Here is a 70,012-nt window from a genome sequence, read left to right on the forward strand (position 1 = left end):
TTCCCAGAACGTTAATCTTCAAACAGAGGCAAGAATTCTCCGAAATGGAGAAGGTGGGGCCTACTCAGCCACCCGAGGGCTGAGTGCACAGGTGATTGGCCCAGAAAGCCACTGGTCTCAGGGAAAGGGGCACCGCTGCCCTCACCTGATAGTGCTGAGATTCCTCTGAACCCTAAGTTGGGGTGCAGGTGGAGGCAGGGGAGAGACAGATGGCGGCAGGACACGGAAGGGACAGAGTCCACACTGAGTACTAAGACAGCATTGAAACTGGAGCGGAAAGAATTGTTCCAGATCTCAGAAAGAACCTCCAACTGAGGAAAACCTAAAAATCACATTGACCTTGCCGTCACACGCCTCCATCAGGCATGGACCAAGGGCATTAGCTGAGCACGTCCTTTGTCCCAGGCGCTATTGTGGGCAGTGGAAGAGGGGCCCAGCCGAGAGGACAGAGCCAAAAGTCCTAGAGGCAAAGGAGACAGGCAGGAGTTGAAAGGATGGCTGCAATGACAGAACCGTAGGGGAGGGGCAGCTGGGTGTTTGATTTATGTCTGTTCCAGCAGTCCTAGGCTGTCTTCCCTGCCTCAAGCTGGGATTTTCCCAGATGTGCATCTGCTTGAGGGAAAGAAGGGCGGGTGCAGGGGAGGGTCTCCATGTCCTTGCATCTGGTCCCAAGAGCAGTCCCTTCCCCTTTCTCCCCGTGCTATTCACTGCCTGCTGGGGAGAGAGGGTGGGAGGCTGGGGGAAATGCCAGGGCCCCCAGATAATCACCAGGTAATGAAAAGAACTGGCCCAGGGCTGGGGGGAATGCAGAGGACGCAGAGTTGGGGCCATAAATCTCTCCTGGAGGAGGGGGTACAGAAGGGGGGACCTGGCAGTTGGAGCCCATCCAGGTGATTTCACACGAAGTATCTGAACCTTGAGGGGTGGGAGGAGGGAGGTGGAGAGGAGGCAGGGGTGTGAGACAGAGAGACAGGGGAAGAGGCTGGAAGAGCCAGGGGATAAGAGAAGCAAGGAAGAGAGGTGGGGAGGGGGTGGCAAGAGAGGGAGCGGGATGGGGGAGGCAGCTAAGGGAGACAGGCCGGAGCTGCGGATGGAGAAGCTAAGAGGCGCACACGGTGAACCTCATAAAGAGGTGATGGGAAGAGAGACCCTCAGAGATGGAGGGAGGGATGCGGGGAGGGAGACGGGGAGAAGGAAGAGCTGATGGCAGTCACAGCCCTGGAAAGAACTCAGACCAAAATATATCTGGAGGCAGACAGACCGACAGACAGACCGACAGACGGACAGATCTGCCCGACAAAGATGAAGGTGAAGGAGGCAAAGTAGGAACAAAGAAAACAGGGATGCGGCGAGGAGGGGGGAGCGAGCGAGACAAAGAGAGAGAAGGAGGCAAGTGTGGAGCAGGAGGAGGGAGCGAGGCCGGGGAGGGGGATATATATTTTCTTTATGATCCTCTTCAATCTCACTCGGCTGCTGCTGAGCCGGTTCCCCTCTCAGGTGCTGCTTGGTGGTGGATGTGCCCAGAAAGCTGATAGGGCGCGGCTGCTGCCGGAGCTGCCCCCAGGCTCCCTCCCAGTGCCAACCTGGGGAGCTCAGGGACCCCTGCATGGACATAAAAACCACCTCCCTTGCCCCCTCCCCCAAAATGCTGCAATCGAAGAGGCCTGAGGCTCGGCCCTAAATTTTCCAGAGTTAATGCAGCCTGGCACAGCCGGCGCAAGGGGGAGAGAGAAAGAGAAACAGAGGTGGGCAGACCAGAGAGGAGGACAAGCTCTGGAGAAAGTGTTGGGGACAGACTTTGGGCAGGGATCACGGTGACAAGAGTGAGGAGGCCTTAAGGACCGGGGGGATGTCTGCACTGGGAGCTACAGAGGCACCATAAGTATAAGCAAAATTAGGTGTTGGTGACTGTCCTTTAATCTGGAATCGACAATATAGACGCCTTCTGAGCAGTCACGATCAGTGCCTTCAAGCAACCTCCACTCAAGGGCCCCCACAGATATCCTATGAAACCCACAGAAGGAGAAACTGAGGCAGAGAACAGCGCCTCGAGGCCAATGTCCACGTGTGAACCCAGGCTTTGAGGGACCAGCGATGAAGCACCCAGTCAAGTTTCTGAAGACCTAAGACAGCATGGCAAGCTGGCTCCTGCCCTTTCCCCAGCTTTCTTGGGGCTCTGCAAAGGCCAGCTCCCCAGCTCCTCTCAGGGCCAGGGGAGACCCTAAGAACATTAATTCAAGCAATCTTTTTTTTTAAGATTTATTTTTTTATTCATGAGACACACAGAGAGACACAAGCAAAGGGAGAAGCAGGCTCCCTGCGGGGAGCCCGATGTAGGACTCGAATCCACACCCCAGGATCACGCCCTGAGCTGAAGGCAGCGCTCAACCGCTGAGCCCCCAGGCGTCCCTAATTCAAGCAATCTAGAGGGGAGATTTGCCCACCCCTTCCCGGCCACCCACATATTAAGGTCCCGGAGGCCAGATGCCTGGTTATAGCTAGAGCCCAAGGAGTCTGTAGCAGCAGGAAGCTTATCAGGGCAGCTGGTGGCTCATTCGGTTAAGGGGCTGACTCTTGATTTCGGCTCAGGTCATGATCTCAGGGACCTGGGATAGGGCCCTACGTCAGCACGGAGTTGTCTCTCCTCTCGTACACCACGCTCTCTCTCAAATAAATTTAAAAAAAAATTTTTAAAGGAAGAACCTTATCACGGCTGGTTTGGGCCTCCGAGAGCTAAGTTCAGAGGCTGCGGGACAAGGACGGGGTCACTACCTCTTCCTGCGCACTCTGCGAAGGGGTAGGTGGGCGGCCACCAGGGAACCAAGGCAGAGGACCCCACAAACCAGGGAGAAGGAGGCCTCGCTCCCCGGAGTCCCTGACAGCAGCGAGGTAGGTCAAGGTGTCTGGAAGAGCCACCAAAGTTGGGCAGCGCGGGCTGCGGGCCAGCCCAAGGAGCCCCTGCGTGCCCAGGGTGGCCGGGCCCAGTAGGCCGTGGAGGCTCCGCAGCAGGGGGGGCGCTCGCCCAGCCAGCTCGGGAGGCAGGAGCCGCGACTTAGGAGCCCGGAAGGCCATCGATCAGAGTCGCCCTGGCAACCGGGCTGAGCCCGAGACAGACAGCACGTCGATAATGAAATCATCGTTAAATGACTTCAAGCCCTAATTAATAATCCGGGCCAACCGAGGCCATGCCTGACTGGGGTCGGGGGGGAGGGGATGTCATTGTTGGGGGAGCATTGGAAGCTTCTGGACAATTAATCAATTAATCCACTCACTCAATAATTGGCTCCTTTGTCCTCTGCCGTGCCCCCTCCCCCACCCCATCCACCTCTGACTGTGGGGAGGGTTAGATGAGATGGGGGGCTAATCGGTTCCAAGGGCCACAGGGCCTCCCTCTCTCCTCTTTATCCACCTGTCTGTTTCCTCCACCAACTCACAAAAGGCGTCCACGAGGTTGGACTTCCCTGTGCTCTTCTACAAGACCCACCGAAGAGTGAATTTTTTAGAATCTGGAACCCTACCTGCCCAGATACCTCCCCATACCCCCCACTCCTTATCCTAGTTCACCCCCACCCACGTGCTCACGCACACAGAGACACCAGGCAACCCACAGCCACCCTGAGTGAAGAGCACTGAACTGAGAGTCATGGGAGTCACGAAAACACCAGTCACACCAGCCCACCATTAGGTGACTGTGGGGTGGGTTATGCGCCCTCTCCAAGGCCTCAGTTTCCCTGTCTAGTACCCGAGGAGATCCTTCCCATCCTGTTATCTATTATTCTAATCGCAGGACCTGGATCAACTCCCAGTCCTCTCTACTCAGTTTCTTTACCTCCGAGAGGGAAGAGGGGGATTGGAAGGAGTGCCAGGTGCTGATTTATCAAGTGCCTCATCCCGAAGGAACTCACCTTGAGACCTGGAAAGGGGGTACGGCTGAAGAGTGATGGAGGGACCTTCCCCCAGCCCATCCCCCAGCGCCCTGGCAGTCGCCTGCCCACCCACCTTGCTTATTGCTCTCCACAACCCCCAGCAGGAAATGAAAAAGGTACAGGAAATTGCACTTTAAATCCCCCAGCTCCTGGCTCCCTCCATCAAGCCAGGGAGCTTGGGGGGGACTAACCTCACAGGCCAGGCTTTCTGTTTGTAATTAGTAAGCAGCCGCGAGGAGCCGAGGAGGAGCCGAGGTGCCCTGCAGAAAGAGCCCCTCCCTCCAGAACGGCTCAGTGGGTTATCAGAAAACGTGGTGTTAGGGGAGAGCATTTGCGTTTGGGGAGAAGGAATCAGAGGATCTTGAGAAATATAAAGAGAGTCCGTGAGACACCCAGGCTGGACAGGGCGGTTAGAGCGCCACCGGTGGCAGGGCGAAAGGTGTGTAGCCCAAGGCTGGGACCGGGAGGGCGTGTAGGACCAGAACCCTCCAGAGAAGTCCTGCAGGCAAGACCAGGGAGCAAAACCCACCAGATCCATCCCGCCCCCACGGACACTCAGAAGTTTAATAAAGTGCAGAACATCCAGGGCTTACATGTAATTAAAGCCAGGAGCCGGGTCATTCCACTTCTCCAAGTTCTACCCTCTAGTCTCCTCCTCCCCCTGGACACACGCCTTTTATGAAAGACACTGAACCACCTACTGGACTTTGAAAAGTGCACTGCCTCCACTAAAGATGGGCTTAATTTCAGCAAAAGAAATTTAGAATCCACTCTGGAAAGGATTCCTCAGAGCCAGGGTTGGTAAAGGCTGGAAGAAGATAACATACGCATGCGAACACACGCAGGCACACACGTGACCCAAACAGGAAAAGGAAAGCCCTCCCTTGACTGCTCTTCCTTTTCATGTGGGATTGACCTCCAGATGATGTGCCCCACATCAGGCCACAAAATACAGTCGCTCTAAACCTTAGGAAAACAATTCCCCTCTAACCCTTAGCCCCAGGAGGGAGAGGACTGTTTCCCTCCCCCAGTCAAGGCAAATACTCCGAAGAAGGATGACACAGCCTGTAGGTAAGAGCCCCACAGGCAGACACCTAGTTTGCTGCTGTCCTATCCCCCAATGCCTCTCCTGCTTGGACCTCTCACTGTCCATTCTTTGGACTCACCCTATGAACCCGGCCCTAGGGGGAAGGAAGGCATCCCCAGGAAGGACAAGACAGGGCCCTGTTCTCTGGGGTGTGAGAAGAGAGACACACGAGACAAGAAACCCTGGCAGAGGGGATCCCTGGGTGGCTCAGCGGTTTAGCTCTGCCTTGGGCCCAGGGCGTGATCCTGGAGTCCCGGGATCGAGTCCCACGTCGGGCTCCCTGCATGGAGCCTGCTTCTCCCTCTGCCTGTGTCTCTGCCTCTCTCTGTGTGTGTGTGTGTGTGTGTGTGTGTGTGTGTGTGTGTCATGAATAAGTAAATAAAATCTAAAAAAAAAAAAGAAACCCTGGCAGAGAAAAAAAATGCATATAAGTTAATAAAGTGTCGCCAGATCCTTCAAGCGCTGAGGGACCTATGGAAATAGAGATTGAGAATATAAAGCAAGATCAGAGGGAAGGAAATGCCAGATTCAGAGGCTGGGGGTTACACAGGGCTTGGGAGACAGGAGGCTGATGTGCTCAGCAGGTCTGGAGAGAAGCTGAGAAGGTATCAAAGATGAGGATGAAGATGGTTTGAGAGGCCTAACATATGCGGATTTATAAAGCTTTACAACTATTCACAGTTCTTTCACTTAGGTCTCATTGCATCCTCGGTAACAAACTACAGAAGCAGGTGTTAGGACCAAGCAGGTGTTAGGACCGCTATTTTACAACTAATGGAACTAAGGCACAGAGAGGGTCAGTAACCGCTTCAAGTCACAGAGCTGGTAAGGGGCAGAGCAAAGAATCAAACGACTGCATTCGTGCCCCCTCCTGCAGGTTCTGCCCTGGGAAGCAGCCAGGCTTGGGGTTCCGTTGTAGAAGGGAGAAATCACCCCCCAGAGGGCGAAGACATGCCTGCTGGCACCCTTTCCAGCATATTCAGCCCAGGAGCGCTTTGCCAAGTTTAGGCCTCATCTGCACACTGGGGATATAATGCCCCTACTCTCTGAAGATGAAAGGCTAAGCCAGATCATTTACTGAAGATTGTTTAGCTTTAAAACACATAATTCAATCTACGGAAAGGCCACGTAAAGGGGAGAGCCAGGATAAAAGTCTCAAAGCCTTCAGTCTTCCCTCGACCCCCCCCCATCCCCATCCCTGCCTCCCTCTCCCTCCTTCTGTCTACTGACCCCCAGAGGCCTCTTCCCCACATTTCACGGCCTGAGCAGCTGTCTCCACCCAGCCATGGCTCACTAGCCTATGAAATCCAGGCTCATCCATCCTCACAGCGTATGAGGACACATCAAGGCCAGGGAAGTCGGCCTAGCTTCCCAGCATCCTGCCAGCCCAGGCCCCGGTGGCCGTGGAGCTACAAGCTACCCCCGTGGCACATTTCTGCATCGCCGCCCCACATCCCCCACCACTGCCACCCCATCACACCGCACCCCTGCGGGGACGGCCCTCCAGGCCATCTCAGCCCCAGCTCTGCCCCTCTCTCCGGCTCCCTGCCTCCTCTAGCCTTCTGCCTCCAACACACACACACACACACACACACACACACACACGCACGCACACTTCCTCCTCATCTGTCTCCAAGGTTTATATTCCTTTCCCGCAAGATAATGCGCTTACTGAGAGCTCTGACTTATGCGATGGTCTCCTCTCAATTTTCCTGCTCCTTGTAACTAATTGAGTATCATTCTCCTTGTCTCCTAGGAAACCTGCGAGCCCTCTGTGTCTTCTTCCATGTTCCCTCCTTTGGTCATTGCCAGTCTCCCGTCAGCCGAGTCATGGGGCCTGGTCCAGTTGCCCTTGACCAACTCGGCTCACGAACACTTGCTGGGGGAGCGCCCAGGGCTCCGGGCCTCTACCTCTCTGTCCGGTGGCGTCAGAAGCTCCCCCAGGGCAGGGCCCCTGCTCCTCCCTCTGGATCTCCCCTAGGTGCCAGGACACACAGACAGGGTGGAGTGTGGGACTCACGGATTCTGCTCCCTAGGAGAAAGAAGGGAACAGAGGGGGAAAAAACCCCAAGCAGGAGCAGCATTCTGAGCCTCCACTGCCTTGTGGGTTTAGTGTCAGGGAATGGCAGGTGCAGGGAATAATCCATCTCTAGGGGGTAGTGTTTCCCCTTAGAAGCCCCGGGGCACCTGTGTGCATGCATGTGCGTGTGTGTGTGTGTGTGTGCTTATGTGCATGTGGGTGTGTCACATGCATGGAAGAGACAGGAGGATGTAGGTCTAAGGCTCTCGGAGTCCAGGTCCTGTCTGGAGGTGAGAGTTTGGGGGAATCTAGACTCCCAGACCCACTGCAGCCTCGCAGCAGACACAGCCCCACGACCGCTCGCAGAGGGCGGCCAGTGCAGGCGTCCGGGCCTCCGTCCTGCCTCCGTGCCAATCTGCTGCGTGCGGGGCACCAATTCACAGGGTTGCCCGTGTTCTGGGTTCAGTGCAGTCCCCATCCTCCCTTCTTGTCCACACTCACAGGCATTTCCTGTGTTCAGACCGTAGAGCACGGTTAGGCCGAGCCGTGTGAAATGCCTGTTATTTGAGCGGCTCTGGCTTATACGCTCGATTGCTTTGGTTCTTCTCTCTCCTCTAAACATTTTTTTAATTCCACGCTAAGGACAGAGGGGAGCAGACTGAGGAAGGGCAAATCATGAGAGTCAGTGTTTATGGAGCACCTACTACGTGCCAGGTGTGTTACATTCCTCCCGTGGTGCCGATTCTCACTGCAATCCCACCGAGCCCCTAAAATGATTTCCCCTATTTTACAGGTGAGCGAGTAGGTCCAGGTTAGGAGCCTGCATGGCGAGGAACAGGGTCAGGATCCGGACTCAGCCCAAGAGCACCTTCACCCGCGCCACCCAAACAGGGCCAAGTCCTGGCAGAGACTGAAAGGCAGCAAGCAAGGCCTGCAGCTTCACAAAAGGAAGGGAGGGGACGAAACGGGCGCAACTGGAGCCCCGGCTGGGCCCCCAGGGCCCTGGGAGAGGGCAAGGCCCAAGCCCAGGGTCCAGAAAACACACGGAGGCGCGAACCTGCAGAGCGCGCGCGGGGAGGGGACGGGGGTTCCAGGAAGGACCCGGCGGGTGTGGACGGGCCCGGGGCAGGGACCCGAGGAGAGGAGCGAGAAGCAGCTACGGGTCAGCGGCGGCCTGGGGGGCAGACAACGTGGAGGCTCAAGGCCGACCGCGGGGGAGGGAGGGAGAGCCCCGGGGAAGAGATGCGGGGACTGCGGCAAAGGGAGGGGCGAGGCCTGGAGGCTGCGGCCGCGCGGGGGAAGGGGAGCCGGTCCGCAGCGCAGAGGGCGGGAGAGGGGGGCCCCCGAAGCAAGCCCGGAGACCCCCACCCCCGGGCGGCTGGCGTGGGGGGGGCCTTCATCTCAAGGACAGCGAGAAAGGCAGGGGGACGGGGAGGGGGGACGGGGAGGGGGGCGGGCACCGGGGTGGCCTGCCCCGCCTGCAGGCCCCGAGCGCGCCACCGCGGATCCCCGAGCGCGCCCCCCTGCAGACCTCCCCGAGCGCGCCCCCGCGGACCCCCGAGCGCGCCCCCGCCCCGGCCCTGGCGGCGCTCGGCTGCGGCCTGAAATTGGCTGCGGCCGTAATGAGTGGGCGCGGCGCGGGGAGGCCGGGCCGCGGGGAGCCCTGCGCGCCTCGTTTAGCTTGTTTATTGTTCAGGCCTAATTAAAACGTTCCGGCGCGCTGCGCTTACAGCCGCCCCCCGCTAATGAATTCTCGCCGCCGGGCGGTTTCGGAAGCTGCCGCGGGCGGAAGGGGGCGGAGGCGGCGCGCGGGGAGGGAGGGAGCAGCGGCCCCACGCGCGGCCCCACGCACACGCGCGCACCCTCCCGCGGCCGAAGGAGCCCGAGCCCCGAGGGAGCGCCCCGGGCCGCGGCTCTGGAGGGACGGGAGGGGGGACGCAGGGCCGGAGGGGGGCGGGCCCGCGGGTGCACCTGCTGGGGGAGGCCCGGGCGTGCGGGCCCTGCAGCCCCCTCCTCGGGCGGGTTTCTCCCCCGGGGAGGGCCCGCGGTGCCGGGCAGCGAGTCCGGCCCGCGGGGCGCAGCAGTTTGCAGTCTGCTGTTTGCCTCCTTGTCACGACCTCGGCGAGGGCAGATGGAGCCAGGGGAGGGGGAGAGACAGACGCGATGCTTGGGCAGCCGGGGCCCCCGCCGCCCGCTCCTCCTGCACACGCACACGCGCGCGCACGCACACACAGGCTCGCACTCCCGCCGCACTGCCCCGCACGCGGCCAAGGAAAATACACAAAAAGCAACCGAGATGCCGTCCTTACGGGACCACATGGAAACACACCAATGAACAAACACACACAGTCAGACGTAGCAACATGCCCATCACGCACAGGTGGAGGGATAAGAGCCTGGGGCACAAAGCCACCTGGATGCCTGGATGCGCGCGCGCACACACACACACACACACACACACACACGCGTGCGACATGCAAACCTCAGTGCTCTCTTCTCCAGAAACTGTGCGCACACACATCACCGCCTAACACATGTCGGGGCACCCTCCCCTGGGCACCCTCTCCAAATTCAGATCCCCCAGCCTGGCCACCAAGATCTGCCCCTCCCCATCCCCTGCATGCTGCTTCCCCAGCCCCATGACGTTTTCCAGGCCAGCAGAGCTCCTGCCTGGCTTATGGGCTGCTCATCCTGCTTCCGAAGCAACAGGGAGAGGTTCTCTTGTTCCTTTCCCACCCCACTCCGGCCCGGTGGGTTTCCCCTCCCTCACAGCACACACTCTCCTCCTCCAGGCAGCCTTCCCTGAACTAACTGCCCCTGACTCTGATAGCCCTGGTCCTTTGCACTTGTAGATGGAGCTGGGTGAGTGTCTCCACGTTACTTTGCGTAGTAGTTGGCAGGGAGGGGGACTGTAAGCTCCCCAAGGGCAGGACCCTTGGACCAAGTATTTCATGCGAATGCCAGACCCTGCTCCTCCAGTAACAGGCCTTGGATGATCCCCGGAGCACTACTGCGGTTCTAACAAACAGGCAGAAAAATTAAGCTGGGGCTCCGGCAGCCACCAGGAATGTCTCGTGTCACATGCTGCAAGCTTCTCCTTCAGAATGACCTTTCAGAGCTCTGGAGGAGGGCGCATCCTCCACTCTGCCTTCCCACGTTCACTTTGTTTTTAACTGAAAATACTGCTTCCCAGCTGGGTCCTCACCTTATTCTCCAGCCTCGGAGAAAATGGCAATTTTCAAAAATTAGATCCCTCCTAAAGGATAAAAATTGGCCTCTGGTGAGGATGCTCAGAGCTGTACCGCAGGCTGTAAAGGCGATCCCCAAGGAGGAATGCCAGGAGTGACCCGGGCACCTGCAGCAGCCGTTAGAAGCGCTGCCTTGAAGCAGACGCAGGCCTTGGAATAGGTTCATTGTGTTTAAAAAACAGAGACAAGGTCGTCCTAAGAAGCACTCATGGACCTACCCTACCTCACCACAGGGTTGTTGTACCCTGGGCTGGATGACCTGGCCGTCCCCAAAGAGGGGAGACAGGCACCCTGCTTGCTTCCCGCCCCCCTCACCATGCCCACTCCCTGCCCCTCTCTCCCTCCCTGTCTCTCACCCACACACCCCCACCTACCCCACCCCCACCCCCGTCATGGTTCTTTCTCCACCACTGCCCTTCTGTGTCTTCTGTCCCTTTCTCTACTCTCTTTTCCACTGTCAGTCTCTCTCCCTCTGACCCCGGTCGGGCCCTGTCATGTCTTTCTCTAGCCTCCACCTTTCTGCTGTTCCCCCCCACCGCCCCACCCCTGCTCATCTTCTGCAGTCGCTGCAGAGGGAGGGTGTGTGGAAGTCCCAGCACCTGATGACTCTGGCACTTTGAATAGAGCCCTGAATGGCCGTGTCCACACACGCACCCCTAGGGGCCTCTCTTCCCGCCGAGTCCCAGGTCCGGGAGGCCAGCTGAGCTCCCATGGGCAGCCTGCCGCGCCCTTTGCCACCTCCACCTGCCCTTGTCCCCGCTCAGCCTCTGCGCCCCCTTCCCTCTCTGTGCGCTCTGCTCCTGCGTCCTCCAGCCCTGGGCCGGGGGCCGGGGGCCAGCTCCTGTCTCGGGGTCCCCGGCCTCTGGGGGGCCTCTGTGCCCCTCCCCGGCCTTCTCTGCTCTCGGGATGCTCCTGCTCCCGCCCGGCCTGCCTCCGCCTCTCCCCGCCTCTCGGAGACCGTCTCTGCCCCTCCAGGGTGCTCCGCCGGGCTCTGCCCCCGGGTCCCTCCCCGGCCCTGTCCGTGTGTCCGTCCGGGCCGCGCGGGGGGCGCCGGCGGGGCGGCGGCGGGCGGCCCTTTGTGTGGGAGATTGACGGGCGGCCTCGCGGCCTCCGCAGCGCTGATTAGGATGCAGCGCGGGCTCCGACTGCAGCAGCGTCCCCGTCCCCGCCGAGCGCTCCCGCCGCGCCGTACCGACCCCCCCGCGACGCTGGCCCCAGGCGAGGCGACCCTCCGCGTCCCCAGGTGGTGCACCCGGCGCCCCTGGAGGATGGGGGAGTGCGGCCGGGGTCCCTGCGGCCCGGGCCTTCGGGGAGCAGGGGGGAGGCGGAGGGGCGGCCGCAGGGGCAGGTGCAGGCGGGACGTGAGCGGGCCCAGAGGCGCCCAGCAGCGCAGCGGCCCTCGCACGAGCACGCGTGAAGCAACAAGTCCACGGGGGACACGCGTGCGCCTCTTGCCCGCGCACAGCCTGCAACCCTTCCTGGCGCAGAGGAAGCTCTCCAGCGTCCTGGGCTCCTCTTCCACCCGTTCTCCCCAAATGAGCGCCCACATCAGTGCAGCCCAACTCCTTTAGGGACCCCTCCCACTCGCCCCCCAACTGGGCGTCTGCCCCCCGGGGGCAGCCTCCCCCGCCAAGCCTTCCAAGCACCCCAGGGATGGTCGGGGCCCAGCTCGAGTCCCGCCTGCCCACCACTCCTGCTCCACGCTCACCTGCCGCCCCTCCCGCCTCCCCCCTCCGCCCGCCCCACTGCAGCTTGGCCGCCTGGGTTGCTCCCCAAAGACAGCCAGACGCTAATGAGCACCGAGCGCTAGAAGGGGAGGGCCAAGGGCAGCCTGGTGGGTGGGAGGGGATTCCGAGCCTAGCAAATAACGAGTCCTGTCAGCATCTGTCAAATATGCCATCTCCGTCCATCATCCTGTCTCCTGCCTCCCGGCGCCTGCCAATCCATCTCCCTGCTGACGGCTGAGCTCAGGTGCAGGTTCGCGGAGGCCGGGCGCAGAGGGCCCGCTCGGCTCCAGACCCAGGCCCCTTCCCCAGGAATGTCAGCCGCCCCTGCCGTCCGTGAGAGCGCGCTGACCCTGGGAGGCTGGGTGGGGTGTAGACGGATCCCAAGGACGAAGAGCTGCAGCTCTCCGCGCAGTTACTCGGGCTCAGCCCCAGGTCTCCACTGCACGCCCCCAAAAGCAGAACTTAAACCCGCAAGCAATGGCAACGAGGGCGAAATCTCGGGAAGGCTTCCCCAGCCTCAAGGAGGTCCTGAGCGCCTCCGAAAACCAGGGGAGCCCTTGGGGGCGGCCGACCCGAGATCGCTTCTTGTAATGCGCGCAGCTTCCACCAGGGGGCGGGCGCGCGGGCCTGCGGCCTCGAGCGGGAGCGTCTCCGCGGGACGTGCGGAGGGCTCGGCGGCCACCAGAGGGCGCCAGAGACGGCTGTCCCCGCCGGGCGGCCCAGGCGGGCCTGGATCCAGCAAGAACCCAGGGGGCTCAGGTGGGGGACACCCGCCCGCAGGCCTTTCCACTGGCATCCCTTGTTCCCTTCGGCCCCTGAATGCCATCCCCTGCCCCAGCCCCTTTCCCTCTTCTGGTCCCCTGCACTGGGGCTGCTGGCACAGAAGGGTCACACGGCTTTTCCTTCTGCGGTTGGACAGCAGATGACATCCCAGCACAAAGAGGGTGATGCTTCACAGGATCCCAGTGGGAAGCCAGCTCACAACCCTAGGTTTAAAAATCTGATGTCAGGGGCGCCTGGGTGGCTCAGTGATTGAGCGCCGGCCCTCGGCTCGGGGCCTGACCCCCGGATCCTGAGATCGAGTCCTGCATCGAGCTCCCGGCAGGGAGCCTGCTTCTTCCTCTGCCTGGGCCTCTGTCTTTCATGAGTAAATAAAATCTTAAAAATAAAAAGCTGATGTCAAAGCTACCCCCTTCCCCACGTGATACATGTTCACGTACCTAACGGGTACACAGAGGACTCCTAACCACAGAGCACCCAGGGGTCCGCCACAAATCCCCGTTGTGCAACACACACTCACCCGGGCCTCGGCACACACACCCCTCTGGTCCCCAGAGGCCCACAGCCCCTGCCCCTCTCTTGCTACTCCCTGAACTGCTAGAGGAACTTCATTCATCGTTGGCTCCTTTCCCTGTGTTTACAGAGGCTCCTTGAAGCTGCAGACGGGGCGCATCTTCCCAGTTCTAGTCTCGGTCCCTCCTACCACAGTCCTGTACACATGGAGACGAGGAGCCACCAGGGGGGCCACCCAGCGTCCCCCAACTCTCTCTCTTGGGCCCTTCACTGCTCCTTGCCTCTGCCGTCCCTCTGCAGACCCGCCTACTCCGCCTCCAGATCCTTCTTGCTGCTACTGGTTCTCCTCTAACCTCAAACGCTGGGTCACTTAGGGAGGTGAGCACAGAACAGAGAGAAAAGGAAAGATAAGAGGGACGGGGAAGAAAAGCTAACTGCAGAGCAGGGGAGGGCTCTGTGCTGTTCTCTTTATCCTCAGCTGGGCAGCTCTGCTGTGGGTAGGACTCCGGTCTTCGGTCTAGCCCTTACTTCTTGCCCTGTCCTCGGAGCGAAAGGCCTGATGACAGTGATAGTAACTGGACTGAAGCATGGACTCAGTGGAATGGAGCGGGGTGGGGTGGGGGGAACCTGTGCAAACTCGTGAGCTGATGGACTGAGTGTGTCCACACAGGCCCACCCCACCCTTTCCGCACAGCACCCCTACATGCACATGAACTCCATGCTCTTCCCCAATCCGGACTCCTTCCTTATAAAACAAGATGAAGAGAAAAAAAAAAAAGAACCCACATGTCAGCCTCTCAAACCCCTTATTCTAACTTTCATCCGACAGGGAAAACCGGAAAAGACAAAACCCTCTCCTTTTCTTTACCTCTCCCCATGTGCCCCCCCTTCCATGTTGGCTTTTGCAATTCCCCCCTCGACCCTCTGGGTGCAGCCCCCACACAGCTTCCCCAGGAATGGAAGAGGCCCCAGACAGAGCCTTCTCCCTGCAAAGGACTGAGACAAACGCCAATCAGGCTGGGGCCTCTCACGGTGCCCATTGTGCTATGAATTCCCAAGGTCAAAACCATTCTGGTGTTATTAAAAACATAAATGTTGCATACCAGGCAGCAGGGGAAAAAATTATAAGGCAGCCAGACGAGAGGGAGACGGAGGGGCCGGTAATTGTCTTCGTCTTCCCAGAGTCAAGCTCCACGGGGCTGGAGCCGCACACAGAACATTGCTTTTTAATTTAACTCAGTAAGGTCAGCGGCAGCAAATGAGGCAGAGGAGGAATGGCACCTCCGAGGGAGGGCGGCGGGCCGCGGCCCCCACCCTGGGCCCTCAGAGCCAGGGCTGCGGGCCAGGATCTCCGAGCAGTGATGGAGAAACGGGCGGGGGGGATTCGAGGACCCTCAGCCCCTTGACTGCTGCTAGAGGGGGCGCGGGGTGGAGGAAGAGGAGGAGGCATCGCGGTGAGGGCTCCTGGGGGACGGGGATGTGGGTGCCAGGGAAGAAAACGTTTTCAAAGGGACCCTGGGTGAGACCAGAGGGACTCAGGCCCCCAGCCCCCTCCCCGAGATGCCCTCTGCAGGAGACAGCAATGAGGGTCGGGACTGGAACTCAGAGCTTCCCGCTGCCCCGGCACCTGTGAATCCTGAAGCCCAAGCAGAGCGGGTCCCGGGTGAAGGGTCCCAATCCGTCCCACCTCCTCCATCCCCAGGGATCCGATGGGCAGGGGAGGAGGCTGTGAGGGAAACCGAGGCAGCACCGCCCTCCCTCAGCCCTCACCTGCCGTCTGCAGGCCTTCGGCTATGTGGGGGTCCCTCTGCGTCCTGCGCCACGGGAAGGACCGCAGCTAGAGCAGAGAAGGGACTGCCCAGGCCGCAGCCACACGCCGGCTGCGGGGGCCAAGCGGGCTGAGCAGAGGTCAGGGGGCCTGGGGAGTGCGGGACAGCTCAGTGGGAATGGGGGGGGGGGGGGTCTTTGCAAAAGCTGCGCGGCTGTCAGAAGCAGCGGCATCCGGGTACAATTTGGGATTTACTGGGAGGTTCTCCTGCAGGCCAGGTATCAACTCCGGCTGTGGTTTCAGACCCTCTCCCTGTCAGGGCTCTTTTGGGGAGGGGGGTTGAGCGGCCGGGGTCTCAGTCCTCTCTCCGGCTGGGTGTCCTCGTCCCTGGCCTTCCTCCCAGGGCCCTGCTCCCGTCGGTCAGGAATCCCAAGGCTCCCGGGAAACCTCCACGGTCAGTTAGGAATTCTAAGGCCCGCAGCCCTGGAACGCCCCCCCCACCCCCACCCCCGCATCCCCCGCATCACCCCTGCGCGGGGACCCCACCCTGCAGTTCTCGATATGGCCACAGGGTGGCGGCCAGGGCCTCGCGCGGTCGCAGCCGGGACCCTGTCCTGCACCCAGGCCTCTGCTATTCCCACAACACAGAAAAGGGCCCGGTCAATTGTCCTGCAGTCCTAATCCTCTCGGTGCAAGGTGGGGGGGGGGACCCAGCCCTGCCTGTGGGGGAGGCACAGGCCCTGGGGGCCTGGGGACGTGGAGGGGGTGTCAGAGGAGGGAATAGGGACAAGGAACACAGCCAGGAAAGAGAAGAGAGAACAAGGTAAGGCCCGCAGGCACCTTGGCAGTTGTCTGGAAAGAAAAGATTTGGGATCCAGAACGGGAGAAATAATCAAGGAAGACTTCCGGAGGAGGAGGAGAATAGGGGGTTATACTGCAAAGGGCCGAGAGGCTGGTCCGCAGGAAGAGGAGGAGAATAGATGGTCCACACCAGACACCAGGCTTGCGGCGCAGGTGCAGCTGAGAGGCCAGATCCAGGGAGGGCAGGGAGGGAGGGCAGCAGGGAGGGCAGGGAGGGAGGGCCAGAGGCCCTGACGCCCAGTGCAGGAGTCACTAGGATCTTAAGCAGGGTCCTCCGGATGGGACGCAGAGAGGACTCTGGGACCAGCAGTCGCGGCAGACGCGGGTGCTCCCACGTGGAGGGCCTCGGCTCCCATCCGGCAGGCAGGCTGCTGCGGCCCCGCTTCTGAGCTCCCGCGCCCGACACCGCCCTGCGGACCGCTGCCCTCCCACCCAGGAACGGCCTGACCCACCCGGGACCCAGCAGGCCTTGGCCCCCGTCCTCCTGGGAGCCCTGTACTCCAGATCCACTTTCCTATCCAAGGGAAATGTCCTCCATCCTTGGTGCTGGGTTCCAACCTCTTCACAAACTCAGCCTGGGCTTATTTGGCACGAAATGCAGCAAGGGGGTTTCAGGTTAGACTCAGCAAGAACTTCCCAGAACAAGGGGTCTGACCGCTTGCGTGACCTTCAGGAGGAACGCATACGTGGCCTCACCAGAGGCCTCCAGGAGACGAGGACCCGTCTCCGACCTGTCTGGGTAGTTCTGACTCCAGAGAGAGGTTTTCACTGGGCTTCTGGCCGTCCCAGTGTCAGAGACAGAATATGGGGACTTCTGGGGACCCTGCTGCCCTCAGGCAGGACGGGGGACCCTTCAGTTAGGAATCACAGCCTCCTTAGAGCATTTCCCAAAACCTGGTGGCAGGGAGAGCGGGCCTGGACCCTCCACGGTCTGGCCGTCCCACCCTAGCCCCCCTCCCTATGCCCCCCGCCCCCCATCAGCGGCAGCCTCTGAGCACTTCCAGTGCAAGCCGCGAGGGCAGGCTCGGGACCCAGTGTCCACCCAGCCTCACACGCAGGGCCCTGACACCGTGCCCCCGTGCCTGGCAGGGCAGGGGTCCCCGCTGCTCAGGCTCCCAGTACCCCACGTCCCAGCGCACATGGCCTTCCTCTGCTGGCCTCCCACCGCGTCCCAGCACATACCACAGCCTCAAACCTGCTAGACATTTGGGCAAATCAAATCAAGGACATCTTCAGCTCGGAGTCCCAGGCCCCCCTGGACATCGCACACATGTACACACACGCCTGACACATGCAGACACACACACATGCTTACACTCATACATATATACACACTCTCAAAATACGTACATATACACACCCAGAGGTCACAAGCGTTCTCATGTGTGCAACACACATACTCACAAGCTCATACATTTACAGGCAGCCACAAGCAAAATTACAGACACTCAGACACAAACAGCCTCGTGCACATACACACATGCAACGCCGCTCCTTGATTCTAAGGGTCCAGAGCCCCGTCCTGTAGATTCTAGGGGTCTGGGATCCGGGAGAAAGCAGGGAAACCCACAGGAAACCTATTTCCAGTTTCCTGACCCCCCCCCCCCCCCCCCCCCCCCCCGTTGGAACGCTTTTGCTCTATTCCTCTTCCTGCGACCAGAGTCTGTAGGACCCTGGGCCACGCCATGGAAGTGAAACCTGCAAAGATAATTTATTCCTTCATGCAGTGAGCATCTGTGGGCACCTGTCTGCTTCCCCCACACAACCCATCTCACCCCCCACCCCCAGGCCTGAAGCTGAGGCAGACACATGGGAGAGTGAGGCTTTCTGCCCTCCTTCTGGAAAGAGGAGTTAAGAACCTGAGTTCATATCCTGCCTCTGCCTCTTAATAAGCTGTGTTACTGTGGGCACTCTATGCGACCTCTCTGAACCTCAGTCTTGTCACCTGTAAAGTGGGGTTCCTAAAGTTGACCCAATCATTCTGCGAGGATTAAAAGACAGGGAAAGCTTCCATCAGCATCCTGTCGGCCTTGAAAGCCACCCCATTCCCTTCCCCAGCCCCCTGCTGAGGTCTCCCCAACACCTTCCCAGCCTACTCCCAGGTCCTCCAGCCTCAGACCCCCAGGTGCGCACAGCTCGGGCAACCTGATCTCCGCCTCGGCCGGCTCCCAGACCCCTGCCCCCGGCCCAGCCCCCGCCCCTGCTGGTCCATCATGCCTCTCGCCCGTTTGCAGGTCGCGTTTTCCGTAATAACCTTTAATGCGGCTGGCCGCGGCCCAAATGTTCGCGGTGGAGCGCCGGGCCCCGCGCATCAGATGGACGATGAAGTGTTAATCATCCCCCAGGGAGCCGTCCCGCGGAAAGTCGTCATTAATTTCTCTGAATTACACCAATTCCGAGACATTCTTTATGGACAGACAGTGCGGGAGACAGTTATATGACAGGACTTGCTGTGCTAAGCAGATGTGGGAGAGATTGCGTCGCCCCATGAATACTAAACAATCGCTCGGAAGAAACCCCACCAGCTCCTGCGCTCCGAGCTGGGAGGCGGCCGGCCTGCAACCCCCCCCCCCCCCCGCACACCCTGCAGGTGCCTTGGGCTGGGGGGGACTCGCACCCCTACCCCTGCGTCTCAGGCGCCTGCTCAGCTCCCCCAGAGTCAGGCCTCCACCCACCCGAGCGGGCAGTGGCAGTGGAGGTCTCACCCTCACCTTCCTGGGACCCTCCGAGGACCCAGACACCCCTGCCTTCCCGGCCGCGGCCTGAACGCCCCCCTGGACCCCTCCCGGGCTCTGACCCGCCCGGAGCTGCGGCCTCCCCTTGTCCCGCTCAGGTCCTCCCCACCCTCCCGCCTCCGAGTCCCGTCTGGTGTCGCCGGGTGCTGGTCCCCGCACCCCACCCCGCCCGATAGCCCCCCTCCACACACCCCCGCCTCCTGCCCCTGCTCCTTCTCCTCGCCCACAGCCCCACCTCCCGGGGGGCGCCGCCTTCCCGCTGCCTCCACCTCCCCAACCTGCTGCATCCCCCCATTTTGCCCCATTTCAGGTCATTTCTACATCCGCGGCCACACCTCTCCGCCCTCCCGCACCTGGGGAGGAAGAGCGGGGTTCAGGGCCGAATGAAAAGAAGGAGGGGGCCCCCTTCTCTCTCCGCTCCCCCCGCCCACCCCCCTGCCCCTTCCTTCCGACGGCCCCGGACGGCCCCAACGGGAGCTAAAGAGACCTCTCCCCGCGGCGGGTACCGGCCGGGCGCGCGGAGGGACGCGGTGACCCGGGCACACCCGCGGGGCCGCCCCCTTCCCGAGGCCGCGCCCCGGGCCCCAGGGGACCCTCGCAGCCCGGGGACCTCGGGGCGGCCCGGTGACCCGGCCACTGCAAAGCCACTCGCTCTGGGGGAGGCCGCCCATGGGGCCGTCGGGCTGGAGGGGCTCCGGGCGCGGGCTTGGGGGGTTGGGGGCGCGAGGGCAGCGCGCAGCCTCGGCGGCTCCTCTCCTCGCGGATAATTTATGTCTGCGGCCGAGCAGATGGCGGGTAATTTAGCAATTACCGTGCGCAGGAACGGGCCGCGCGCCTCCCTCGGAAGCCCAAGATCCCGCCGCAGGCTCGTCGCCCTCCGCCCCTGGCTCTGCTTGTCTCCTCCCCCCGCACCTTGCTGAATCCCAGCACCCAAGGGGAGAGGACCTCCCTCCACGGGTCCCCTCTCATCCCGAGCCTTCCCTGCATGAGGCGAAGGGTTTCTGCTCCAGAAGCCGAGTGGCGCCGGCAGATGCTGGAAGTCCTTCCTCTGCTCTCACTTTGACCTTTCTTGCTGCCAAAAGTAATGATACTGTCGGGGAAATGCGGGGCCCTCTCCCAACCTTCCCCTTCCTCCCCCCACCCCACCCCCGCTTCTTCGGGTTCTCCAGGGGATGTCCCGAGTGTCTAGGTTCCAGATTCCAGGCTTTAGAGGAGGCCTCTGGGCCCCCAGATCAACCCCAGGATCTGCGAGGGCAGCAAGGGGATGAGGGGGCAGGGGACGGTGGGGGTTACTGAGGTGGGAAGGGCCAAAGGGGAGCTCTGCGTGGCAGTGAGTGTGAAAGGCCTGCTGGGAAGGGGGGGTGCAGAGGCGCCAGGGTGAGTGGGTTCTCTCATCCCATCCCATCCCCCCCCACCTGGAGAGAATGTGCCAGAACACAGGCCCAAGCGGAGCCTTCCTTAGGCCGACGGGGTGCCCTCCCCCTGCGCCCACCTCCACCAAGAGCCCAGGCCACACTGTCCCCCCTGGCGTGCACACGCCCCCTCCAGCCAGGGCTCCAGGACACCAACCTGAACGCCCCCATTCTGCCGGAGTCCTAGGTGACCCCTGGCCTCTGAAGAGCCGGACTCTGGGGCCTTGAGACACCCCCGCCCCTCCTCCCCCATCCTCCTCACTCCCGACACCAGAGGAGCACTAATTAATTAGCGTGTGCAACCAGCCATAGGCACCATCTCGTTACTCACCACGGGGACCCGCTGTTAACACGCCAGACCCCCGGGACGCGGGCACACACCAATTACACAGCCAGCAGCTCGGCTAATCACCGCTCCCGGGGACACTGGGGCTCACGAGGAATCCCCAGCTTCCCCGGCGGGCCCCCGCCCAGCCGCTGCCTCCCAGGCCCGGGATGCCGACCCGGAGGAGGCGCAATCGGCTGGGCAGGTTGACACTTGCGGGGGACAGGGGGCAGCCGCAGGGTAGCTGGGGGGCCCTGGGAGGGGAGCTCCAGAGGAGCATGTTGCCACCGACCCCTTGGGCTGTGAAGGGCCCTCTGAAGTCCGGTCACTCGGGCAAGAGGACTGCTGGTTAGACTGTGAGAAGGACTTCCTGCGCGGTGCCAGCGTGGGATGCGGCTGGGCAGGGGCCGCCTTCCTCCTTAGGAGCAGGAGGCTGGGGCGGCAGGTGTCCAGCCCCGCGGCCGCCGCGCTTCCAGGGTCCCAGAGCAGGCCCCGCACCGCACCCCCACGCACGCGGCCGCGCCCCCACGCACGTCCCATTGACTTTGCCGCTCCGCTGTCACTCCACGGCTTCTCCGAGATTTAGCATATTGACTCTCCGAGCTGCAGAAAATTGAATTTTCTTCATTACGACTGTCTCCCGACAAAAGCAGCTCATAAATTCTCCATCTTTTTCAGCCTTCCCGCCCCCTCGCCGCCGGCATCTCGGGGGGTCGCACACGTGAACACCCCGCTCCCCGGGGCCGCCCTCGCCGCGCTTGCGGGGCGCGGTCTACACCCGCCCAGGCCTCCACAGCCGGGGTCCCCGTGGGTGGTGGCCGTGGGCCCCACGGAGCAGGTACAGCGGGTGCCTCTCCTGGGGCTGAGGGCCCCACGCCCGAGCCTGTGCTTCCGCCCCTGTAGCCTCAGCTGTCACCCCCACACGGGGCAGACTGGGGCGCCCCGACCTGCGGTATTCACTCCAGGTCCCCCTGGCACTGCCCCTCCGCCAAGGTCCGCTCCATCGGGGATGGGAGCCCTGCCCGCAGCCCTCCTGGGAAACGGGGGGTGGGCCCACAGGCTGTGCGCAGACCAGGGGGGCCTAGTAGGGAGTCATCCCCTCCTGCACTGGGGGAGCCCAAGGGCACATCAGGTGCTCCCCCTCCACCACTCCAGCCTCGCCCTCACGGCCTTCCCCGGCCTGCGGCGCCCCTTTCCAGCACCCAGGGCTTTGAGTCGGTATCGGTTTGGGGCCCAGCGTGTCCTCTCTTCGTGGGACTCCCCACCACTCTGGCCTCGGGAACAGAACTGGGGGGAGGGCAGTAGAGTTCCTTTTACTACCTGTGCCAGCCTGGCAGCTGAGGCTCTAATGGGTGGGCAAGAGGCCAGGCTGATGGACGGCACCATGTGGCTTGTGCCAGGGCCAGATTGGGGCGGGAAGTAGTGGGCCAGGTGCCCGGGCACTCCACCCTCCAAAATGCCGCACAATCTGTGATGGAAAGAGATGGAAAGAAGGACTCAGACAGATAAAGACAAGGACATGCCCTGAGACCACGCTAAGCTCATCTCCGTCCCTATCCTGGCCCCCTTCCCCCCACAACTCTGACCCAGGCACAAAGGGAAGGTCCCCCTCTTCTCACAGGAGGGACCCCAACCGGTTGCTTCCTTTCAAGCATGACCAGCTGGACTTTAAAGAAGAACTAGGGGCTGGGGGGGGGCGGGGCGCATAACTGGAATAGAGGAGGAGGAGGAACTCCAGGTAGGAGAGGGGCTGAGACTTGGGGGGGTCTCCATGTATTTTTCTGTGTGCTAATTAGTGTGCAAATGTTACGCACAATGCAGATGAACATCTATTGTCTTTGCAATCCCAACCTGCTCCTAGTGGTCTTTACACACACACACACACACACACACACACACACACAATCTTTCCCTGTTTTATCGATGTTTGGCTCCTCTGCTTCTCCCAGCATCTACATATCTGAACCACCCTTCATCGTCTTTAAGAGCAAGTTTGGAGCTTCAGAAAGATGGCAGGTGGGGGACTGGCTGGCTGGGGGACTGGCTGGCTCAGTCAGTAAAGCATGGGACTCAATCTTGGGGTCGTGAGCTCAAGCCCCATGTCGGGTGTGGAGACTACTTAAAACAAAAATTTTTTTTTAATTTTTAATAAAAAGAAAGAGGGCTGGGGAGGCTGAGCTCCACAGTACCAGGGATGGCCTTCTGAAGACCAGGAAGTATTTAAAATTTCTATATCCAGAAGTACAGGAACAATTTACCCCATCCCAATTCCACCAGACCCACCCCAAAACCTGCTCCCACCAAGTGCCCCATCTCAAAGAGGGACCACCATCTGTGTAGCCACAGCCGGGAACCTGTGATCAGCATGACTCTTCCTTCCCCTTGGGTTAGAGATGGACAAGACACTCTGCTACACACGTTAAGTGACTTAAGTGGCAATTTTCTTTTTTTTTTTAAATTTTTTAAAAGATTTTATTTATTTATTCATGAGAGACAGAGCACAGGCAGAGGGAGAAGCAGGCTCCATGCAGGGAGCCCGACGTGGGACTCGATCCCAGGATCTGGGATCACGCCCTGAGCCAAAGGCAGACGCTCAACCGCTGAGCCACCCAGGCGTCCCAAGTGGCAATTTTTTTAAAAGCTAAAAGTTGAACTTTTTTAGGGTCACACATCCACAGGCATCAAAATGACTTCACAGATCAAAATGCCCTGCTCCCCTCTCCCTCACCGCCCCCACACCTGCCCACCTACCTCCTAAATCACTCTTGAGTCTATCCACTTGGCTCCATTCTCTAGCTGAGGAGGAGAGTGAGTTCTCAGCAAGACACCTGAGCTACCTCCTGCCAGTTTTCCCAGGCTCCAGAGTTAACCCTCTCCCTTCCCCCTGGCCCAGGGAGGCCAGGGAAGCAACAGTTTCCCCCGAGGTAAGTGCTGTGAAACCGCTAGAGAGCTAATGGCACTGTTAAGGACACGAAGTCAGCTACTTAAATAGGGACCGACCGCCACAAAGCTCTCGTCTGTGTTCTGCAGGGTAAACATTCTCAAGCTTTTCAGTAGAACATAAAAACCAACTACAGAATGAGGAGCAGCCTCTTGAAGGGACAAGACCACTTCCATCCGCAGTCAGCCTGGGCCTGATGCCCCCAACACTTTGGCTGCCTGGGCTCGGCTGCTCTTCAGCCAGGCGGGCTCTGCCTGCGAGTGGCTCACAGGCTGGCGCTGAGCTCCGGCGGGATGAGTGAGACACGGATGGGGCCTGAGCGTATGGCAGATTAGGATCGCTCTCTGCGGAGGCATCTCTCTCCCAGGATAACCCTATCAACTCAGGAATGTTAACTCAACCCAGTGTTGATAGAGAGTGGCTAAATTTGACCTCCAGTCACTTTGGAGGGAGGGCGAGGCCATAGAGCTAGTTATCGCCAAGGGAATACACATGTCCCAGCTGGGGAAATCGAAAGTGGTGGTGCCCTCCCCACCCGCTGGCTGGGTGACACCTGGGCCACCTGAAGCCACATATTTAAGATGGCAGATCCACAGCTTGAACAACTCTGGACTCCTGAGTTACCTGATCACAAATATCCACATTGGACTGTATAATACATAAATCTTTCTCATGTTAAGCCACTGAAATCTGATTGTCCTTTACACCTGTAACTAATACATGAAACAAGGGGAAAAGGTCATCAATGCAGGCAGGTAGGCCGGAGGCACTGCAGAATTTGGACTGTGATGGCTGTGGAGGGCAGAGGAGAGCACTTGGAAGTCAGAAATTCTTGATTTGAATCTCATCCTAGCTGTGTGACTGTGGACAAGTTATTTAGTATTTCTGAACCTTGGTTTCTTCAATGATGGAAAAAAAAAAAGGCATGGTAATAATATAACCCACTTTGTGGTGTTGGTCGTGAGGATCAGACGAGTCCAAGAATGTAAAAGGCCTTTGACACCAGACCGCTACAAATGTCAGCTGTTATTCCAACAGGTGACACATAATGCTTATTTTTTAAAAATCTGTTGAATGTGGGTACCTGGCTGGCTCAGTTGGTAGAGCATGTGACTCTTGATCTCAGGGTCATGAGTTCAAGCCTCCACATTTGGTGTGGAGCCTATTTTAAAAATAAATATAAAATGAATAAATACAAATTTAAAAATAGAAACATTTTTTAATCCACTGAAAAATAGATGGATGAGTCCTCGGAGCCATATCTTGCTCCCTACTAATAGAGGAAGGACGAAGGCAATCTGAACACTGTGAGACTAGAGTACGTCTGTGGGTCCATGAGGCGAAGCAGGACTTGAGAATTAGTGAGAACCCCAAAGCACCCTTCCATCCAGCCTAAGGAAAATGAAGCCAAAGAACTAGGGAGACAAAAGAAAATGGGACATGGGCCCTAAAGAAAAACCCGAAAGAATCAGATTTTGCCCTCCAATGATGTTGATGTTTTCCCTACTGTTATGGACTGCACGTGTGCACCCCAAATCTGTATGTTGAAGCCCTAAAGCACAATGTGATGGGACTTGGAGATGGGCTTCTGGGAGGTAAATTAGGGCCAGATGAGGTCTGAGGATGTGGCCCTCATGATGGAATTGGTGCCCTTACAGGGAAAGACCAGAGATGTCGCTTCATTGTCACTGTCCTCCACGCGGGGACACAGAGAGGAATCAGCTGTCCACGCGCCAGGATCAGGGTCCTGGTCAGGAGCGGAACCGGCCAGCACCTGGCTCCGGGACTTCCCTGCCGACACCTGGCAGTGTGAGCCGCAAGCTCCTGCTGGGGGCCGCCCAGCGCCCACCGTGTCACGCAGCCCGGGCCACTCCCCACTACAGGCCGCGGCGGGCACGCAGGGGCCCGAAGAGCCACTGTTAGGTGTGTCCGATGTGTCAGGAGCGCCCTGTTACACCGGGAAGGTCCGGGCTCGGGGCGGGATCGCTGCGAGGACCCTCGGGTGCGCGTTGGACTCAGGGTTCAGCTGCGGCGTGAAGCTCGCCAGCGGCTCGCGGGTGGGGGGCGCTGGGCTGGGCACCCCGCGGCCTCCAGGAGCCCGGCACCCGCTCACACCCCCATTTGTCACGGGGCAGGCCCTGGGCTCGATGCAGCAATGCCGGAGGGTCGGGGCTTCCACCAACAGAGGGAGGGGACCTCAGTCCTCAGGAAGGTAGGGGTCATGTTGCAGCAGCCCCTTCCAGGGCCTCGGGCCAGACCTTCAAAGTCCCGTCAACCTAACCCCAGCGGGTCAGGACTTTCCCTGTATCCTGACAACCCCGACAGCCCCAAGATCTCACCACCTCCCTCGGAAAGCGTTCTTCAGGGGCGCCGGGTGGCTCAGTGCTTCAGCGCCCGCCGTGGGCCCAGGGCGTGACCCCGGGGTCCCGGATCCAGTCCTGTCGGGCTCCCCGCAGGGAGCCTGCGTCTCCCTCTGCCTGGGTCTCGCCTCTCTCTGTGCCTCTACCTGTCACTTCCACTGGTCTTCACGGTATTATTTCTCTTATTAAAAAAATCATCGGTGGCGTGCCTGGGTGGCTCAGGGTCAGACTCTTGATTTCAGCTCGGGTCGTGATCTCAGAGTCCAGGAATCCAGCCCCATGTCCGGCTCTTCACTCAGCACAGAGCCTACTTGAGATGCTCTCTTTCTGCCCCACCCCCTGCTCTCTCTCTTAAATAAATTAATTAAAATACTTTTTTAAAAATCTAGGGCCCCTGGGTGGCTTAGTCGGTTGGGTGTCAGGCTCCTGTTTCGGCTCAGGTCATGATCTGCAGGTGGTAGGATCGAGCACCTGGAGGGGCCCAGCACGGTTCTGCTTGCCCCTCTCCCTCACCCTTTGCTCCTCCCCCCACCAGAATAAATGAATAAATAATATCTTCTTTAAAAAGTCCTCAGTGAGGGACGCCTGGATGGCTCAGCAGTTGACCGTCTGCCTTCAGTTCAGGGCATGATCCCGGGGTCTGTCCCAGGATCGAGTCCCACATTGGGCATCTTGAGGGAGCCTGCTTCTCCCTCTGCCTGTGTCTCTGCCTCTGTGTGTGTGTGTGTGTGTGTCTCTCATGAATAAATAAAATCTTTAAATAAATAAATAAATGAAATTTAAAAAATAAAAAATCTTTAGTGATTAATTTCCTATTCCTGATGGGAATCAAATCCAAACTTTTTTTTTTTTTTTTTTTTAGATTTTATTTTATCCATTTATTCATGAGAGACACAGAGAGAGAGGCAGGGACACAGGCAGAGGGAGAAGCAGGCTCCAAGCAAGGAACCCGATGTGGGACTCAATCCCAGGACCCGGGGTCACGCCCTGGGCCAAAGGCAGGCACTCAACCACTGAGCCCCACCCCCTGCGTCCCAAATCCAAAATTTTTAACTTGATGTACTGGTTGCAAAAACATTACTATAAAACAGAAGGCCCCAAATTTTAGTGTTGTAACAAAGAGAAATTGATTTATTGATTAAGTGAAGTCCAAAACTCATGCTTCTGTTTATAGCCGGCAGTTCTCTGCCAAGTGGTGGTTCAGGGAACTAGGTTCCTTCCAACCTGTGGACCTATCATCTTTAACCTTTGGCTTTCAGGGTCACTGCACTTAAGGTCACATTCATCAAACCACAAAGGAAACAACATGAAGGATCTCCCTTGGGAGGCTTCCTGGGCCAAGCCTGGAAACCGAATATATTCCTTAAAAGGAAACTAAAATTTGTGGTCCAGTTCTATGTCCAAGAACAACAAAGAGGTTATGATAAACACGTAGCGCAGTCTCCGCCTCACCTGGCATGCAAGATTCCCCACACTCTGGCTTTCAAACTTGATCTTTTTCTTTTTTAAGATTTTATTTATTTATTCATGAGAAACACAGAGAGAGAGAGAGGGGGGCAGAGACCCAGGCAGAGGGAGAAGCAGGCTCCATGCAGGGAGCCCGACATGGGACTCCATCCTGGGACCCCGGGGTCACGCCCTGGGCCGAAGGCAGGCGCTAAACTGCTGAGCCCCCCAGGAATCCCTAAACTTGGTCTTTCAAACTTGATCCCACTACACAGGTATGACTATTGGTCAGCTTTGCTGCACTAACAACCAATCCCAAAATCTCGGTGGCTTACAGCGATAAAGGTTTATTTCTGACTTCTGTACGGAGGCCGTGGGCAGGCTACGGCTCTGCTCCCCGGGTCTTGTCATTTCAGGACCCAGGCGGGAGGGGCCCCGTGTGGGGTACACCCATTCTGTGGCAGAGAAGAACAAGAAAGTGGAAACTCACACGCACAAACATGGCATCTGTTCACATCCCGTGAGCCAATATACGAAACATGATCAAGTCCACAGTCAATGAAATGAGACATATATTCTCCTTCTATAGGAGGTACCTCAAGTCACATAGCAATGGGCAGGGAGGGGAGAGCAAATAATTTCAAACTAGTCAATCTATTGCAACTGCCATCTTCCTTCCAGGGTAGCTGGCAGACATTACTAAGTAATCCCAGCACTCTCCTCAGAATCCTTCTCGACGCATTTCAAGCAGTCATTGCCAATAATCTGAGTTTGAAAAAAAAAAAAAAAGCTGAAATTTATATACTGTTCTTATATGACCTCCTAGGCTCCAGTAAATATTATAAATTCCCACTTCTGAATCTTTGCTTCAAGCTGGAATAAGCTTTGCCTTCCTAGACCTTGTCCTGCCAAACTATCTGAATCCAATCCAACCTTCAAATATCTGTATTTTATATTCATTTCTTTTTTAAATTTTTTAAAAATATTTTATTTATTTGAGAGAGAGAGAGAGAGCACGCGCATATAGGGGAGGGGTAGATGAGGAGGGAGAAGGAGAGGACAATCTCAAACAGATCTGGTGCTGAGCCAGGAGTCCAAAATGGGGTTCGATCTCCTGACCCTGAGACCATGACCTGAGCAGAGACCCAGAGAGTCCCACACTTAGCCAACTGGGCCACCCAGGTGCCCTTTATATTCATTCTTTCAACAAAATCAATTGAATACCTAGCATAGCACCTCACACACTTATTTCTTGAATTAATCACGTCACACAAATGCTTGCACATAAATGCTTAGTGAACATTTGTCCCTTGATTGACTAATAGCACCGTTCCTTAGAATAATGAGTTAATATCACATACCAGCAGTTTCTGGGGTGGGGGCCTAGTATACTGACTGCTTGTGCCTGAATTCTGATTCTACTGCTTACCAGTTACATGATGGCAGGTAAGTCACTGTAATTGTGCCTCAACCCTCATCATATATAAAATGGGAATAATAACAGGACCTACCTGTCACAGTAAACGGAGAAATTCTTGGCATAAACACATTGTAGGCACACAAAAAATGGAAAATATTGTGGGTTTTTTGTTTTTTGGGGTTTTTTTAGCTCCAGCTAAGACTGATTTTTTCTTCCAAGCCTTTTTTCTAGGTGGAAGACAAAAACCAAGAACACATGAGACTTGGGTCCCTGAACAGGCTCCACTCTTAACCCACCCCAGGACCTTGAGCCAGCTCCTCATCCAGCAGCTTATTCCCTAACTCATAAATCCTGACTAATGACACAGACATGTCACCTTAATGTTTGTGAAGCCCAGTGACTTATTGTTAAGTGCTTGGAGATCTTCAGATGAAAGGCACCCAAGGGCAGGCATCAGACACCCTATTCAGTCATAAAAGCAAAATACTACCAAAAAACTTGGGAAAGGCAGAGGCTCCATAACTTAGGAAGCAGAGAATTAAAGCAGGTACCCAAGAAGAGCAAATCAATCCTTAGACTGCAATCCCTTAATGCAGAGACAAGGAGAGAGATCATTTGGAAGGCCTCAGACTACCTGGAAGGTCCTGGGGGGTCCAGGAAGGGGGAGGCAGGAGGATTGCCCAAGCCTTTAACTTGACTTAGGTGGTGGGAGGAGTGTGAGTCTCTTACCCCTCCTAAATAGAAACAGGAACAATAACATGTATTGTCATCCTAATTCATTTAAGCCACTTAAAAGGCTTGGGCTCTAAGTGGCTTGTTTGTGAGTTCTGACCAATCCTGAATTGTGTCAGGCTCCCCTTTCGGCCTCATTCTTTCTTCACCTCCCCACGCGCCCCCCCTCCCCCGCCAACACCACCTCAGGCAGTGGGCCCTCTTCCTAGACCTACAGGCCACTTGAGGAGAGGCCAGGCCAGGTGTATGAATATTGGCAGGCCCCTGACACGGAGACCCTCAAGATGGGGGGGGGGGGCATATAGTGGTGCAAGGCACAGTGTTCACAGGGGCTGCTGCTGAGGTTGGAGCAAAGAAGAAACTGCCCCCCCCCGCCCCCAGCCAGTTGTTCGCGTCCCTAAACAGCAGATTAGCTGCGATGCGGTGGCAAGAGCACCGCAATCGGGAGTCGTGCACGGGAGTTCTAGCTTCGTGGAGCTTGGATGCTTTTAGACTGGTTCCTTAAATATCGGGGGCTTTAGTGTCTTCCTCTACAGACTGTAAGTAGCACCACCAGCCACCCCACGCCCGCTCCCAAAAGCAAACAGCAGGCTGCAACGCCACGGGTCCAGCCCCGCAGCAGGCATTACGCAGGGGGCGTTAGGACCCTAGCCCCGCCCACCAGCCCACCCACCACGCACGTTACAAACCCTCCGTCCCCGCTAACACAGACCGCCCCCTCCCAAGGAATCCTGGGGCGTGAAGTCCTTCGGGGGCCACACCCTCGTTTACAGTCCCGGAAGCGAGAACTACACCTCCCAAGATGCCGTGAGGAAGCCGCCGCCACGGCCGCCCTCTGCTCCGCCCTCCTCGCGCACAGCTTCCTGGGATGTGTAGTCCCAGATCCAGGCCGGCGCGCGGGTAAAGGGGCGCGGAGGAACCACAAGCCCCAGAAGCCCCCGCGTCCACCCGCCTCCCTCCCCTCCGAGAGTCGGAGTGCTGTTTTTGTTGTTGGTGGAAGGTGAGGGAACAGCTGATCCGTGTGTGGGTAAGAAACTTGGCCTAATTTGGGGGCGATCTAATGCGGGGCGGGGGGGTCACCCCACTTTTCAGTGTGCGAAAGGATAACCTAAGGGAACCGTAGAGAGGAGGTGGAGGAGCGTTTGGGTTTTAACACTTTGCGTACTGGAGAAGCCGACCGCTACTGTTGGAAGTTTGGGGTCTCCGGGGGCCGCGACCAGGATGGTGCGCCCTCCCTGTTCGCACCGCTCCCTCGGCCTCCTCTATAAAGCTTGTTACGCTTAAAGTATTTGGGAGAAGCTGAAATATTTACTCATTCTCTCCCCGGCAAGACTCGACCCTCACAAACCTTCCCTCTCTCCTGACCCTCCCGCCCCAAGCCAGAGGCCTTTACTACGCTGAATCCCGGGGGGGGGGGGGGGGGGCGGGGGGACCTTCCAAGTGGTAGGTCGTTAGGAACTCTGGAGCCCTACAGAGTTGGGGGTGATGGGACTCTCCCCTCCCCCGCGAACATTGGAGTCGAGCTGCACACATACACTTTAGGCGCCCAGAGCTTTGTTTCGGGACTGATGAATGTTTCCAGCTGCTCCGGATTTTATTTGTGGGGCATATTGGAGGTTCCCCAGGCTTAGATCTTTGGGGACAACTCATCTTCACTTAGAAGGCCAGAAGAATTGTATTTGGAGAAAACGCGGAGTGATTTTTAGCTGGGGGATTTTTCGGAGCTGAAACCCCAAAGCCAAAAAAAAAAAAAAAAAAAACACCTCTTGTCCTCTTGTCCTGCATCCAATCCATATTTTGGAGGGAGAAGTTGCTTCTTTTTTGGAGAACTGGCTCACCTTTCCTTCTCTACTGAATTTCTGTTGTTTTTTAAAGCCCCCGCCGTGGGTTTGTGATGTTTAGGGGTGTGCACCTGACTAGTGGCCATGGCTGATTGGACGCCGTCCTCTGCGGTTGGCATAGGATGAAGATGAGTGGGCTGGACGGGAGCGCTGACGAGGGCCATCTCACAGCCTTAGGCTGAGCAGTTCTGTTAATTATTGTTGTGTCTCACTCCATCTCCACAGTTCCCACCCAATTGGGGACACCACTTCCCCCCAGTCCCATCTCACAGGATGCCTCCAACTCCCCATCCAGGCACTTAGCATCGAGGCTGAAGCGGTCAGGGAGAAAATGGGAAGGAAAATACTACAGCTGGGTTAACACAGCCAAAGCAGCAGGTGTTTAGTTCTGCTCCCGGCAAGACCTAAACAAAAGAACGTTAGGTTCTTTTTACATTATCTCTCCCTCCTCTCAACATCAAATATATATTTCCCCTTCTCCAGGGCCCTTACTTCCCACTTTCCAGTCTATCCCCTCCCCGGGAGTGGGGCTTTCCTGGCTCCAGGCTCCCACATTCCATCTCCCCGCACCACCACGTTCCTGCTGAGTGTTTCAGCTCCACCCTTGAAGCAGCCGCCTCCAGAATTCTTGACTTCCTGGAGTAACAAAGTGGAGAGACAAAACCTGTCTTCCCCCATATCCTCCCTTTCCCTTTGTCTCCTGAATGAGACCAGAAGCTTTTTTTTTTTTTTTTTCAAATTCATGAGGGTAGACAACTCCGAGAGGAGAGAACTGAGACCTCCAGGGCCTGAGGATTGGGCTAGTCCAGCCGTTTCCCAGCTCTAAAGGCTCAGTCATTATTTTAGGGGGGGATTTAGGTGGTTTTTCAGGGGTCATAAGTCATCCAGGGTATGGTGGGAGTGGGCAAGGAGACCCACTCAAAATGAGGGGGCCCCACACCTCAGTTGAATTTTGAATCCAAGAGCCAAAAGATATGGGGGCTGAGATGGGGAGGTGGGATCTGAAGAATTTGGAATGGTCAGGATGTTAAAAGGTGGAAAAGGAGGGACTTGGGGGGCAGAGCCTGGGATACTGCGATCAGTCAAAGGTGCAGTGTGAGACAGCATGGAGACTGACTCAGAAGGTCAGACCAATGTTCTGGAGACTAAAAATGATACCTCCTCAGGGACTGGAAACGAGATATGCCTTCATCTCCAGGTGTAGTGGGAGGAGCTGTGAGTGGGTGGGAATGGAGCTGTGGGGAAGAAGAGATGGATTGGAGAGATCTTCAGGATATTAACACTTTCTTCTGTAGGAGGGCAAATAGCTTGAGGGCAGGATGGAAGAATCATCACTAAGCCGAGGACCTTCCCGAGGTGGGGTCAACTTTTTGAATGTAGCACGGACCTACATCCCCAACACCAAGGTGGAATGTCACTATACCCTTCCCCCAGGCACCGTGCCCAGTGCCAGCGACTGGATTGGCATCTTCAAGGTATCCCTGAAACCCCTTTTGGCTCAGATTTATGGGCCATGGGTTGGTTGGAATAAGGGGAATGACTTAGTCCTTGGATTTTCAACCTCATGTTGATAGAGAAGGGAAAAGCTGTTACAGGGAACAGAGGCCATCTGTGTAAGCAAAGCTCATCTCCCCATCTTGGCCTTGCTTTCTCCTGCCACAGGGTATCCCTCTACTTTCCCTGTCTCTTAACCTCCTTGCCCCTGTAACAGCATCCTGTCCCCTGTTCAATCCCTCAGTCCTTTCTGCCATCCGTAGCCTGTAGTTCTGTCACCATCCCCCTCTCCCACCCTGGGCCTTCACAGGTGGAGGCTGCCTGTGTTCGGGATTACCACACGTTTGTCTGGTCTTCAGTGCCGGAGAGTGCAGCTGACGGGTCTCCTGTCCACGCCAGTGTCCAGTTCCAAGGTACAAGGGAAGATGGGAGGTCCAGGATGGAAGAGCCAGGGGGATAGAGGTTTAGAGCAGGATAGTGGGCTCAGAAACAAAGGTTAGGTACTGATGACAAAGAAAAATAAGTGCAAATAAGAATTATATCCAATAGGGCTCAGCAGACATGGAATCATGGGATTATTATAGAATCAGGGACTCAAGGATGGAAGGAGGGCCACTAATCCTGCCTCCTACAAAAAAAAAAAAAAGGAAATCCTCTTAGGGAACTGGGTGTAGGAAAGGGGGAAAGGTGGGGTCATAGATTGAGAAGGTGGTCATTAGATTCCGAAAGACCTGGGGTCAAAGGTCAGCTCTAATACTTAAAAGCTGTTTGACCTTGGACAAATTACCTAATCTCTCTGTGTCTGTTATTTCAACAGTAAAAGGGGATCTATGGCTTATAGGTACAATATGAAGGTTTAAAATGACACAGGTAAAGAGCATAGTGCCTGGTACAGGGTGGGCACTCAGTAAGAGGTAACTCGCATCATCATTATCATCATCAGTATTATTTTTGTTATTGAGGAGGGTAGGTTTGGGAAAGAAAGAAAGGACAGGAAGGCAGAAAGGAGGGAGAAGAATATCCCAGGAAATGGAAATGGCCCGTGGGAGGTGGAAAGAAACCGGTCTGTGGAACAGGAAACGAGGGGCTGGCGCGAAGGACAGTGGGCGATAAGACGCATCCAGGGGAAGGGGGACCTGCCAAGCATTGAGGGCCTGGGATCATGGTGGGGTCCCGGGTTCATTCCTCTTCGCACAGCCAGCTACCTGCCCAAACCTGGAGCCCAGCTCTACCAGTTCCGGTACGTGAACCGCCAGGGCCGGGTGTGTGGGCAGAGTCCCCCTTTCCAGTTCCGAGAGCCAAGGCCCATGGATGAACTGGTGACCCTGGAGGAGACCGATGGAGGCTCTGACATCCTGCTGGTTGTCCCCAAGGCCACTGTGCTGCAGGTGAGAACGGAACAACAGAGCTGCTCCTGGGAAGGAGAGTGGGAGGGTCGCAGGGCGAGGGACCCTTTTCTGCTTCACCCTCCCCTGGGCTGTGGCCTCAACCGAAGACCTCACTGGGAGTTACACAATCTTGCCATGAAGAAAGTCTCAATCTAACATAGACACAAACACGTAGGGCAGGAAAGCAAGCAAGCCGCCCACAGGCCAGTGTCACTCAAGATTTCATAAGTACTTTTCGAGCATTCCTCCCAAGTGCCACGTCCTCTCCTAGGCCCTAGAGGAAGATCTAAAGGGTGGAGGGAGGCCACTCTAGGGGAGGGAATGCCCAGAGGGAGGGGAGAATGAGACCCACTTCCAGGGCAGGTGAGGAACGAGGCAGATAGTAGGGCCCCAGACGTGCACAGTGCAGTCCTGGGGGCTCTTGAGCACTTGAAATGTGACTGGTCCAAATTGAGCTGTCCTACCTGGGTGACAGTCACAAAGGATTTTGGAGACTTAGTATTAAAAAAAAGTAAAAGATCTCTTTTTTTTAATATTGATTCCACGTTGAAATGATCAATTCGGACAGACTGGGTTAGACGAAACATCATTAAAGTGAATTTCACCTGTTGCTTGTGACTTGTGTGAAGTACCTACTAGAAAATTTAAAGCTCTGCACGTGGCTTATATTCCTTTCCCGTTGGACCAAATGGACCCAATAGAGGAGAATTAGGATGAGGGCAGATGTCAGCAAGGCCTTCCTGAAGAGAAAGGACAGGGATGGGTGGGGAGGAAGTACACCCCCAGACCAGAGGGCAGACTTGAGGAAGGCCCAGGGGGTGAGAAGGGGCAGCTCGTCTGTGATTTAAGTAAATTCTTGCTTCTTGAACCCTCTAAACACGTGGAATCAACGCAAGAGTAGGAAGATGTTTCTGTCTTACATAAGCCGGACATTGTGTGAGCTCCGACCCCAGCTTCTGTTTTTTTTTTTTTTTTTTTTTTAATTCTAGTTAACAGACGGTGTTATATTAGTTTCAGGTGCACAATACAGTGATGCAGCAGTTTCACGTCTTACTGCTCGGTGCTCATCATGACAAGTGTACTCTTCATCCCCTTCACCTATCCCCCCATCCCTCCACCCACCTCCCCTCCGGTAACCAGCAGTTTTTCTCTCTTTTTTCCCGTGCTCGTTTGTCTTAAATTCCACATGAGTGAAATCCTATGGTATTTGTCTCTCTCTCCGACTTAGCATTAAACCGTCCAGCTCCATCCATGTTACAAATGGCAGGACCTCATTCTTCCTTACGGCTGAGCAACAGTGTGGTGTGTCTGTACGCCTCATCTTTATCTGTTCATCGGTCGGTGGACACTTGGGCTGCTTCCATAGTTTGGCTATTGTAGCTGATGCTGCTGTAAACGTCGGGGTGCATATATCCCTTTGAATTAGTGTTTTCATACTTTTGGGGTAAATGCTTAGGAATGCAGTTACTGGATGGTTAGAGTAGTTCTATTTTTGACTTTCTCAGGAGCCTCCGTAGCATTTTCCACAGTGGCGGCACCAGTTTGCGTTCCCACCAGCAGTGCAGGGGTTCCTATTGGTCCACATCCTCATCAACACTTGTATCTTGTGTTTTTTATTTTAGCCTTTCTGACAGCTGTGAGGTGATAGCTCATTGTGGTTTTGATTTGCACTTCCCTGATGATGATGTTGAGCATCTTTTCATGTGTCTGTTGGCCAGCTGGATGTCTTCTGTGTTCTGTTTTTACATTCGTTATTCTTATCACAATCACCTTTCAACAGTCTAGGCTAAGAAATCACTTTACAAATGAGGACAGAGACTCAGAGAAGTTAAGTAACTCGTTCAAAGTGACACAGCTAGTAAAAACTAAACCTACATCTGTGTGGTTCGGGAATAGGTATGGTAAGATTCAGGGACCCATCCCTTTTGTCTGCATGGATTGAGAGAGACTTCTTCCAAGGGTGTCAGGAGCTGGTGTGTCTGCCCAGTGGTGGGCAGGATTCAGTAACACACAGAGCCTCCCCTTGCTCACCTCTTTATAGCTCCTACTGGTATAACTTCCAGCCCCAAATGTCTATGCATCTGCAGAGTGACAGGGCCGGGACCTTCACAAACACAAACACCCCTTCATCCCACCCCCTGTAGAACCAGCTGGACGAGAGCCAGCAAGAGAGGAATGACCTGATGCAGCTGAAACTGCAGCTGGAGGGACAGGTGACGGAGCTGAGGAATCAAGTACAGGATCTCGAGATGGCTCTGGCGACTGCCAGGCAGGAGCACGCGGAGCTCAGGGAGCAGTACAAGGTGGGAGTTGGGCCGGGGGGAGGGGAGAGCAGGGCTTGGCTGTCACCCGGGGTCCAAAATCTGAACCCAGTAAAGATGGGAGAGGAGAGACATGAGTCGGTTTTTAAGGTGGTTCTGGCATCAAAAAATAAGGAGGGGCACCTAGATGGCTCAGTGGTTGAACGTCTGCCTTTGGCTCAGGTCGTGACCCCAGGGTCCTGGGATGGAGACCCACATCAGCCTCCCCCAGCAGGAAGCCTGCTTCTCCCTCTGCCTGTGTCTCTGCCTCTCTCTCTCTCTGTGTCTCTCATGGATAAATAAATAAAATCTTTTTTTTTAATTTAATTTGTTTATTCATAGAGATACAGCTAGAGAGAGAGGCGGAGAAGCAGGCACCATGCAGGGAGCCCCATGCGGGACTCGATCCCGGGTCTCCAGGATCACGCCCCGGGCTGCAGGCAGCGCTAAACCGCTGCGCCACCGGGGCTGCCCAAATAAATAAAATCTTTAAGATAGCTTTAAGGAGTAACGAGTGGGATTAAACTTGAAGTGCCAGGGGACACCTTGCAAAAGTCATGTAATTAGACTCAGTTCTTCGCACACAGGAGTGCTGAGGTAGGGTGGAGGTGGCCGTATTCACCAGCAAGGGAATGTCCCCTTGCAGTTTCTTTCTCAAGGAAGGAGACAGGATAGGGGGGTGAAGGACACTCAAATTCTGGTATGCTCCTCCTAAGCCCTTGTTCTGTTCTTTGAGAGGTGTCAGCTTCATTCTTCTGGGGTAACCTTAATTGCAGGGGCTCTCCCGGTCCCACGGGGAGCTCATAGAAGAGAGGGACATCCTGAGCCGACAACAGGGAGACCATGTGGCACGCATCCTGGAGCTGGAAGATGACATCCAGACCATCAGTGAGAAAGTGCTGACAAAGGAGGTGGAGTTGGACAGGTGAGCGGACCTCCTCGGCCCCCATTACTTCCTTTCGCTTTCCATCGCCCCCAGACTCCAGCCTCTTGTTTCAGACCCCTGCTCTCTGTCTCCTGTGGTTATCCACCCCCCTGGGGAAATCTTTTCCTGCCTAGCTCTCTCCCATTTTTCCTAAGCTTGTTTTGTATTCCTCACCTTCAGAAGTAATCAGAGTTACTATTTTCGGTATGGCAGAGGCTAAGCAGGAGCTCAGAGTGGAGGATTTGGAAGAAGAGAATGGATACAACAGTCAACACGAGAGAGGATGGATGTCAGATTTTACTGCAGCAGAGGAGATTAGAGGGGCACCCGGCTGGCTCAGTCAGTAGAGCGGGTGACTCTTGATCTTGGGGTTGTAAGTTTGAGCCCCACGTTGGGTATAGAGATTACTTAAAAAATCTTAAAAAACAAAAAGAAGGGGCACCTGGGTGGCTCAGTGCCTGACTCTTGATTTCACCTCAGGGTCATGAGTTAGAGCCTGCCCTGCGTGAGGCTCGGCGCCCAGCATGGAGTCTGCTTGAGACTCTCCCTCCGCCCTTCCCCCCCACTCGAGCATGTGCCCATGCACTTTCTTTCTCTTTCTCTTAATAAATAAATAAATAAAAATATTCATAAAAGAGCTGTGTTAAAAAACAATAAAAAGTAAAAATGAACTTAAAAGAAGATTATTAGACTCCATTCTCACTGTTAGGAAACGTTTGAACTGGTGATCCAGGAATGTTATGGGATCTCTCCTTTGGAAAAAGGTGTAAGTCATAAATGTGAGCGCTGGGAGGAATATAAGGTACCTGAGGGGATCACTACTGCAGAAGGCAGCCTCTTTCAGTATCAGCTGCCATCATGTCTCTTGGATTGAACCAAACTTTCCTTCCTGTAACTCCCTCCTCTGACTTTCCTCCACTGGCCCTCGTTTAGACCTCTGGAGCCACACAGAATGAATTTCTTTCTTCTACGAGACAACTATTATTTCTACCAAACAGCACGAATATTGACCACTTCCCATGCCTGTCCTTCAAAGTTTCACCAGGAACACTGTGCTAGTTCTTTCTTCGAATCACACAATTAAGTCTCTGCATTCAGCGCCGGTGGATTTTATGTATTTTTTTTAACTCCTTGAAGAGGCATATTATCCAAGGGCCAGAGTAAAACATGAGTTACTCCCTGAGACTTCTTCAGTGCAGAATATGATAGTCTTGCCCTAGGGAGATAATAAATGTCTAGGTTCTAAATCATGGAATAGAAAAGCAGGCATCAGACTGAGCATCTGGAAAAGATTAGGGACTGTCTAGACCAGGGGTCAGTAAACCCCAGCCTGTGTGCCAGATCTAACCTTGCCACCTGTTTTTGTACAGCCCGCGAGGTGAGAATGATTTTGACAATTAATGGTTAAAAAACGAAAGAAGAAACCTATTTTGTGATGTAAAAATTGTACGAAATTCAAACTCTGGTGTTCATAAATAAAGTTTTATTGGAACAGCCATGCTGCTCATGCACATGATGTCTGTGGCTGCTTTCACACCACAGTGGCAGAGTTGAGTAGTTGCCACAGAATCCTCCTGGCCTGCAAAGGCCGAAGTATTTACTGTCAGGCCCTTTACAGAAAAAGTCTGCCAACTTCTGATTTAGAGCCAAAGTTCATAATCAATCACAGCTGTCCCTTGTCTAAAAAAAGACCGGATTCTGGTCTCTTGATTGAATGAAAACAACGAGGAAACCATCAGCAGAACCTTCCTTAAAGTGATACATAAAGAGCAAAGAAAAGGTTTATTTCTAGATTGTGCTCTAGAACCAGGAACCTTGGGTACTTGGGGCTTAAAACGAGATCACCCTGATCTGGGAATTTGAACACCTCAAAGACAGGTGGAGGTCAGGTCCTACAGGAGCACCAGTAGAAGAGCTCGAGACCGAAGTCTGCATCATGTCTTCTCTGGTGACCAGTCGGCTGACATTCCCTCTCCCCACACACAGGGTGAGGGACACAGTGAAGGCCCTAACGCGGGAACAAGAGAAGCTCCTCGGGCAACTGAAAGAAGTGCAAGCAGACAAGGAGCAAAGTGAGGTAAGGGCTCCCAGTTGGTTTGCTTTCTGAATTGTTCATCCAGCGTTTATTAAGTCCTGAGTGCCGGGCACCAAAGGGGGTAAAAATGTAGAGAACATCGTGTGCCCTCTCCTAGAAACATAAAATGTATACCCAAATCGGGATGAGTCCAAGCGGAACATGCCAAGCATCGCCAGGGAAGAATAATCAAGTGTTATGGTGGGGGGCACCCGGCGGCTCAGTGGGTCAGCGTCTGACTCGTGAGCTCTGCTCAGGTCTTGATCTTAGGGTCAAGAGTTCAAGTCCCACGATGGGCTCCACATTGGGCATGGAGCCTAGAAATAAAGTAAGTGAATGGGTGCAAGCACATCTTTTTAGGGTCATTAGGGCTTTTAAAAGGAAGGGCACGGGGTTGCCTGGCTGGCTCAGTCAGTAGAGCATAGGATTCCTGATCTCAGGGTCGTGAGTTCAAGCCCTACTTTAAAAAAAAAAAAGAAAGAAAAAGGGGGAATAAACTATCCTCGTATTTTCTAATGGTTTTAGCTTTCCTTCCCACCCCCCCGCCCCCAGTAAAGTTTTCCATCTTAGGTGGAACCTCACTGAAAAAGCAGAGACGCCTGGGTGGCTCAGTGGTTGAGTGTCTGCGTTTGGCTCAGGGTGCAATCCCAGGTACAGGGATGGAGTCCCTGCTTCTCCCTCTGCCTAAGTCTCTGCCTTTCTCTGGGTGTCTCTCATGAATAAATCTTTTACAAAATAGATAAAAGCAGTATTTTATTACTATAAATTTATTTTTTTATAAATTCAAATATTCAATGTTGACTTGTAAGAAAAGTAATCAGGTAATCCTGATGCATGCCAAACCTTGAAATCAGAGGTTATAGGTGATAGTCAGCCTCAGCCACTAATATACGTGTGCATTGTGTTTTGGTTGTGCAGTACTGAGAACACTGAGTCTCACATGCCCTAGGAGCAAATGACAGCCATTGTTGAACTGTGCACCTGGCCATCTCAGTGTGCTGTTCAGTTCAACAGAAGATCCGATAGAGACTTCATTCTGAGGTTTGCACAAAAATAAATTAACCTAGAAGCACGTGTCAGTGGATTAGGACTGTTAACTTGTGAGTTTGTGTGCTGTTTTCATGTGTTTTTTAAATAATTTAGAAGAAATTCAAATCACATACTCACAGAGCCTCTAAATGGCTTCTTCCAAACCCTAGGTTTCCGTGGAAAATTATTTAAAAACCATTTGTTCAGCAATAAGGAGTAAGGAGAATTTGAGTAGACAGAAATGAGAGGGAGGCTGTTCTGGAAACAGAAAGACGTGAGCAAAGGCTGAGAGCCCAGAACACTCAGAGCAATTGAACGTGTGGGTGAAGAGTTTGCAAGAAGGCCTAGGTCAGATTGGAGAGGACCTGGAGTTTAGTCTGTGTCCTGTAAGCAGTGAGAGGCATCAGTGATTTTCAGGAGGGCGACGTGTACTTAAGATTCATGTGATTTCCTTGTGGGAGATGAACTGGGTATGAGATGAGATTATTCAATAATCCAAGTAAGAAATGGCCAGAGCCTGAGCTCATACAGTTGCAGTGATAGGGGAAAAAAAGACGGCTGTGAACGAGGTGGAGGATGGACACGCAGAAGGCTTTCCGTGGGTCACTAGGGAAAGGACGGAGCCCAGCAGCCATGGCACCGGCAGATCCAGCTGGAGCGACTGGGAGAGTAGTCGGTACCACGGGCGGAGTGAGAGTGGAAAGGAGTGGAGCGGGAGGTGGAATATGCTGAGTTCAAGGGCCTTGGGGGATATCCAGACTGAGTTTTGATCTAAAAGGAAGAACAGAGGGGCTCCTGGGTGGGACAGTAGGTTGAGCATCTGCGTTCAGCTCGGGTCCTGATCCTAGAGTCCTGGGATCGAGCCCGGGTCGGGGACTGCTCAGCGCGGAGTCTGCTTCTTCCTCTCCTCCCCGCTCACTCTATCTCCGTCTCTCCCTCAAATAAATCAAATCTTAAAAAAAAAATAAAAGGAACAGAGAAGCAGCAGTGGTACATGGGATACCTAGATCCACGTAAGACCCTGCCCCGGCTGTGATGCCGCTCTGTGTTGGGAGCCAGAGACTGGGCGTTCAGGACTGAGCGGCTGTGAGCAGAGGCCCCAAGAAGGGCTGACCAGAGCTGAGTGCTTGAGTTTGTGTTAAGTCTGGGAAGCAGAACCTTGACCTCTCTCATCACAGTGGATCACCCTGTCCAGCCACCCCAGATGCACGTACCACTTTCCTTACCTGTTTACCGCCTCCATCAGGCTGAGCTCCAGATGGCACAACAAGAAAACCATCGCTTAAATTTGGAGCTGCAGGAAGCAAAGGGCCGGCAGGAGGAGCAGGGTGCTCAGGCCCAGCGGCTGAAGGACAAGGTGGCCCAGATGAAGGACACCCTAGGCCAGGCCCAGCAGCGTGTGGTGAGTGCCTCTCCCTTCCTAGGCCATAGGAAGTAGGGGAAGTTCCCAGGGCTGGCTGCAGAAAGGTCTGGGGGAAAGACAAGGCTATAGGCTGAACAGCGCACACCTTGAGTCCTGATGCGGTGGCGGGTGGCACGGAGCCTGCTCACCTTCCTGGCTCAGGAGATCAGGATTCACTGGGAGCTCTCGGGGAGCCCTAATCTCCATCTCCCCCTTTCTTCTGAGGCTGAGCTGGAGCCCCTGAAGGAGCAACTTCGAGGAGCCCAGGAGCTTGCAGCCTCGAGTCAGCAGAAAGCCGCCCTCCTTGGGGAGGAGCTGGCCAGCGCGGCGGGAGCCAGGGACCGCACCATGGCCGAGCTCCACCGCAGCCGCCTCGAGGTGGCTGGAGTCAGTGGCCGGCTGGCTGAGCTCAGCCTGCATCTGAAGGAGGAAAAAAGCCAGTGGAGCAAGGAGCGGGCCGGGCTGCTGCAGAGCGTGGAGGTAGAGGGATGGGGACCTGGGAGCTCGCGGCCGCCGCCCCACCTCCATGTGGCCAGATGCCCTGGGCGGGCAGAGAGGAATGAGGACCTGGGAGGACTCAGGGGTTGGAGGCGGGGCTCTGAGGGAGATACAGTTCACTGTCCAGGGACGACCTGTCCCTGAGTAGGTGTCCCAGTCCTCATCCTTGTAGCACCTTCCTTGGTTACCGTCTGGTTCAGAAACATTTACTGCCCATGGCCCCGGGCCCCGTCTGTAATGCCCGTTCCAGGTCGGCAAGGCACCTTGCTGGCGTGTCCCTTCCTTCATTGAGACCACAGGGAATGAGGAAGCCAAGATGGGATACTGCTCCCAAAATATTCACTTAAATAAAGGAAGGGACACAGCGAGGAAGGTGCTGTTGCCAGTAGTGTCTCTTTCCCCTTTCCCCTCCCGTGTTCCTTTTCGGCCGTGTGGCAGGCAGAGAAAGACAAAATCCTGAAGCTGAGCGCGGAGATACTTCGACTGGAAAAGGCAGTTCAGGAGGAGAAGACCCAGAACCAAGTGTTCAAGACAGAACTGGCCCGGGAAAAGGATTCCAGCCTGGTGAGGCTCGCAGCCACCCGTAGTCACGTCCTGCAGCTTCCTGCGGCAGCCAGTCCCGGTGCTGCCTTGGGCGTGGGCTCGGCAGTGCCAGGTGCTCACTTCCGTGCGGGGTGGCATCTTCGCTGCACAGGGCCCACAGCTCGTTGGTTTGAAACGTACGATGTCCCTTTCTGTCCTCAAGACATATTCTGGGCCTCACGGGGACGCTTTAGGAGAATTGTAGTGTCCCTGCTACGACCAGCGTCCAGGCCCACACTCAAGGGGCAGAGCCTGGGACTCAGGCGACCGTCTCCTGTGACCAAGACCAGGGACTCCTGGAAGGAGATGCCTTCGGGGCTCCCCCTGTGTGTCGGGGCAGGAGGGGCATGCAGGCATAGGGGAACGTGGCTCCAGGTTGGCCAGCCCAGGTCGCAGAGCCTGGGTGCTTAGGGGTGATTCGAGGCTCCCCGTGCCCCCAGGTGCAGTTGTCAGAGAGCAAGCGGGAACTGACGGAGCTGCGGTCAGCCCTGCGCGTGCTCCAGAAGGAAAAGGAGCAGCTGCAGGAGGAGAAGCAGGTGAGAGCCTGGGCCTGGACTCCCGGATGCCGGAAGGGAGGGCCTGAGGCTGGGGGCTCCGGACCTTGTGTCTCTCGGCTTAGACACGGAGGACTGTGAGGGGCCCAGAGGCTCCTCTCGTGGACAGGGGAGGACTGCCAGGGAAGGAGGGATGCAGGGCCATAGGGGGGCTCCTGGGGGGCAGGAGTGAGGCTCTGCTTTGAGCGGCCCCCCACTCTGAGGAAGGCGTCTGATCGTGAAGAGCAGAGTTCCTCTTGGGTGCAAGGGAGGGCGGCGGGGCCGCGGGGTGGGCACCCTCCCAGCCTCTCCCACCTCTCTGCTCCCCCTCCAGGAGCTGCTTGAGTACATGAGGAAGCTGGAGGCCCGCCTGGAGAAGGTGGCGGACGAGAAGTGGAGCGAGGGCACCGCCACAGAGGATGAGGAGGCGGCTGCAGGGCTGAGTCTGTACCCCCTCCCTCTGCGCCCCCCCACCCCGTTCCCTGCCGGGGATAGCTGGTGCGGCCCCGCGGGGGTCTAGGGAGCATACCCCTGGCCAGGGAGGCAGCCCAGCGGCCTCTAACAGCGCGCTCCCTGCCCCCCTCACCACCAGGCTGCCCGGAGGCTCTGACGGACTCGGAGGATGAGTCCCCGGAGGACATGCGGCCCCCCTCCTACGGCCTCTGCGAGCGCGGGGACAGCGGCTCCCCCTCGGGGCCGCGAGAGGCTTCAGGCCGGGTCGTGGTCAGCCAGCCTGCTCCGGTGGCGCCGCAGCTCTCGGGGGCCGCCGAGGACACCAGCTCTGACTCGGTGAGCAGGGTGGGGGCAGCGGGGGGGCAGGTGGGGGGCCGGCGGGGCCTCCTCCGGAGCAGACTGCCCCAGCCTAGATACAGGGCTCTGTTTCTCCCTGGGGGAGAGGTAGGCTCGGCCTCCCTTCAAGGCTGTCCCATGGACAACACCCCCAGATCCCGTCCAACTGGGAGCTCACGGCTGCCCGGCCCTGCTCCCCACACTTCCCTTCTCACCCGCTGGTCCGCGTCAGAACTTCTGCCAGCCTCACTCCCACTGGAGCCCACTGTCTGCTGTCTGGGCCTAGACTGCTCTTCCCTCACCGGCTCCCGGGGGCTGCTCCCCTATCTGGGGGTGCTCACTACCCCCAAACCCAACCCTATCTCTCTGGTGCCCAGGAGGCCGAAGATGAGAAGTCAGTCCTCATGGCAGCTGTTCAGAGTGGCGGTGAGGAGGCCAATCTGCTGCTTCCTGAGCTGGGCAGTGCCTTCTATGACATGGCCAGGTGAGTGCAAAAGGGGGGTCGCGGGGGGGGGGGTGCCAGTGGAAAGGGCGTCCAGGTGAACGGCGGCCATGCCCTTCCCCCAAGCTCCCTGCTCTTGGCCCTAGCCAAGGAAAGGAGACCTAGGTATGGTTGGCTCAGAAAACCACCCACCACTCCAAAGCCCAGGTGCCTTCAGGTAATTAATTCCTCCTCCATCTTACCAACGCACGTGTGCACTCAGAGGCCCTGCCTTTAACTGGCTTCTGTGTTGTTCTAGCACCATCTTCCGTGGAGCCCAAATTGCCCTGCATCCCCTCTTTCCTGCCCCTCCCCCTTCCCCAGCCATCAGGTAGGTACCTAGGCTCCATGTGGGGTGGAGGGGAGGTGACTGGTACCCCGATACCCTGAGGGGTGGGATCCCAGAGAAGCCTGGGATCCGGCGTCCCATCTGGCCAGCCCTGAGAGGTCCCTCTTCCCTGACCCTCTTCCCTCGCTCCCCTGGGAGACCCTCTGGGTGATGCAGGGGCGGGGGCTGGGGGCTCAGGGATCAGACGGCCCCCTCAGCCTTCCCTTTCCTTCCGCAGGTCAAAAGGGGAAGGCAGGGGGGAGAGAGATTTTATCATGTAGCCCCCAGCTTTCCTCGAAGTGAGATGGGCTCAGGGCAGGGAGGGGGTGATGCTGTCATCCTTCTCAGCTGGAGCAGGAAGATGAAGGACGATGTCAGACTCATTTTCAGCCTCATTAGGCAGCAGACGGAGATGGAGGGAGGAGAGCAGGGGTGGGGGATGGGCCGAGCCTCACAGCCTCTGCAGGGACTAGGGAAGGAGGCCGAGGAGAGAGGAGAGCGTGGGGAGAAGGATGCTGGGGAGGTCAGGGGAGAGCCAGCAGGGAGCTGCCCGAGGAAGGGGACCTGGGAGCCCCGAGCGTGGGCCCCCCTCCCCGCGGTCCCCAGGGCAGGAGGGCACTGCAGCGCCCTGACCAGCTCCTTTCCCCGTCTCCCGCAGTGGCTTTGCAGTGGGTCCCTTGTCAGAGGCCAGCACTGGGGGCCCCGCCACCCCCCCGTGGAGGGAGTGCCCTATTTGTAAGGAGCGCTTCCCAGCCGAGAGTGATAAGGACGCCCTGGAGGACCACATGGATGGACACTTCTTTTTCAGCACCCAGGACCCCTTTACGTTTGAGTGATCTCACCCACCCCCACCCCAGGACACCCACAGATACACTGACACACACACACACACACACACACACACACACTCATGCACAGACATACACTTAGGCTCACGCCTCTTCTGACACACTGGGCTCCATGGCATTCTGGTCCCTGAGAACCGCTCCCGAACCATTTTCATCCGGGGCTCTGGCCTTCATCCTCTCCCACCAGGCTCGTTGCCCAGGCGGGGCCCTTCCTGGAAGCAGCAGCTGACTGTACCCCCTGAAAGCGGTTTTAGAGGAACTAGGAGGAGGCCCTCCCCAGGAGGAATAGGATCAGCCCCTCCTGGGCCTGGTTGCTCTGTCACTGACACCAGCTACCACACCACCACCACGTACACACACACACTCACACTCACATACACTCTCTGATGCCCCAAAGCCAATTCCTGGGGCACCCCACCCTCTCTCATTTGGGGTCTGTGTTGGTTTACCCGAGTTTTCTCTGGGGCCTGCATGGAGGCAGTAGCACGGACACCACGAACTCTTGGGGTCTCTCGGTTCTGAGCTTCAGTGGTTCTCTCTGCCTCCCGCCCCCCACCCCCACCCCATTGCCTTCTGCACCCCACCCTGGCCTTTTCCACACCATTAGATATGAAGTTTGGAGGTTTCTTTTGTATTTTGAGGTTTTCTGTATTCTGTCTCCTGCCCCTCCCCGCCACTTCCCCCCAGTGTCCTCACATGGAAAGAAATAATGCATTTGTGCCTTCTGTGAGGGATGGGGGGAACAAACGGTCCCAGGTGTCCCCATTTCTCAGTTCTTCCTCTCCAGGTTCCCCCACAGCAATAAGAGCTTTCCTTCATGATCCCTCCCTCCGTCGGTAGTTGGGACAAATATATTTATATGATATGTATAACGATTCTAATAAAATGTGTTCTTCTCATGAGGTGTGACTAGAGCAAGGAAGGTCCGGGCCCCTGGCCCCCAGAGCGGAGAGGGGGAGGGAGCGAGGGGGGGCCTGGCCCTGCCTGCCTGGGGCCTGGGCTCCGCTGCTGCGGCTGGGGCTCCGGGCTGGGGGTCCGGCTCGGGGACACTGCAGTGGCAGGGGGAGCAGGCCTGGGTCCCCATGGACCGTGCTGGGAGCTTCAGGCGTGGGGGGGGACAGAGCGGGTCAGGGCCAGAGGCGGGCAGGGCCAGAGGCAGGCGCTACTCCCAGGAGTAGTTCACACCTTTGAGGAGCCCCAGAAAGGTCTGCGCCCGCCCAAGGCCTACTCCTACTCCTTCCTCCCCAACCCGCCTCGCCCTCGCCCGGTGCCTCCTCACCGCCCGCCTGCACACCCGCTCCGCAGTCACAGAGGCGCATCCATCCCCTCGAAGCAGCCTCACAGGCTACACCCGCGCGCGGGGGCATCTCCTGAGGCCCCGCGTGCTCACCAGGCCCTCGGCCTCCGGAGCTCCCTCACCAGCCACCCTCCTCTCCCTTCAGGGCCCCTCTCTCCACCCACCTGAGCCCCCCCTTCCAGCCCCACCTGGATGACATCTTGCATCCTTCCTTCTTCCCTCCCATCTCTGTCTCCTAGCAACCCCATGTCGGTCCCTGAATCCCTTCCAAGGAAATTAGAGATAATGGATCTCTCCCCTCTCCATCTCAACTCCTCTTTATTGATCCTCCTTTAATGAAAGTTAATTATAACAATGATTTAATTAATAGAATCCCTCTCTTCCTTTATTGCTTCCCGTATTAAGACTATTAATAAATACGAGCTGGGCTGACAGAGGCATCCATCACCCGCCCGGGATTCCCCCCACCCCTCCTTTGTCCCTCCCCCGAGCCCCTCCCTCGCTTGGCCTATAAACTTGCCGGGGTAGTGGGGGTTAATCAGAGAGGAATTATGAGCCAACAGCCCCCGCAGGAGGTGCATTTAATGAAATCACTTGTGATTTATGTCTGGGGGAGGCTGGGGAGGGAAGGATCTGGAACCCAGGCATCCTGGCTTCTGGAAGGGTGTCGCCCCTAGAGCAAAAGGGGAGGAAGGGAGACAGCAAGGGGCACGCAGAGCCCGGGCGCCCCCGGGCGCCCCGTAGTTCCTGCCATGCCCCACCCCCCGCGCCGCCCCTGCAGGAGCCCCGGGCAGGGGCGAGGCCGCTGAAGGGCGCAGCTAAACCCCTACGGGCTGCGGCCTCCCATCTTCCCTCCTCCAGGGCTTGGCCGCCCACTCTCGTGGCCCATCCTCCCCCCGCGGCACGGCCCCCTCCACGGAGTCGCCCAGGTGCCCCTCGGGCCCCCGCGCAGGTACCCAGCGCTCCGGCTCTCCTGTGTGCCCTTCGCCCCAGAGCCGCCCCCCGCCCGCCCCCAGGAGCCAGCACCTTGCCGGGCTCAGGCTCAGGCGGGGCAATGAGCCGCCGGGGGTGGGGTGGGGGGGGTCGGAGGGGCAGTGCGAGCCCTTTCTCCCACTCCCCCGGGGCGGGGGCACCGCGGCCGTCCCGCTCCTCTCCCTCCTGGGATGGGTTCGCCCCCGCACCCCCCGCCTCCAGCGACTGCCCAAACCCCCAAACCCCGGGCTCTGATGGGGCCCACGGCGCGGCGAACGGGAACTGAGGTGTCAGTTGGGGCGGCAGAGACGCCCCAACACCTCCCGGCTCGCAGAACCCCGCGGCTGCCGTCACCCCACGGGTCTGCGGCGCGGGTCCCTAGGGCGCAGGTCAGGGCCTTCACCAGCGGACTCTCGCTTCCTCTGCACCCAGCGTCTCCGACGCCCTCCGCTATCCTGGCCCGCCTCGGCGCCCGCTTTCCCCACAGCGCGGAGGACGCCTCCTCCACGAAGCCCTCCCGGACTTCCCTCCCTCACCCCCTGAGGTGCCCTGCGCATCACTTCATAAAAACACGACAGCGCGCTTAGGAGTCTTTCCTCTCTCGCAGCTCTAAGCAGCTGGAGGGTCGGCTCTGTGTTTGCACATCTCATGTTCCTGAAGTCCAGTACGGAGATCAGGACATGGGGCCAGTCCTTCCAAAAATAAAGTGGGTTTTTTTAAAAGATATTTATTTATTCATGAAAGACATAGACAGGCAGAGACACAGGCAGAGGGAGAAGCAGGCTCCCCACGGGGCTCCTGATGTGGGACTCGATCCAGGACCCCGGGGTCACGCCCTGAGCCCAAGGCACACAGCCAACCACTGAGCCACCCAGGCGCCCCCTAAAAAGAAATGTTTTGATTATTTTAAAAAAATATCTCATACATACAAAAGGATATATATGTCCTTGTATAAGAGATAAAGGATAACAACGTGGACATCATTGGACTTATTAGCCAGCTTTAGAAAAAATTACCAACACTGTTAAAGTGCCCCGTGTAGCCTGAAAGAGGAAAACGTGGTGTCATCTGGGACAGAGACATGTCATACACTAATTGAGAGAACTTTCTGGAGTGCTCTTTATGGGTCCAGTGCTGGGAATAGAGATGGAACAGTCAAAAACCCTGTCAAAACAGTCAAAAACTGCCCTCGAGCAGCTTCTAGTCAACATAAAGCCATAAAAACAAGAAGGCAAGATAAGCACTGCTTTAGAGGTCCGCACAGCAGGCCATGGGACCCCAGGGAAAGGATACTTAAGCAGGGCTGGGGGACACAAAGCTGCCCATGGGTGACGATGTAGATGCTCGATCTTTTTTATTTATTTGTTTAAGATTTTCATTTATCGGGGGATCCCTGGGTGGCGCAGCGGTTTGGTGCCTGCCTTTGGCCCAGGGCACGATCCTGGAGATCTGGGATCGAATCCCACATCAGGCTCCCGGTGCATGGAGCCTGCTTCTCCCTCTGCCTGTGTCTCTGCCTCTCTCTCTCTCTCTCACTGTGTGCCTATCATAAAAAATAAAAAATAAATAAATAAATAAAAATAAAAAGATTTTCATTTATCTGAGAGAGAGAGAGCATAGAGGGAGAGTTCGAGGGAGAAGCAGCCTCCCCACTGAGCAGGGGGCCCAACACCAGGCTCGACCCCAGGAGCCCGGGATCATAGCACAAGCTGAAGGTAGATTCTTTTTTTTTTTTTTAATTTTTTTTATTATTATTTATGATAGTCACACATAGAGAGAAGCAGAGACACAGGCAGAGGGAGAAGCAGGCTCCACGCACCGGGAGCCCGACGTGGGATTCGATCCCGGGTCTCCAGGATCGCGCCCTGGGCCAAAGGCAGGCGCTAAACCGCTGCGCCACCCAGGGATCCCTGAAGGTAGATTCTTAACCAACTGAGCCACCCAGGTGCCCCGAGGCTCAATCTTAAAGAGACAAGGAAGAGAATGTGGAAAGTCATAACTGGCTCAGAAACCTAAACACTCAGGTAGGGCCGCTGAGTGAAGGTCACACCGTGTGAGGTGAGGCCGGGAAAATGGACTGAGAGATACATACTGAGACGTCCGCTCAGCAAATATTCATTGGGTGCTACCACGTGCTGGGTGCTGCTCTGGGCACTGGGAAACAGCCCGGACAACACATTGCCTGCCCTTCCGGAGCTTATGCCCTATGACAGATCATGAAAGTCCAGAGAAACCAGTTAGGAACCCTTGTACCATTTAACCCAGGCAAAAATGGCAAACACTCAGATGAGGCAGTGTCAAGGGGACAAGAACTCTTTAGGACGCAAAATTTTTTTTTAATTTCTTTTATTTATTTATTTATTTATTTATGATAGTCACAGAGAGAGAGAGAGAGAGGCAGAGACACAGGCGGAGGGAGAAGCAGGCTCCATGCACCGGGAGCCTGATGGGGGATTCGATCCCGGGTCTCCAGGATCGCGCCCTGGGCCAAAGGCAGGCGCCAAACCGCTGCGCCACCCAGGGATCCCTTTAGGACGCAAAATTAATGGGACTTGGTGATAATGAGACATGGGAAGTGAACAGGAGTCAGGTTGATCCCAGGTTTCTTGTTTCATTGACCAGATAACCAGTAATGCCATTCACCAAAGAAATAATATGAGTGGAGAAGTACATGAAGGGAAAACATGACTGGTGCAGTGTGGACATGTTGAATTGCCAGTGTGTTTGGGATCTTCCAAAGGAGAGAGAGAGATCCAGTGGGCAGTTGGATAGATAAATGTAAGTCTGGAGCTCAAGAGAGCTTGAAACTGAAGACAGAGACGTAAGATCCTTGAAAGTAAAAGGTGATCCTTGAAAGATCACCCAGGTGTCCCTGCGTGTAGAGTGAGAGGGTAAGAGGGCCAAGGGCGGGACCCAGGTGACCATCCGCATGGAAGGCAAGTTCAGAGAACGAGAAGTCACAGAGACTGCGAAGGATCAGTCAGAGGAAGGACCGTGTGGCGGTTGCAGCAGAGAGGCCAAGGAAATGACTCCTGGAAAGCTCTGGATTGGCAGCCCGGAGGTCACTGGTGGCTTGGCCAGAGGAGCTTGAGGGAAGTTCTATAGGCTTATTGTGCTGCGGGACTTCATAGAACCTGTAGCAGTTACACAATGCCGACCCGTGGGAATTGGGAATATGTCTCCAGACTCACGTAGAAACAAGGACTTCTGAGTCAAGGTGTAAGAAAAATCAAGGGCAGGAACCGAGATGTCCTGATCCAACATCAAAGAATTCCCACTGGTTCTGACGGGCCAGGTGTGAGGCACACTCTAGGCCTGCACTGTGCACTATGGGACACTGAACACTTGAACTGTGGCCAATCCAAATTGAAATGTTTTGAGTATAAATTGCATAACAGATTTAAAGACTTTGGGCCAAAAAAAAAAAAAGAATTTAGAATAATTTTATATTGATTGCATGTTTAAATGACAATAATTTGGATATATTGGGTCAAATAAAATATGTTGTTAATTTTACCTGGTTCTTTTTTTTTTTTTTTTTTTTTTAGATTTTATTTATTTGAGAGAGAGTGAGCAAGAGAGAGAGAGAGAGAGCACAAGCAGGGACAGGTGCAGAGGGAGACAGAGAAGCAGACTCCCCACTGAGCAGGAACCTGATGCGGGACTGGATCCCAGGACCCCAAGATCATGACCTGAGCTGAAGGCACACGCTTAACGGACTAAGCCACCCAGGTGCCCTGGGTTTTCTTTTTAAGATTTTATTTTTAAGTCACCTGGATGTCCAACGTAGGGCTCAAACTTACAACCCCAAGATGAAGAGTCACATGCTCTCCCCACTGAGCCAGCCAGGCGACCCACCCCTGATCCTTTTTACTTTTTTTTAATGTAACTACTAGAAAACTTAAAATGACAAATTTAAAACTATGTATTAAATTTCTACTTTACAGTGCTTATGAAGCCCTCCCCCAGAAAGGGACCCCTGAAACCTGGACACCCCTAGACTCCCAGCATCCCTCCTTGCAGGGAGATACATGCCTGTAATTTCCAAGACTGCATTCTAGACGCACCGCTCTGCCCCATGCTCCTAAGGCCATAACCTAGGGCACGAGATGCCAGTGCTTAGGACCCCATCTCCAGTTGCCAATCTGGGCCCCTCACATTTTTTTCTTTCTCCAGGTCTGTTAATCATCAGGTGAGAGTAGAAGTGTCCCATTCTAACTCACAGCCCTAAATTTAGAAACCATAACTTCCTTCTTCTGTTTTCCCTATTTCTCAACTCCTATGCTTTTCTAAAACTGGAAATCTCCCAGATCGGTGGAATCATGGTGCTGCAGCGAGCACATAGGTGCTAGAGGTCTCCAGATTTAATCTGTCATACATCCTAACCATGTGACCTGGAGCAAAACACTCCATCTCTCTGAGCCCCTACCCACAAAATGTGGGTAACTCCCACCTAGAAAACTCATTGTGATGATTATATGAGAACAAATGTGTAAAATGCCTTGTATGGAGCCAGGCACATGGTAGGTATTTTATCATTTGGGGGGTTCTGTTTTGCATCTTATCCCTGCACATTTGGAGAAAGAGCAAACTCAGGGTCGTATATGTGGGTTGATAGGGCCTTAAAACCAAAAGGGCGCTCAGACGTGTATTTCCAACCTCTCATTCAGTACAGAAATTCCCTGGACTGCATCCCTCATTGGTAGTCATCCAACCTCTGCTTAAACATCTCCGGGGGCCATTCATTGGTTCACTCAATAAATAAGAACAAGGCACTGTGGGAGCCACAAAGAAGGGCAGACACAGATCTTACTGTTAAGGAGCTTCTGTATTCGCAGAAAGGATATGTAGGGGAACAACTGTCACGTAAGGCAAATGTGGTGTGTGCCAACTGAGGCGCCATGAGAGAGTCTACAACCTTACAAGTCAATCCATGTACAGCCGAAGGAGAGCTGTAACGTTACAGTCCCTCCCGAGCGTCAGAGCTCAGCTTTCCCATTCATTTCGTGGAAAATGGAACATGATTCTTCCACCCTAGGTCATGGGTCATCCCTAAGGAGGACATTTCTGTAACAACCTTAAAATTCCAGGAGGCTGGGACGTCTGGGGGGCTCAGGGGTTGGCTGTCTACCTTTAGCTCAGGTCGTGATCTCGGGGTCCTGAGATGCAGACCTCGCCGGGGGCAGCCTGCTTCTCCCTCTGCCTGTGTCTCTGCCTCTCCCTGTGTGTCTCTCATGAATAAATACAATCTTAAACAAACAACTCCTGGAGGCTGTGGCCCTGGGAAAGGCTAGAACGGATGAATGGGAGCACAGGTGTGGGGAGAACTGCAAGTTTAGCTGCCAGATCCTCCAGGCTCCTCTGGGCCATAGAATTTCTGGGAGCCCCTAGATGCCCATCCCACCCTCTGCAGAACCAAGAAATCCCTGCCCGCCTGGAAAGCCCAGCACATCCCTACTCTCAGGACTTATGCAGATGTTTTTCTGTCTGCTTTTTCTCTCCCTTCTCCCCCATCTTTATCACATTTTCATCTTTTATCAGTATCTCTATAATTTTCTTTGTGTCCATCTCTGCTTCGGTCTGTCCCTCTCGTTATTTACATTCGGGGTGTCTGTTATTCTTGAGGTCTCTGTGCCTCTGTTTCTGTCCTCCTCTCTCTGACGCTTTCTCCATTTCTTGGTCGGTTTCCACTTTTCCGCCTCTGGCCTCGCCGGCTCCCCAGCTGCCGCAAAGCTATAAAGCAGCCGGCCCTGCAGCAGGCAGCCGCCAATCACTAGGCTCCAGGAGCTGGGGGAGGGGGCTGCCGGGAGGTGGGGGCCTGGGAAGGCTGGGGCACTGTTGCTACAGCAGGGGAGGGGGGAGGCAGAAAGAGCGGAGAGATGCCACTCCCCGAAGGCGGCCGCAGCTGCCTCCGGAGCCAGTGTCTGGACCCCCTTCCTGCAGGGAGCAGACACCTGGCCTTGCTGTCCTGAAGCAGGGTCCCTGGGTCCCTCCCATATCCTCCCCAACCCTCCCCAACCTGGTTTCTCATGCAGAACCATTGGCCACAGGTCACTCCCTGAGGGATTGGCTTCCTCCTCCACTCTTAAGCCCTCCCGAGACCAGGGAGCTAAAGGCCCCGGGGCCTGAGGATGTCTGGGACAAGTGCTTAGTGAACTAGGACAAACGCTTTTGTGAACACCAGGACAATAAATGCTCCAGACACAGACACGGGAAGTGAAGGAGGCTGAGAAGCGATGGGCACCGGGGAGGCCCGAGAGGAGGGAGAGGCCTAATGGGGCAAGGACGAACCCGGAGGTTGGGCACCCCAGGCTTCTTACCAGCCCCGGGGCCACTCCTAAAGCAGGACTGGCGGCCAGCATCCCCGGCCCTGGTCCAGGGAGGGATTGGGCAGCTCGGGGTGCTGCCTTAGCGCATCATCGGAGACCTCCGGCGACGGGGAGAGCGGTGGGGGTGCCTAGGAAAGGAAAGCAGCGAAGGGGAGGGGTTGGCCAGAGATGTTAGGAGGGGAGCCGAGGAGAGGGACGCTGGGATCCCGCAGGACGGGGGACCCGCCCGCACGCCCCGATTCCTGGTGTGCCGGCGACCCCTGCTGGCCGCGCTCGCCACCACCTGGGCGCCGGGCCGGGCGCCCGGGACGCTGCGCGTGGGAATGTCCCTGGACGCCGTGCCCGCGCGCGTTCGTGCTACCCGTGGTTCTGCGGGGGCACCCCTGGGTGAAGGCAGAAACGCGACTGAGCACAAGGCCACGAGGTTCAGGCCCTGAACCCCGAGGCCCCTGCGGGGAGTCTGGGTGGCTGGGCAGGAAGCGTGAGGTCTTGGGCGCAGCTCACATGGTCCCTGGAGTGGTCCAGATCCCCTCGGTGGGGCACCGCCAGCATCATAGTAAAAGTAATCAGTCCGGCCCGGGAGCTGGGGGAAGTGGGGGTTTGGGACTCAGACATCCCTGAGTTTAAGTCCTGATGCCCTGGTTGCGACCTGCATGACCTCAGGCAAGTGACCTTAACTTCTTGGAGCCCAATCCTCTCACCTGTAAGGGCATAATAATGCTGCCTCGCGGGGCTACCCTGAGTGTTTAGCACAGTGCCTGGCATTTAATGGGTGCTAATTTTCTGCCTCCCTCTTGCTTTATCTACTCCCACCCCCAAGGTCGAGCGGGGATCTCAAAAGGCAAATAAACTGAGGATGATGTTGACAATGATGATGGTGGTGGTTTATATTTACATCACTCATGCAAATCATTTTAAACATATTTTTAATACACGGCTTTTTTCCTTTTTATTAGCCAAGCACATCATGATCATGTTTTATTGGGACAGAAATATCCTGGTGTTATGGCAGGTATCTAGAAGGATGGCCTTATGAAGTGATAACAAGGCATGACAAATCTTTCTTTATTGTGATACATTTTCATTACTCAGGTTAATCAGGAATTACCCATTAGAACAAGGGCTTAAGATAAGTACATGACAATCATCTGAGGAGATCAAAATCTCCTGATTTTCCAATGGGTCTCTAATTGTTATTGCTGTTGTGGGGGCCGATTAATGCTTTGATTGAACTGGTCTTAAAACATTAAAATAACTCAAGGAGATATGACAGGTAGTTAGAAATGGTATATTCTGAAATTAAAAAGAAGATGGATTTCGGTTTCCATGAAAGAATATTCTAATCCCTACAGCAGCCCAGCGATGGGGCAAACTGTTTATGAAGTAAAGAGCTCCATTTCAAGTAGAAGGATGGAGGCAGAGGCCACGGACTCCCGGGCAGGCTTCCTGTGGCAGGAGTGGAGGCTGCGGGGGGAGCCTGGGAAGAGGCCCTCGAGGCCCCTCCACAAACACACCCCAGCGCAGAAGTAACACTCAGCGGCAAAAGTGTTGTTCCAAATGGCATTACTGCCATCCTCGTGGTCATTGTTTGTCACCGTGGGGTGGAGGCGGCAGGGGGAGGGGAGGTCAAAATAACAACCCTGTTCTCTCGGGACTCTGCTCTTCCTAAGGAAAGGCAAGGCTCCAGGATCTTTCCTTCTCTAGCCATCCCCACATTCTGCCACTTTTGTTTTTCCCGGTTTCATGGGATCCACCTGCAAGTATGTTGAAGAAAACCTCAAAGAAAGGGCTTTTTTTCATCCTTTAGTTTTCTGTCTGCAAGAGGGGCAGGCCGTGGGTGCGGGCGGAGAAGGGGACAGACGTTTGCTGAGCTCCTGTTTAGTACAGATGCTTCGTTTCAACCTTTGATTAAGAGCCGGTGTATCTACTGTCATGCAGGTAAATGTGCGGATATAATGTATATGTTGTTCTGTAAATGTGGACATAAATGTGATGCTTCTGCAGGAATTCCTTGCCGGTCAGGCCAGTCTGAGGAATTTGTTTGGTATCTAGCTGCCTGTGGGGAAATCTGTGTGCAGCTCCTCTGAGGATTTCAATACCTTCCATGGGCACATAGACCGGCCAGGAGTTACTCTTCCAGCTTCAGGATCTGTGTACATGATCCCAGGCCCCAACTTTGTACCTTGCCCTAACCTGGGCACAAAGGTGTCGTCACATCAGGACCCACCTGCCTCTTTACCATGTGTGACATTGCGTTTCCCATCTCTGTCACAGCGCACAAAGATGCATGTGCCCAACTGGACCCCCATGAAGCCATGTATGTCCTACAGCTCCTCCTCCCACCTCTGTGGAGAGTCCTTGGCACCCTCCCCTCCTGGCTACCCCCACTCCCCACTTTCCATGCCAGGAGAGATCTAATTACACAGAAATTAGTACAGAGAAGGATCGTTTGCTTTTATGGCATCAGCACCAGGGCAGCTGTAAATCTGGGGCTGCTGCTATAGCCGCCTCTGGGCACTGTGCGGGCTGTAGGGGGGCTCTCACCTCCACACCCCACTTTGTTCCATCTCTGTCTGGGCCTCTACCCCTGCCCAGGGAACCAGAACTCTATTTGGTACCATCTCAGTGGGGTAGGGGGAGGCCTGGGATAGGGAGAGGGGGTCAGGGCATGGCCAACCAAAAATGACACATAATAAGTGTTCAATTAATGTTCCCTGAACCATTAGAGAGGGGTTAAACCCAGCAATGCTAACAACACCCAACTACCCAGACCAGTGGCCAGGGATGAATATTCCTAGTAAGCACTTCCTTACGAGCCCAGGTCAAGTAAATGGGGTGTTTTGTCATCCCGGCTTCCACTTTTGAGACCCTAAACTCCTTCTCAGGCAGCATCAGTTCATGAAGATAGTCCAGGGTTCAGATCTTGATTCTTCTGTTTACTGGCTGGATGACCTTGGGTACCCTACACGCTCTCATCTGACCCTTGGCTTCCTCATTTGTGAAATGGGGGTCATGAAACCTACCTCTCAAGTTGTGAGACATCAACAAGAAAACACCGGACCAAGAGGAAAGTGGTCCACTAATCGTTACCGCTGTTAACGTCTTGCTAGCTAGCCCTTCCGTTTCCCCATCGCCTCTTAACTAGCCTTTATCCCAATCAACTCCCTCAAGAGCCACCATACAGTTTGGGACAGTAGGATACGCAGGAGGTTGTTCCCAACCTAGAAAGAATGTTTCTTTATGTTAAGGATCTCATCAGAGACAGGTGACTCCAACAATCCTCATGCACCTGGAGCCACCGTTTTACTCATAGCCAACTTTCTCCAGGCTCCTACCTTGGCAGTGATTATTTTTATCTCCCTTATTTTCACTGAGGGTATGAATTTTTCCTTGGGGGTACTGGAGAGTCTCGTTGTAAATGACAGGGGTAAAAAAGAATCAAGGATTTAGGGAATTAGGAAGGAGCAGGATCTGGGGAAGTAGGGTGGAGACAGTAGGCTTAAACCCATCCCAGAGCAAAGTCAAAGGGTGCTTGAGGGAATAGCAGAGACAAAAGCCAAATGTGCAGGCTTCTATCTTCTTGCCAACACAGTCTCCAAACCCGGGGACTTGGAGTCTCCTCCCCTCTTATCCTCTTCTATTCTGTCATCTCCAGCCCAGGGCACTCGGCCAAGAATTCTTGACCTCACCCTTTCCGGATAACGCTGGAGGGCTCTAAGTGGTGTGTAGGCCAGGAAGGGAAGAGCCAAAGAAAGGAAGGGGTACACCCCCTACCTAACCAGTCTGCCCAGATCTCCAAGCACCCTTTGGCGGGACCCCCTGCTCCCACCGTTCAGGGCGCTGGAGGAGCCCACGGGAGAAAGGTGAGGCGCATCTTCTGTGTCTGGCCTCGCACCCCCATCTGCGTCCCAAGGAGGGTGAGGATTTGGCGTGAAGGGCAGAGCGGCTGGGGCATCTCTGGCCCCCCCCTCCCCCACCCCCAACCCCAACTCAGGCTGCAGTCTCTCCTCGTTGTAGCAGAGCGAGAGCAAAGGGACGGGCAGTAAAGATGAGTGATGGCGCGGAGACAAGCAGAAATACACCATCATGAAAATGCTAATGACTCCTTGCTCTCTTTCTTTATGGTTGGAGTAATACAGACTTCAATCATAAAAACAATCTCCCAACATTTTAATGGGCTCCATCATGCCCGCACTTGTCGGTATATTTGAAGAATAAATCACCCTCCCCGCTCGGAATGAATTCGCTGTCAAACTCGGCTCCCTCGGAGAAAATGGATGGGGAGCGAGGATGGAGGTTGGGGTGTGTGTGTGTGTGTTGGGGGGGTCCTTTCCCTAACTCCCTCCTACACGGTTCTTTACACTGCATCCTGCGTGGGAGGAGGGGGCAAGCGGGGATCCGTGGAGCTGAGCCTAAGGGAGGGTTTGGGGCAAGAGAGGGCAGGGCCTGAGAGATTCTCAAGGAGAAGCCGCCCCTTGGATGCACGAGGGATAGAGAAAGGGGCAGGAAGTGGGGCGGCTTTGGACGGGAGGGAGATGCCAAATCTTGACATTGAACGAGTGCAAAGACGATACAAACAGCATACAAATCCGCATTATTTCTGCGTTATGTGGTCGGATTTCATCCAGACTAGGCCCCGGGCAGGGGCGCTGAGGGCAAAGGGAAAAGTTCGGGAGATCCCCTTGGGAACAGGGGGGGCAACAACGGCCCAGGCGTCCCGCGAGCTCGCAGGTCTCGGCGCCGCAGCCACAGGTCCGCCCTGCGGAGACCAGGCCCGGGGATCCTCATCTCCATCCAGGTGGCCGTCGGCCAATGAAAACTGGGGATGCGCCCACCGCGAGCAGCCAATCCCGTTAAGGCTGGGCCGCGCGGCCCCGCTTAATTGCATCCTGATTGGTTGTGGTGTTGCTAGGCAGAAATGGAGTCCTGGAGATTGATGCGGGCAGGACCGAGGAGGCAGGTGGGTATGAAAATACCTGGAAACCCAGACTCCCGGATTGACATTTTTCTTCCCGATCTCCTGTATTCCTAAAGGACTGATGGGGTCAGGGGGATGACTCTCCGATTTCTCCTCCGCTTGAGTGGGACGGAGCCAAACAGTTGTATCTGCCTCCACCCCCACCCCCCAAACGCCTTCAGAGAAATCTGCCTATTTCCAGGATCCTCTAATCCGAAAAATCCCCAAGGGGTAGTTCAACCTCGCGCTCGGTCTTCCACTCAGTCAGTCCTTTCTGGGACCTGCCTTCAAGGCTTTCCGGCTGGGGCTTAGGGCAAATTTTCCCGGAAACGCTCGGGAAGTAGAGAAATCTCGTCCCACGTTTTTCCTTCGCCCAGCGAGACTCGGGGCACGAGGAAGCCCTACCTCCGGGCCGCTCCACCCTGACCCACCGAGGGGCCCGTGGGTCCTGCGCGGGGTGCGGGAGGCCACCCCCCACCCCCGCGGGGCTGCGCAGCTGCAGGCCCAGGCGCGGCCTCGGCGCCCTCATTTGCATCCACTTGCACCGCCCCGGGCCCCCGCCCCCCCGCTCCTGGGGTTCCTCTGGCTCCGCGGGCCTCGCCCGGCGCATCCCCGCCCTCCCCACGTGCACCCCCGCGTACCCCCGCCCCGCACACCCCACCCTCTCTCCCCGTGCACCCCCGCCCTCCCCACGTGCATCCCCGCGCATCCCTGCCCTCCCCCCGTGCACCCTCGCGCATCCCCGCCCTCCCCCCGGTGCACCCCCGCGCATCCCCGCGCAGCCCCCCCTGCTGGAGCCCGGGCGCCACGGCCTCGCGGGGAGGCCGGAGCCGAGCGCGAGCGGCCGCGGACAATATGCCGCGGTTTAAGTCCGAAGGCGCGCGGGCCGCCGATTGTGATGTTAATTCGGGGATGATTTAGGGGGGCGGGGGGGGCGGGGGGGGCGGGCCGCCTCTCCGTCAAAGTGCTGTCCCGGGGCTTAATATTTGTAATTGAAGCTGATGAGGACTCCGTCTCTGTTTCCACTGATAAAAAAAGGCAGGGAGGGAAAAAGTGCAACTAAATTATGGGGCCGGGAGAAAAACATGATTAATCAAAGGTTTGAACTGTCGCCGTGTTCGAGGCCCAGTAAATCTCGCCCGGCCGGGCCTGCGGAGGCCGGAGGATAAATCTGAGCCGCCTGGTGCCCGCCGCCCCGTTCTGTTTGCCTCTCGGTTAGCACGTCAATTAATTCGATAATTGGATTTGAAGAGATGTCAGCGGATTACCGAGGGGGAGCGGGAGGAAGGGGCCCGGGATGGCGAGGACGGAGGCGAGCCCGCCCTGCCCGGCCCCCGCCCCTCCCCGCCCCTCCCCGCACCTCCCGCGCCGCCGCCTCCAAGCTCTGCCCGGTTTTCTGCAAAGTCTGCCCTTGGCCCTCGACTGCCTCCTCGGCTCGGCTCCGGCTCCGCTCTCCGCTGGCAGCTGCAGGGTGTCCCGGCCTGAAGCGTCTGCAGTTGTTCGTGGGTCTGTTCCTAAACGGAGTTTAACTCCCTGGTCCCTTCCTCTGATGCACCCCGTCTGACCCAGAGTCTGCCCCCAGGGATTGGGGCTCCCGGAAAGGCAGGGACCAAAACTGCTTTCGGGAATCCCTTCCCCCAGGGGTCACATCAGGACTTTTCTCATCTCCCCCAAGCGCCTCTCACACACACCCATTTAGAATACTAACCTATAATCAGAGCTACTCTCTGCTTAGGAAAACACCTTTAGAAGCAAATAACATACACCTGGCCCAGGACCCCAAGCCAAGGTCACCAGGCCCTCAGCTGCAACCTGACATAGAAGCAGCTGCTTCAAAAATTCAATCTTTTAGTAACTTCAGGAGGATTCCCCCCTCCCAAAAGTGTGGACTCATCTCCTAGAAGGGGAGTGATTTTTTTTTAATTTTTGCTCCATTTTTTTGTTTTGTTTTGGAGGGTTTTGTTCTTGTTTGTTTTGGAAGTGATCTTGATTTGATATTTGGGGGTGTGGTAAGGTCAGATGAGAGACGATGTCTGCCTGCCTTCTGTGTGTGTGACAGAGAGAGAGAGAGAGAGAGAGAGAGAGAATGGGGGGGTAGATTATTCTTTAGTAGGCTTTTGTCCGTAGTCTCTGCAGAATTTTATGCAGAGCTGAAGATTGGAAAAAAAAAAAAAAAAAGCCTACAGGAGAACCATGCAAATGATTCTGGAAAATGACAAGATGAGATTGGAGGCTAGGGAAGGTGGTGAGGGCAGGGACATAAAGACCATCCTGCCAGGTTGGCTGGTGTTAAAGGAGCCCTAGGAAAGCACACTGGCAGGCACCCCAATCAGAGGCTGCCCTCGTGAGCAGAACCCACAGCTACTCTTGGTACCCAAACAAGGGAGATTAAGGAGAGAGGGCTGAGCCAAATAATAACATGAGGGGTACAGCAAACCAATTTTTTTTTTTTTAGCAAACCAATTTTTATTTAAGCACACTAATTTAGAATACTGACTGATGCCAGCCAACCATGCACACTTGTTGAGAGAATTACTAGCCTTTGTCTACACACGTAAAGGCAAAAATCCCACGTAGGAAGGGACAAAATGCAGGGTCTCGGTAGCGTCCATTTCCACGCACAGGCTCCTAAGAGAAGTCGACTTTCGCCTGCTCTTCCCTGTTACCTGGCTTCAACCTAGGGCCCTTGTAGATTAAGCTCTACACCCAGAAGTGAACTGGATCGACCGCCTGCCCTTCCATCATAGCTTAGTTTTAGCCGTGTGATCTCTGAAGCTTTCCTTGATAGCAAGCATCCTGCATGCTGGAAAATGCTTTCATTTAAACCTAGCAATTGGGGGATCCCTGGGTGGCGCAGCGGTTTGGCGCCTGCCTTTGGCCCAGGGCGCGATCCTGGAGACCCGGGATCGAATCCCACGTCAGGCTCCCGGTGCATGGAGCCTGCTTCTCCCTCTGCCTGTGTCTCTGCCTCTCTCTCTCTCTCTCTCTCTCTCTGTGTGTGTGACTATCATAAATAAATAAAAATTAAAAAAAAATTAAAAAAAATAAACCTAGCAATTGGGGGATGGAGTCACAGAGAGAATTTGGGTTCAGGGGTCCTTCTGCAGCTCTCTATGCTCCCCATCAGCCAAGACTTTCATGAAGCCATCAAAATCTTTGTATATAACTTACCAAAAAGAGTAGCCATCTCATGAATGACAGTACCACAAGGTGCCCCCGATACCACAAGGAGGTGAAAGGTGATATGTAAGGGATCACCACAAGACTTGGGCAGTTGAGGCTGATAGAAAGAGCACAGGACTTGAATTCAAAAGAATAGGCCTTAAGACCGGTGTGGTCACCATTGAGCTATGTGATCAGAAGGAGCTGATGACCAAAGAGCTGAAATGACATCTGCAGGTCACACAGCAAGCAAGAGGCAGGGCCACTCAAGAGCTCAGTTCTTGGGGCACCTCGGTGGCCTAGTCAGGTAAGCATCTGATTCTTGATTTGGGCTCAGGTCAGGATCTCAGGATCTGGAGATTGAGCCCCACATAGAGCCCTCTGCACTCAGCAGGGGAGTCTCCTTCAGGATTTGCTCTCTCCCCCACCCGTGTGATCTTTTGCTCTCTCTCTAAAATAAATAAATAAATCAAAAAAAAAAAAAAAAAAAAAAAAAGGAACCTAGTTCTCCACTGTCCCAATTCATTATGTAGACAACACGGTGTGAAATCACACTCCCTGGATTCAAGTCCTATCTTTTTTGCTCAGCAGTTGCCCCTCAGTTTCCCCTTGTGTAAAGTAGAAATAATGATTGTACAGCTTCATAGAGTTGTTGTTAGGATTTAGATAATTCATATAAAGAAACCAGCACTACACCTAGCACATCATAAGCATCCAATACTAGCTGCTGTCATTATGATGATGGACACAGTTCTCATAACTCACCAACCTAAATGAGGCAAACTGGCAAAAGGTATTCACCGGTGCCTGTAAAATGCTTTGTGATTTAATCACCAGGCCTTAAGGGAAGCAGGGAACACTGCCTTGAAAAGACTATCTGTTCTGATGACTCCAAAAACCACTTCTCCCCTCAAAACATTCTTACACCTTTAAGTCTGCCAGAACCAGGTCCATAGGGGAGGGTACACCTGGAACAGCTGTATCGGGAATCATTATTCAGTTATTCATTGGTTCCCTTGTTGAATGCCTGCTTGAAAAGAAGCCTGGTCCCTCAATCCAGCAAACCTATACTGAGCACCCATTATGTGTGCAACACATTTATAAGCAGTTATCAAACCATGAATCGTTCATTATTAGCTCCACTAGTGAAGGACATATGTATATATGTGTATATGTGTGTGATCAGTACAGATACTATAAAGAAAATGTTTTATATCCCCAGCACCTAACACGGCTCAGGCACATGGGAACACAATAAATGATATTGAATGAACACACAGATACAGACAAATGGGAAATGTTAGAGAAGTAGAAACAGTTCCTTTCCTTAATAAGCTTAAACTCTAAATCGGGAGACAAAAAATAAATTAAAAATAAATTTTAAAAAATAAATGGGGAGACAAGACTTGCACACAGGAAAGGGTCAGAGAACAATACAAGACAGTCAACACATCAAGACTGTGAATGAGGGCAGCCAGGGTGGCTCAGCAGTTTAGCGCCGTCTTCAGCCCAGACCCTGATCCTGTGGGCCTTGGATCGAGTCCCACGTCGGGCTTCCCGCGTGGAGCCTGCTTCTCCCTCTGCCTGTGTCTCTGTTTCTCTGTGTGTGTGTCTCTCATGAATAAATAAAATCTAAAAAAAAAAAAAAAAGACTGTGAATGAGTTCTAGGTGATATAAATTAGGAAAAGCTCAAGGGAAGGGGGAAGGTGGTGGGAAGGGATGCTCAATATGAAAGGAGTGGAGGGGCCCCTGGGTGGCTCGGTCAGTTAAGCACCTGACTCTTGGTCTCAGCTCAGGTCTTGATCTCAAGACTGTGGGTCCAAGGCCTACACTGGGCTCCACGCTGGGCCTGGAGCCTACTTAAAGTGAAAGGAGTGGACCTGACATAAAGAATAGAATTTAAAATAGCTGAGGAGAAAAAGGGCATTCCAGCTGCAGGCGTAGCAAGAGTGACAGCAGGTGGTAAGAACCCACGCATGTTCAGGACCGATACAAGATCAGCTCGGAAAGGTCAGTCTCTGTACCTGAAAGACAGGATCTACACGTGTTTACAACCGTGCGTGTCTCTGATGATGTTCCTGGTCACCAGAAAAATGATGTTTGGATTTCCTATTATTTTAGATTATTCCCATCTCCTTCCCCTATCTTAACCTGAAAACCAAGTAAACAGCTGCTACCGTCAGCAAAACAAACAGATTGTAAAAGCAATTAAGCCATCACTGGTTCTCATTTATCTGCATACAAGACAACTTACTTTTCCTCCTTCTCCCACATGGTCCCAGCCTGAGATGGGATTGTTACTGCCTAGATTATGACTCTCTCCTTCATCAACAATTTTTTTTCCCAGACCCACTCCTCCCAGACAGCCTCGCCTGAAAAAAACTTCGCATTTCTTCCCCAACCTCCACGGCTGCTTTGAGGAAAGCGTGATGTGTGGAAGGAAAACGACGTGCATGAGTGGTTGTGGTTAAATCCCGGATGCTTTGTACACATTAGCGTAGTTATTCTCACAGTAACCCCCGTGAGGGAGACATTATTATCCCCACTTTATAAGTAAGAAAACTGAGGCTCCGAGAGTTTGCCCAGATTCAAATAAGAATTAATATCAGAATAGGGATCTGAGCCCAGTCTACATGATTCCAGAGTCTGTGCCCTGCGACCCGGCATAACGGACCTCTACCCTGGACGCCTGTTCTAGATGGTCTCATCCTCCAGAGTCAGGATAACTTAAGGCCAAGGGGAAATGCCTCCCCCATTCTAACCCACCCTCCAGTTGCCAGAATCCCTTGCCAAGGGGCCCCAAGCCCATTTCCAGGGCCTCTTTCTGAGTCCAATCTCCCAAAAGCACAGGAGGAGCTGCTAGAGGAACACCACTAACGCCGTTGGCCCGGAGAGTGGATGGAGCTTAGATGTGTGGCTGCACTGAGCACACGCTTTTGTGTGAGGCCCCTCTGGTAGTAGGACAGAGCCAAGCATGGAAAGAGAACCCCAAATGTCAGATTAGGGACTAGAAGAATCCTAGAATCCTAAATACAAATCTTCCAGTTGGTATTGACATAGTTGTCAAGAGGGTAGAACGTGTTTTAACAGTTTGTTACCTTTGATTTATAACTTTTACATATTTAGACATTTGGTATGGAGGCCTATATATTTTTATACTGCCATGAGCCCCCCAAAATATTAGGGGTATGCTGACCCCTTTCCTCTTGCCCTTTTCATTCTGTCCTTTTTTTTTTTTTTAAGATTTTATTTATTTATTTATTCATGAGAGACACAGAGAGAGGGAGAGAGAGGCAGAGACACAGGCAGAGGGAGAAGCAGGCTCCACGCAGGGAGTCTGATGTGGAACTCGATCCTGGGACTCCAGGATCACGCCCCAGGACCACTCAGCTGAGCCCCCCAGGTGTCCCTCCATTCTGTCCTTTATGCCTAGAAAGCCCCTAGACTTGCCCACCAAGCAATTTGTCCCTCTTCATTCTCATAGCTTCCCAAATCCACCTTTCACCTAAAACTTTTCCAGTTGACCCCCGAAGGAACTGCTGGTTTCCTCCTCTTGCCTGTCCTTTCACAGCTGCCAAGACTTCTGCTGTTCCTAGCTGAAGACAGTGGAACTAACTTACCTGCATGCCTGTAGTCCTTTTACTGTCTCCCTATTCTTCTGTCCTTTATGTCTGGGAGTCTCCTGGTGGCCTATAGCACCATGGACCACAACCCTGTCGTACCCTCTATAAAGAAATATTGGGGAAGATTCTTGTTCTTAGATGAGCTCCCAATCTAATATACAAGGCAGTGGGGATCCCTGGGTGGCGCAGCGGTTTAGCGCCTACCTTTGGCCCAGGGCGTGATCCTGGAGACCCGGGATCGAATCCCACATCGGGCTCCCGGTGCATGGAGCCTGCTTCTCCCTCTACCTGTGTCTCTGCCTCTCTCTCTCTCTCTCTCTGTGACTATCATGAATAAATTTTTAAAAAAATTAAAAAATATATATAAGGCGGGCCTAAGTGGCTCAGGCAGGGTTGGAAGACAGAACCAGGGTTATCTAGATGGTGGTTTCAGTTTCATTTTTATTTTTATAAGTAAGCTCTACCCTCAACACGGGGCTTGAACTCACAACCCAGAGCTCAAGGGTTGCATGCTCTACTCACTCAGCCAGCCAGGTGCCCCTTCAGTTTCATTTACTGTGTTGGAAATAAAGGGAGTAGAACTTAGGTTAGATTCATGCAGGACTATGGGTACAGGATCAAGGTTAGAGAAAGATCAGCCTTAGGATCAAGGTTAGAGGCAGCTCCTAGGCTGGAGAGCCTATCAGGGTGGTTCCTAGAGTATGGAGATGGAAGAGGACCAGGCTTGGGAGAGAGCTGGAGAATGGCACCACTCAGTGACCCAGACCAGAAAACCAAGTGCCATTTTCATCTCCCCTTCTCTTTTATTTTTTTTTTAATTTTTATTTATTTATGATAGTCACACAGAGAGAGAGAGAGAGAGAGAGAGAGAGAGGCAGAGAGAGAAGCAGGCTCCATGCACCAGGAGCCCGACGTGGGATTCGATCCCGGGTCTCCAGGATCGTGCCCTGGGCCAAAGGCAGGCGCCAAACCGCTGCGCCACCCAGGGATCCCTTCCCCTTCTCTTTTATCCCCCACAGTAATTCCTGAGGCCTATCAGTTCTTCCTTCTTAAACCTCTTGAGGGACGCCTGGGTAGCTCAGTGATTGAGCGTCTGCCTTCAGTCAGGGCATGACCCCAGGGTCCTGGGATCGAGTCCCACATTGGGCTCCCCACATGGAGCCTGCTTCTCCCTCTGCCTGTGTCTCTGTCTCTCTCTGTGTATCTCATGAATGAATGAATGAATGAATGAATGAATAAATAAATAAATAAATAAATAAATAAATAAAATCTTTAAAAAACTAAACCTCTCAAGTTCTGTCCACTTCTCTCCATTCTCACTATCATCTCAGAGCTCAGGCAACAACTATCTCCTACCTGGATTTCATTTTTAAGTAATCTCTACACCCAATGTGGGGCTCAAATTCACAACCCTGATATCAAGAGTCGCATGCTCTACTGACTGAGCCAGCCAGTTTCCACTCCCAGCGGGATTTTAACAACAGACTCCTATTGCACACCATGTCCCCAGTGCCCCTCGTCTCACTCATTCTCCACACTAGAGCTAGAATGATCCTTCTAAAGTGCAATTTTAAAATGCAGGATCTTTAGGGCACCTGGCTGGCTCAGTCAGTGGAGTGTTCAACTTTTGAGCTCAGGGTCATGAGTTTGAGCCTCACATTGGGTGTAGAGATTACTAAAAACTAAAAATAAAATAGAGGCACCTGAGTGGCTCAGTGGGTTAAGCAGCTGACTTGGTTTTAGCTCAGGTCATGATCTTGTGGTCATGGGATGGAGCCCCACATCAGGCTCTGCATTCAGCACAGAGTTGGCTTCAAATTCTCCCTCTCCCTCCAGCTCGTGTTCTCTCTCTGTCTCTCAAATACATAAATAAAAACGTTTTAAAAATTTAAATAAATAATGAAAATAAAATTATAAAATAAAATGCTAGAGTTTCCTCACTCTTCTGGTTAGATGACTTCTTGCTACCTTCTGAATAAAATTCAAATGTCTTAGTGCCTTAGCTTGATTGATGCTCAGGATCCTTCAGGACCCAGCCACTAGAACCAGTCTCACCTCTCTGCACCCTGCTACACTTGCAGCTGTTCATTCTGGCCACATTGAATTACTTGCCCTTTGTGGAAGAGACCATGTAACCCCCTCATTTTAAAACCATTATATTTACTGCTCCTTCTCCATGGAACATCCTTCTCTTCCCTCCCAATGCAGGTCCTCCATGTGAGTCTTAAATGTTACCACCTCCTGGAAGCCTTCCTTGATTACCAGTTCTCAGGACTGGGATGCATTCCCTCCCTACCACCCCTCTTTTCATAGCATCCACTGTCTACCCCTCTTACAATACTACTGCACCAGGTTGAAATTATTTGCCTTTTAATCCTTGGTAGTCCCGGATAGACTATTAACTTTTTAAGGCCAAGGATTCTATATTATTCACTGTTCAGTCATTTATGAAATTTCTGCTGACAGCCTACTATGTACCAGACACTGTTGCAACTGGTGAAGTTATAGCAGTGAATAAGGTCCTGGCGCTGTGGGGAAAAGGGGGGGGGGGGGAATCAATAAAATAAAAATAAATAAAACAATGATAAGTGGTAAAAAGAAAAATAAAAGAAGAAAGGAGCCAAAGAAGGGAAGGTAGCAACTATTTAGATGGGGTGGTCAGGAAAGGCTTCTCTGAGAAGGTGCTATTTGAAATGAGACCTAAATGAAATGAGAGTGAGTATAATCTGGGAGAAGAATGTTCTGGGCATAGGAAATAGCCAAGGGCCTGAGTGGGAACAAGATGGTGTATCTGAGAATCAGCAGGAACAAGCTGAACCCTGGAATTTTTTCTATGAGCACTGGAAAAGTATGGGGGGGGGGGTGGTTAAGTTGCATTGTCTAATCTACATTTTATTTTTTTTATTTTTTTTTTTTCTAATCTACATTTTAAAAGATCACTTTAGGACACCTAGGTGGCTCAACGGTTGAGCATCTGCCTTGAGCTCAATTTGTGATCCCAGGGTCCTGGGATGGAGTCCTGCGTTGGCCTCCCCCGCAGGGAGCTTGCTTCTCCCTCTGCCTGTGTCTCTGCCTCTCTCTCTGTGTCTCTCATGAATAAATAAATAACATCTTTAAATAAAATAAATAAAAGATCATTTTAGCTACTTACTGTGTGGAGAGTAGACTGTAACAAAAATAGATTGTGGAGTTCGGGGAGAACAGATAGGAAGCTACTGTAGTGATCTAGCAAGAGATGTCAGTGGCTTGGACCCAACTAGGTTTTGGAAGTGGTAAGGGGTGAGTAAATGTGGGATATATTTGTATTCTCATGGTCCAGCATGATGTCTGGCTAGACATTCAATAAATATTTGATGAATGAATTAAGAATGAATTAATCCAACTAAACGAGGACTCTGAGCTGGAACTGAAATCATCCATCCTTTAAGCCTTTACTAAAATGCCAACCCCTCTACAAACTAGAAGTAGATAGTTGGCACTAACAAAGGATCAGAACTAGGCTATATATATTTGTTAATTTCTAAAAAATCAATAGGGAGGTGATAAATAACCCAATAGGAAAATGGGCAAAGGATATACATGAATAGGCATTTCACAGAAGGAGAAACATGAGTGGCCAATAAATGTATGAAAAGATGCTCAGCCTCAGTAATAATCAGGCAAGTATAAATTTAAGCCACCATGAAATACTATTTTATATCCAACAGATTAGCTAAATATCAAAGATGGTGAGGATAGGGGTAGCAACTAAAACTCTTATATACTTTGGTGGACATAAATATTGGAAAACAAAATGACATTATCTAGAAAAGTTCGTATCCTCAACCTAACAATTCCCTTTATGCAGAAATTCTTGCC

General features: G+C 54.7%; 1 protein-coding gene across 3 annotated transcripts; it reads left to right on the forward strand.

Moving 5' to 3' along the window:
• Positions 1 to 30,014: 30,014 nt before the first annotated feature.
• On the forward strand, positions 30,015 to 46,712 carry CALCOCO1 (calcium binding and coiled-coil domain 1). 3 transcript variants are annotated; one of them, XM_072765157.1, is made up of 16 exons: positions 30,015 to 30,328; positions 32,438 to 32,617; positions 32,947 to 33,049; positions 33,834 to 34,024; positions 36,169 to 36,327; positions 37,101 to 37,249; positions 39,236 to 39,326; positions 41,599 to 41,754; positions 41,980 to 42,234; positions 42,691 to 42,816; positions 43,275 to 43,370; positions 43,702 to 43,810; positions 43,960 to 44,156; positions 44,534 to 44,640; positions 44,725 to 44,815; positions 44,897 to 46,712. In XM_072765157.1, exons 2-16 carry the CDS (start codon positions 32,462 to 32,464, stop codon positions 44,978 to 44,980), a joined length of 2,070 nt encoding a protein of 689 aa, XP_072621258.1. In that variant the 5' UTR covers positions 30,015 to 30,328; positions 32,438 to 32,461; the 3' UTR covers positions 44,981 to 46,712. The 3 variants fall into 3 exon arrangements, with proteins under 3 accessions (XP_072621258.1, XP_072621259.1, XP_072621257.1); XM_072765158.1 differs by lacking the exon at positions 44,725 to 44,815; XM_072765156.1 differs by lacking the exon at positions 44,725 to 44,815 and having other exon boundaries at positions 45,624 to 46,712.
• Positions 46,713 to 70,012: the final 23,300 nt, after the last annotated feature.

The sequence above is a fragment of the Vulpes vulpes genome, chromosome 8, assembly GCF_048418805.1.
Source record: "Vulpes vulpes isolate BD-2025 chromosome 8, VulVul3, whole genome shotgun sequence".
NCBI lineage: Eukaryota > Metazoa > Chordata > Mammalia > Carnivora > Canidae > Vulpes > Vulpes vulpes.

Excerpts from the sequence above, each read along its gene's own strand:
- CALCOCO1 (XM_072765156.1), top strand. The coding sequence starts at position 32,462 with ATGGAAGAATCATCACTAAGCCGAGGACCTTCCCGAGGTGGGGTCAAC. Across the intron at positions 36,328-37,100 it reads AGCTCAGGGAGCAGTACAAG|GGGCTCTCCCGGTCCCACGG; the intron begins GTGGGAGTTGGG and ends CCTTAATTGCAG. Across the intron at positions 41,755-41,979 it reads GCCAGGCCCAGCAGCGTGTG|GCTGAGCTGGAGCCCCTGAA; the intron begins GTGAGTGCCTCT and ends CTTTCTTCTGAG.